This window comes from Protopterus annectens, chromosome 10.part0, assembly GCF_019279795.1.
Source record: "Protopterus annectens isolate FY-2018-M chromosome 10.part0, PAN1.0, whole genome shotgun sequence".
Taxonomy (NCBI): domain Eukaryota; kingdom Metazoa; phylum Chordata; order Ceratodontiformes; family Protopteridae; genus Protopterus; species Protopterus annectens.
This window is the reverse complement of record NC_056744.1, coordinates 539208627-539280715: the sequence shown is the minus strand read 5'-3', so window position 1 is coordinate 539280715 and position 72089 is coordinate 539208627.

Here is a 72089-nt window from a genome sequence, read left to right as displayed (position 1 = left end):
AGAGATGTAGATTTACTGAAACATATTCCTTAAAGTGTCATCCCAGGCCTGCTGGCTGGATTGCTGTATTGTCAGCATTTTTGCCAACTGCACAGATATTTTCTGACTAAACACAATTTAGAGTCATACCTTTACCTTGTAGGTGTGACCACAGTGATAGACATGATGGTATTGTCAGGACATTACAGATTGCCATATGTGTCAACTGTGCAGAGTCTTCACAAATGTCAACAGTGTACCACATTGTTGCTGATGAGATTGCTGTGTAAAGAGCTTTTATTTACAAGTAACTACAGATGTTTATTTGAGAAGTAATGTCCTCATGTCTTACTTTATGAAGTTGAGTGTTAAAAAGGTTTGTAATAGTGACAACAGTGTATACAGCTTTACATATACTGCAACATAATACTGCAAAGCATAATAGTGCAGGTATTAATGTATTGCTTTTCCTTTGCTTATCACAGTTGACCGGGGTGATTGTTCTCTGTCCTCTACAAAACCTGATATTTATGTCTTTTCAGACTGTGATGATGATGGAGGCCAAAGTGAGGCACAGGAGTGGGTTTCAGGGGCTGAAACTGACCCAGACATTTGCAGTCCTCTTCTGCTCTCATTATCACTGCATACAGTCAGTATGCCTTCACATACCCTGCCCTCAGAGGCCACAGAGATTGGACAGTCAGAGGGTGGGGACATTGAACAGGAAAGTGTAGCAATAGTGTGGCAATTGTGGCTCCAGTGAGGGTAGATACTGGCCATAGCCAGAAAACTGGTGAGGTTCCACACAGGCAGATTGTTAGGGGTGATCATAGGAGGGCTGCTGTCCTTCCACCACCTGTTGCAGGTGTCTCATCACTTGTCACTCGGCATATGTTTTGGGCCATCATGGAGGCACAGGCATGTTCTGAAAGGAACTCCAGATGAATGCTAAGGGTTATAGATGCAGCACAGTCTGATATCAGTGAATGCCTCCACCAAATTGTTGATACCCTGGATTGGTTCACTGATGCAGTGGAAAGAAGGTGGTCTGAGACAAATTGCAGAATATGTGCCTTGAAACACACATTATCTGTGATGGAACATCTGTTTGGAGTTGAGCATCGGACTCATGGATGTAGGTCAGCAACTCCATCTGCTGATAGTCCACATGGCTGTGCACAATCACGCTGCCATAATGGCAGAACATCCTGCACTCCAGAGAAGATTGTGCTGTCCACACCAAGATGTGGCAGGCCATGGCCTCATGGTCCTGGAAGTTTCTGTTGAGGACATGGTCCCAGCAGACAGCAGTCTCTGTCAGGTACTAGCACCACTTCTGAACTTGGGCATGGAGATGCCAGCCAGGTTCCATGTTCGGGGGTGGAGACCGTGAACTGTCAGGTCTACCATGCATGGTTCAAAGTTGTCCAATATGCACACATGTAGGGCTAGCAATGAACTTGACTGTGTTCACACACACACTCACATACCACTGTCAAAATCAGGTCACCTTCAGACACATATGGCATATTTCCATGGTCCATCTTGCCTGCTTTCCTTCCTAACGCACACACATGCTTTCAACCTGTTGGGTCAGCCTAGGCCTCCTGCACCCCCATACAACACCCTGTGCAAGTAATGATACCTCTGTCACATCCCTGTTATCCTCGTCATCGATGTAGGGAAATGAAGCAATGTGTCTCATGCACAGGGTGACTATATAAATCAATATGTAATGGTGTAATGCAGTGTTGCTTTGCCATGCCACTTGTACTAGTCACTGACAGATACTGTATGCTGACATTGTATGAGTAAGCTACATTTATGTGCACCTTATGTTGTATGATGTTGTAATGGCTGTATACTTACATAATGAAAGGTGTGTCATGCACCTGTTTATGGTTCAGTTTCAGGAGTCTGTAGGGGACACCTATGTATACACAGTGGCAATAAACCCATAGACGTCATAGCACAGGATGGAATGTCAGCACAGAAGAAACACTATAGGTGCATGGCTCCATAATTTCATATGTGTTTAACAGGCTAATGGCATAATTCAGCCTACTCCTGCATCTCTAATCTATGAAAAGGTCTGATACACTTGATAAGTGTCACCAGGGTTTCAGGAGCTAACACATCTACAAGCTGTGGTGATGGAGATGATTTATCTACAAATTTCCTGTGTTCATTACAGAGATTTCTCCTACACCAGTTATGATTGTCTTGTTCTACATCCCATTGTGTAACTTGCACATGATGTGCATTACAGCTGATGTGTGCTTCACATGCATGGGGAGCCTGTTACATATAGGGTGTCGTGTCTGTGTTACATATCTGTCTGTCCTGCATGTACTATTTATACCACAGTGATGGTGTAGGTGTGTAGAACAGGTAATGCAAGTGTTACTCCTGTCTTGGATAAGTGGGAGGTACACAGTGGGATCTGACACCTCCCTGTATGGCAGCCATACACATCCCCTCTAGACCACGTAGGAGACAAGCTACATATGTACAGTCTTGACACAGACTGCATAGGACATGTTATCTGCAATATGTATTGGTTTACTTTGGAACCTGTTTGGCTGCTACAGTTGCCTGTCTAGTGACATAACAAAGGTGCCATTGCACTCAATGATAGGTGTAATGATTGCCAAATACAGTATAACAATGACAGTCTGGGATTTACATGCCATACCTTTCTGTATAGTTGTACAAAACTGAATGGATCCCCACATCCTACCGACCAGTGAAAATCAAATCTTACTGACCAGTGAAAGTCAAAGGCTACATTACTCCCTGTGTCCGTAAGTCCATGAGGTCCATGAGTAATGGCTCAACTGTGGTGTGCAGACACTACTATATTTTCCAGGGATCCAGAGGTGGATGACTTCCAAAAGGATAGTATTGTGCAGTCCTTGGCATTTACTATTTGTCAGTGGCTCTGGCAACAACTGAATGTGTGTCTCAGGCCATCCTGGATAACTGTTGGTTCTGTGTGGGACTCAGTGACAGCTTCTAATATGCAATCACCTGCTCATGTAGTCAGTCAGTGGTCTATGACAGTGGTCATGACTGTAGAGAAGGGAATGGCTAGAAGAGCTACTCTATTAATGATGTCTGAGGGAAGTCCACTAGTGACTGGCATCATTGTAGTATAGGTCTACCCAATGCTATCTTCCCAGATTATGACTATCAGACACTTGACTATCCAACAGCTGACATACCACTTTGTAAATAACCTACACAGTTTTCAGCAAGGCCTGCTGGCCTGATTGTGTCAAACCCCTTGTCAGACCATGGTAGGTGGATTGAGTCATATTCCCATCATCCATTGCATAGTGTAACACTCAATGAGGTCAACCAGTTATGGTAGGTAGGCATGATCTGCCATTGAGCAAAACAAACTCTGCTTGGTCCAGTATTAGTAAGTGTACAACATTATATCTGATAATATCTATGCTAACTCCTTTCATGGCTTTACATATCAGACAACTGAGAGATATGAGAACACTGCTCAGTACTGCATGCTAGTTGCCCTTTGTACAACTAAGTATTTCAGTCACTTCCATCATGTTCAAAGAAAAGAGTCATCCCAGGTTTCTGTACAGAGCACAGACAAACAATGGATGAAAGCATAATATGTATACCCTATGAAGGTAAGGCAGGAGGTTTTACACAAGTAGTCTGCAGTTGGAAAAGGGCACAATTACCTTGTGAAGAATGCAGAAAGCAGGGGAGTCCCCTGAATTGCTGGTGCCTGCCTACTACTAATGCTCTTCTCACCACAACCACTCTCTTGTGGGATACCATGCACTGATACTTTTTTATGTCATCACACACAAAACATTATTATGAAGCATGTGATGAGAAGCAGGACACAGCCTGTTTGTTCATCCACATAGTTGCCCCACATCATGAAAGGCTCTGTAGGCTTCACGTACCCTTCACCAGGTAGATGTCATGATTAGCAACCTGAGCTATCAGTTGGCTTTTGCATGTATTATGCCTTCTGTACCAGGGTTGCTGATATGTCACTAGGGAGCTGACCAGATGGTGATTAGGAGCACAGCTGCATTGTCACAATATAATGTGCAATGTTCAATTACATAGTTGTCCAAGCTTTCTGAAACATGCATCACAGTAGTGGTGATCCATCTTAGGTGACAATTTCACAGCAATTTATGCATCCTTCCCTTCAACAGATTAATGGTGGATATCTGCATGACATGGCTATGATGCCTACTGCAGAGGACTGGCCACCTTTGGCCAAAGTATGTACACCTGCCACATATCCTAGGTATGTCATACTGTACAGTTATGTACCCAGAACATGTGTCTGTGTTCCCACATCATTTCACACAACTGGTTTGCTGTCTGGTTGCTTGACAAGCATTGTAGGCTTGCAAGGCCAATGTAATCTCAGCAAAGTTGAATAAGTTCTCTGTGCATTCACAGGTATCCACACCTTCACTGCAAGGATTGCCTACAAACACTGTGTTTCAGGCTGTCAATCCCAGGGGTGTGGCAGCATGACCCTAACTTTGCAGAACCTGCACAGTGTCACATTTGTAGGTATGGTATTGAGAACAAACCTAATGACAGGATTATGGTCAATCCAAGGTCCACATGGCTGGCATAACATTATATGGCATACTGTTGGGTGCTGTGTTACCTTTAGAGGACCTACATAAAGGTGACATGTTACATTTCACCATGTGTGTTGTGACATATACACAGGCATGACTGTATTTCTAATGGCACTATCAATGGCTGCTGATGAGATGTGGAAAGTATCCCCACCCCTCTACTCCTATGCCACACAAATACAGCGTGTGACAGATGTGACTGTATTTCAAACCTTGATTCCATGGTGTCTCAAACAGCAGTCAATACATATGGCAATGAGCATTTTACCAACATGCACAGCTCACCTCTTGCACCACCCACTACCACATAACACACTCCTGCATGTATGCAGCTTCTTATCAGACACATTCCCAAACAACAGACACCTCAGAAAATCCTACCTCTGAAGAGCACAGTACAGATAATAGTGCATGCACCACTATCTCATCAGTTGATTATATGGGGAAGGTAACATTTAGCTGTCTGTGGGTTGACAGATATGTCATACCACACATTGCCACAACTCATGGAATATCAGGTGACATAATGATGACATCATAGATCCTGCAGGTGTGTACAGCTAAGGACATATGTCACTGGACTGCATGCAGATACATGACTGAGCTTAGACTCTCTGTGTCTCTCATGGGTATGCCCATAACTTTCACATGCATTTGACCCTCACCTAGGATAATGGCTCAATACACACAGAGAATGATGGATATCAATACTTGCCTTAGCATGTGGTGTCATTGTAAGGGGATCCACTACTTGTCTGCCTGGGATAACTTGCTCAACAGACGTCAATGCTTTGCCAGAGATGGTCTTCATCTCTCACCCCAGGGATGTTGAGTACTAGCCAAGGTTCCTGACACTCCCACAGTGCATCTAATAGGCACTGTCTGGAGGAAAAACTGTCCAATGAGAATGGCATTTTCATACAACATCATGGTTATGCTACTATATGCTGGGAAAGGCAACACTCATCCCCACTCTGTGAAGGGTGTCCTCACCGTGGAATATGCAGACATTTGTGTAGTCAAAAACTCCTGGTTCAAGGTTGTGAATAGCGTTGTTCCACATGTTCAGACCTCAAACTGACAGTGTGCAAGGCGATGCAGGAGGAGTATACATATTCATTAAGGATAGATACACATCCAGATTTAGTGAAACACTGTGATTTCTTGGAGATGCTGACGGTGCTATTCACTGCTAGAAGGGCACCTACTCAAGCTATTGCCAGCTACAGGAGCAGCTCCATGAATCCAGACACCTGCTGTGCTTATTTGAATGTACTTGTGTCTATCAAAATATATCAGTACACCATGGTTTGGGGTGACATTAAGTAACCACCAACTGTGTTGCTTAGTCATCCTGAAGCTCACTTGCCCAAAGGTTAGTCCATATCCTTAACTACAATGCCCTGAACCAGTGGCGTGACATCCTCACAAGGGGAGCCAATGTAGTGCATCATGTGTTTACTATTATGGGTGACCACTGCAGCCCCCTACTGAAAGGCCTTCCCTGATGAGATCTGACCACTATCAGACCTAACTCCCCCTTTCAGAAAATACAGAAACAAACTTCAACAAAGCAATTTATTACCACCTATGTGATGGTTTACATAGCATGACTGCACCTACCACCACAGATGGGACAGGCAAGTATGCAGAGCTCTACACACATGTATTATGTAAGCAGCAGTATAACTGCATAGACTTGGCTGTAACTGACAGGAGGAATACAAGCTCCTCATGGCACAGCAAACCTGCCTGGTGGGCAACTGTGATTAGCAGGCTGTACAGTTAGAGGTGGACATTGCTGTGTAACAGTTGGGGTGAGAATGCCCCCTAAAATAGAGGCACAACCTCCTTAGCTGAAACAAGCACATAGTGTTTCTGTGACATTGTGTAGAAATAGTATGTGACAAAATTAGCCTCCCACACAAAGCAGATCCACAATGCACAGTGTAGTTACATGTGTAACCTCGGAGGACAAGCCCAGATTGCCGGGGAACTCATACTTAATTAAACCACATATAATGGGTCTGTACTCATAGCTTACCTGTTGTCCCACAGGTTCTGCATCAACTTCACTCCCCAGTCTCCACCACATGTGCCACATGACATTCCTACAACCTGTCCCGTACCTTCCATATCAACACAGCAGGTCATAACTGGCCTTTCTATGGGGGATGCACAGCATCTATTGGACATGCTAACATCCCAGGCTGTGTCCTACATGGGATCCAACAAGGATTACTTACACCATTGGGAACTCTTTGCATTCATACTGTAACCACTGGCTGCATATCAGCTGACTGGACAACAGCAACTGTTATCCCCTTGCATAGAGATGATGCATCCACTGCCACTGGAACTATAGACCAATTTGCCTGAGTAGCCATATCAGTATGCCCATGGGGCAAATCATCATGGAGCTGATCAGAAAACATATATGTAATCTACAAACAGTTTACTGTACACAGTTTGGATTTCTGACATGGAGATCATAGCTCTTAAACTTGGTGGACATGTCCAAGGCAGTCACCAATGACCTGTGTGAGGGGACATCAGGGCATACAACCCCCTGGACTTAGTCAAGTTGTATCACTCTATACCTTACTCAGGCATCAAAGACAAAGACATCCACAGTAATATCATTCTAGGGGTCACAAAGTGGTTCAGTGATGGCACACACTCAAAATATGGAAATCTGCCTCCAATACCTGCTCTGTAAGCAGCAGTGTTCAACAGGGCTCAGTCTTGGGTCCTCTACTGTTTGTAATCCATTTAAGTACTATACAAGTGAATGCTGAATGTCTGTGACTGACAACATTGGCTGATGCCTGCAAACAGTGAGCATTCACAGACTCTGTCAGTTATGTCAATATCCTACAAGAAGGTATTAATGAACAAATGCCTGCTGACATAGTAACGGCCATAAGCTCCATGCAAATATATATGTAGTATAATTTCCATCAGTACCACCTATGTTCCTGGTAAGTAGCACATCAGTTGCAACATGTAATGTACATATTCAGGGGTCATAGACCTGGGCACACAGGCCTGGCCACACAGACACCTAATGTACCTGAGATCACCATGTCTCCCCGTTGTAAGATGGGAATCATTTCTCATAACTGAGGGCACATTCACCCAAAATTAACATACTCATAACCTCCATGTACTCTTCCCTCAGCATACCAATATTTTAGTGCAATGGCCATTTGGTAATATAACTTTCCAAGTACTACTAGCAATTGCACATAACAAAATGGTCTCTCACAAGGTAACTTCATGTCTTCAGTATCTGTTCAATGGGGATCATCTGAAATCAGTGTCATTGTAGCATGTTGCATATAGACTACTTAGAGGTGATTTCTGCCTTGCATATGGGGCAATGTGTGACCCTGCTTGATTGGAAATGCAGCATATCTGTAGGTGGCATGGTACATGGATTACTGACTCTAAGACATTAACCTAGTATGTGACATTAGCAATACATGCTGGTGGAAGAGATCTGTCTAGTAGACTTTAACACACCTTTGAAACAGAATCCTTCCTAATGGCAAACAGAGCACCTCAGTGGACCTTGTCAGATGCCATCTGTATGATTGGCTGGGTCACCGTCATTTCACCACAGGGCTTCTGCCTGTTTCCCTTGTGGACAGGGGCAATATGTGGTGATCATGTAAATAAGGGTATACATTTGGCTAGGATTGTGAAGGCTGTATGGCCATTATGCTACTAAAGTTCAAAGATACTTTGATTCCATAAGCTGATGTAAAATGATCTAACAGCTACACACACATAAACTTGGCTACATTGAGGATAGCACCACTTCCATCAATTACTGTTTACAGGACATGACACAGCACACACTCACACACACACACACACACACACACACACACACACACACACACACACACACACACACACACACACACACACATACACACTCACACACACAAGTTGGCTGTATGTGGATTAGAACACTTACCTCTCTAATGGTACACACTACAGATCACAGTAAGTGATGCACATGCTACACCTCAAGTCTGCTATTACTATCTCTTTAGGACATTTTATGCTTGATGACATCAGCAAGCCTAATTGTGGTCAGGCATTTAAAGGCCCGCATCACCTACTACAACCAAAATACTGCAAAACCCTATCTCTTTCGAAATTATTATGGTAATCATATTTATGTCGTATGGAGATACACAAACTGAGTGGTCTGGAGTGAGATGTTACCTATCTAGTCTTACAGACTTATAGATCACAGGACATATCACACAATAGCTTATGTCTGAAATTAGAGTGGCAGCTGGTAGTCTTAAGGTAGATGACATCAGCAGGCCTTGAAGAAGAGGGAAATTTGGAAGCTGGCAGCAACTTACATGGCCAAAAATTGCAGAACCATTGCAGTTTGATAGTCAATGAGGGATTCTCAGTTGTTTTGCAGGGGCATACACACACCAAGTAGGCTGGAGGGAGATTAGATCCCATACCTATCTAGTTTTACAAAGTATAGATCATAGTACTTATCACACACACCACAGCTAACGTCTGTTATATACATGACTGCAGGCAAACTACTTGTGGATTACATAAACTAAGCTTGTGTTGAACAGCATCTGTGGCCTGCAAAGTGATATTGCTTCATACTGTTATCTGCATCTAATAGCCTAGCAGTAAGATAACTGTTATTTATCCTGCTATGTGGTTACCAGTTTGGCCATATGTGGCTGTTTGCATTTGGATGGGCAAGCCTGTGGGCAAGAGCAATATGCCCTGTCCATGCATGCATAGACAACATTATACATTACACCACCTGCTCACCTGTTGCTCTATGTGTAATGACATCAAGCAGCACAGGGGTCTGTAGGTAAGTGCATTATGTACTGTTAAGCACTTACTTTGGATCCTTTGGGTAACATTATAGATGTGTAATAGTGAAGTTTTACTTGTCATTATCAGGGTATGTAGGACAATAAAGATAGCCCCACATATATTTATGTATATAACAGGGAAGTATATATAAATGTAGCTGTGAGGGCATGTGTTTGAGATATATATATATATATATATATATATATATATATATATATATATATGTGTGTGTGTGTGTGTGTGTGTGTGTGTGTGTGTGTGTGTGTGTGTGTGTGTGTGCGTTATGTAGATATATGGGAGAGAGACTGAGATGTATGTTTGTATATATATATATATATATATATATATATATATATAAATATATATATATATATGTCTGTGTGTGTGTGTGTGTGTGTGTGTGTGTGTGTGTGTGTGTGTGTGTGTGTGTGTGTATATATATATATATATACACACACACACACACACACACACACACACACACACACACACACACACACACACACACACACACACACACACACACACACACACACACACACACACACACACACACACATTTTACATATATATATATATATATAGATCTTCATTTGATCGACAGGCCATTTGATAGAAACTCATTTGGTCAAAGTCTCATTTGATCGAAAACCAGTATTCAGGGCAATTAACAGGGATTTGTCCCCCTCCCCAATATCGAGCGACCCTGGAGTTTATATATATATAGTCAGGGTACTTTTTGTTTTCTTTTCTTCTTTTAAATGAAAATAGGTGTGCTCCCCACACCACACCTGACTATATATAATTCCTTCAAATTTTTTCCTTTGCTAAATGAAAATGTGACGTATTTGGGGAATAAGTGACCAATATTTTAATCCTCAGAAATAATGTACCAAAATCTTTTTTATAATCTTAACCACTATATCAGAAAAGGGAGAACATTTTGTAACATAAAATAACTTTTTATTCACATCTCTGTTACCTGTCATACAATATCACAGGTATACAAATATGTACTTTGCCTATATTATTGTAACCTTTATTAGTGTTTCAACTATTTTGATTTTTTCTTTGGAGCTTTTCTCCCCGGGCCTCTACTGAAAATGGACATGTATCCAGTTAGACTAGCCCTGTCAACAAATGTAAAATAAAATTAAAAAAATAAATAAATAAATAAAAATGATTCTCTCCAAAATTCTCACATTTTCTAGTTAACATTCCTTGTGATTTTTGCATAACATCCCCTAGCATTACATGCTTGCATCTCAATAATCTTTCCTCATCATAACCTCTCTCCTTTAATCTCCTCTCTACATTATCCAACTCCATCAATTTCTGACTCGTATCACTAGTATGATCAAATTTTTTTTTTTAATTCAGCACTAGGTAAGGAGTTTAATAAATATTCTGGATGCATACTAATTGCATATAAGAACATATTTACTGAGGTTAATTTCCTATATGGTTTAAAGCCAATAGCTTCACCATCCTCATACATTATCACATCCAAAACTTTAATGGTTTCTCTACTAAACTCATAATAGAAAGCCAAACCATGTTCATTGCAGTTTAGAGTCTCAAAAGAAAAATCCAAAAAATCACAGATATCTCCCTTACAAATAAAGAAGGTCATCAATAAAGTGCTTATAAAGCACAACTTTATCCTTATAAAAGGAAGTAGGATATATAAACTTACTTTCAAAATATCCCATATATATTATAGCATATGAGGGCACATAAGAAGCCCCCATAGCTGTACCCTTCAACTGCAAGAAAATTGTTTTCTCAAAGGAAAAATAATTGTGGGTTAGACAGAATTCCAATAGCTTAACCAAAAAGCTGTTCTTGGGCCTTCACCTAACATATCCATAATAGCCTCAATTTCCCATCTCAATTTTATATCTGTATATCATGATTTGACATTGACAGTAATCCAATAATAATCACCTTGCCATCTGATTTTAACTTACATTTAATAAATATTGTGTATTTGAAATGTGTGCAGAAACCTTACATAGATATTTTTTTATGAAAATCAAGAAAACTGCCTACATTGCTTAGATAGAAACCCACCCTTGATATAATACGCCTTCCAGGGGGCTTCTCTAAATTTTTTATGTACCTTTGGCAGGGCATACATGATACAAGTAACTGGTTTCTTAACATGTAACTTTTTCACATCTTTATAGTCAAGAAAACCCAAACATTCTCCCCTTTCCAATAATCCCAACAGTTCTTCATTATAACTTATAACAGGGTTCCTAGATAAAGACTTATATTCATCTTCACAACCTAGTATGTCAGCTATCATTTCACAATACATCTGTTTATCCAAAATCACCCAGTTACCACCTTTATCTGCACATTCAAAACTAAATTCCATTTTTAGCTTTTTAAATTTTTTTAAAGCCAGCCACTCATTCTTGGTTAAATTGTATGATTTCTTCTGCTTCAAGTACATGCTGAAAGCAATGGAAATTTCCTGATACACAATTTTTTGAAACAAAGTCATGGCAGGCACATTTATCATAGGCATAAATTTACTCTCTATTGGCAAATTAGGTAACTAATTCACTGCCGAGGTGCCAGATCACTGTTGTTGTATTAAAAAGAGTTGAGTTGCTGGTATCATTTGTGCTGGTTTGTGTTTTTCTTTATCTGGTTCTCATTTTGTGTTTGGTATAATGACATCTGTCCCTGTTTTTGCTGTACTGTCCTTCACTCAAATTGTCCATGGTATTCTTCAGCTGTCTGAGGTAATTAATATGTGACAGAGGTTAATAATGTTACACCACACACAATCTGTAAAAAACAACATAATACCAACAACATAATAATGCCTCACATGCAAAAGAAGTGGATACTTCCAGATTAGAACCATCAACACTATCACCGATGCTAGTTTCCCTAGTCCACTGAGCTATACAAGCTACCATACAGAGAAGAGTCATTCATCATACAATCAACAGTATAAATATGTACATTGTTCTTCCAGCATTAAGTGAGACATACAATGTGTGATTAATTTCTATGTTACTGCCCTGATATTGCATGGACTGCTTATATACCACTGATGAGTTACTGCTAAAGCAGTTATATGGGAACACTGTTGTGTTGGGGGTGGGGAAAAGCACTGCATGTTCTGCTGGGATACACTGTAGTCCAAATAATATGTAACCCCACTGTGTAACATCTCCTGTGACTGATGTAGTGAATATTCCATGCATGAAGCCTAGTGAATATTAAAGGACACATGATAGTGTACTGGGTATCTGTAGTTCCATGTGGATGTTTCTTCTGTCCAAATAGCCCACTATATTTATTTGCACAAATGTAGCAGATCCACAGATACAAAACCATACCATACTAATCCTTACAAGTACTGTGTAGGTAGCAGACTTACATTGCAAATGCAGCAGTTGACAGGACTGTAGTTCAGGGCTGACTCTGTCTGATGCAAGCAGTACACAGCCAACACATGGATAGGTACAGGATTTGTGGGTTCCCTGGCATCAATTTTACTATATGTCTGTCAGTAGGAGTAAGGTGTTAGTCCCTAGGACCCTAGGTTGTCAGTGAATGTGTTATGAGTTGTCGCTTAGCCAAAGCCAAGGTGTACTGAGCATGCCTATGTCTGCCTACAGGGACATCAGTAGGGGGTTCCTCCTCCGAGTCCTTGTGACTGTGGCTGTGGTGACCTAGGCACTGGTGGGGCTGTTTATCCCTTCCCTTTACTGATCCTGCTGCAACTGTTTCTGCAGGATCAGATTGTGTAGCATAGCATATACTGTGAACATATGTGCACATGGAGCTGGAGGGTTCCCCCAGATATATCTGTTCAACAGAACCATGACTTCAGAAGCCCAAACACATGCTCTATGATGTTTCTAGTTTCTGTGTGTGCCTCATTATGGCATTCTTCCTTGGGAGTGTGTGGATTCCTGATGGGTGTCATCATCCACAGTTCCAGGACATAGCCAGCTTCCCCCAGTAAATGGCCATGTAGGATGTCCCCTCTAGCAAAAATCTGGTACAGCTGTAACGCATGCCAGATATGGGAGTTGTGATAACTGCCAGGGCTGCCAGCACACACATTCAGGATAATCCCCTGGGCATTGCACATAACCTGACAATGGATGAAGTGGTACCCCTTGCAGCTGGCGTATATTCTACCCTCCTCACTGGGTGGTGCCCTGATGTGAACATGAGTGCAATCTATGCCACCCAATACTTCAGGGTAGTATGCTATACAATAGAAGTGTTGCATATTGCTGGCCCTCACCTCACAAGTAAGAGGAAAAGATATGTGCTCACTGGCATGTGGTAACATGGCATCCAGGAAATGATCCTGGATACAGATGCCTGTGAAACTCCCATCATGTCCCCAGTTGGTCTTTGAAAAGTACCTGCAGCTAGTATCCTAAAGGCTACACATACCTTTGTTTCCACTGGGATGAGTTCCTTCTTTTAGCTCTGGCTCTGAATTTAGGGCAACAAAGTACAGTGAGTTGTAGTATGTCCCTGTCCACCCTGTAGCGCTCTACAATCTCTATCTCATGTAGCTCCTGGAAGGTTACCCTGGACCTGAACACTCTTCTCCTTCTCATTCTAGGCCTATAGTCAGTAGCAGCAGCATTGACTTCAGCATCTGGTACATACAGATGTAGCAGACCTGCAGCAGCACCTAGCATTATCTCAGCTAAAATTCCCAAGTTTGTACTCCAATGGTCCAGAATACTGGGTGAAAATCAGAAAGCAGGGTGTATGCATACTTTATACAGCTCTGCTGTAGGTCCAGAATGTGTGATTGGCTAACTGTGATGCATTCCACTTGCCTGCAATATAATTAAGGCTCTTAGGTTCATAGGTGGGTACTAGGCTATCAGCCCTAGGGCCTATACAAGTCTAGCCATAACAATTCCTTGGCTATTTTTCCCCAAAGTATATACTTCCTGGACTCCTGTCTAGCAGGGCAACTGACATGATCCCCGGGGTGAATTTCCTATCTCCCATTCAATCATCAGGGTTCCTTTTGAAGAGGGCCAAAGAGGCGCTCTGCTTGACATGTATGGGCAGTCTATTCCAGAGTCTGGGAAGTCTCTGGGTCAGGAACCTATCCCTCCAGCATGTTTTGTTCATTGTGATGACATGGTTTAGATCCCTGGAGTGTGTGTCTCTGGGGGATTGGGATTTCTTTAAGTGTAGCATGTCCAACAGCTCTGAGTTTGACATGGCCTTGTTTGTTAAGCAGAGATCACCTCTGAGTAGACGATATGTGACAGAGTATAGGTGGAGTTGTTTTAGATGGCCAGCATAGGGCATCTGCTTTAGACCTGTGATTCTTTTAGTGAGGTATTTCTGCGGCCTTTCCAGTTGTTGCAGATGTCTTGAGAGGTACATTCCAAATGGGGCATTGTATTCTATAATGGATCTAATGAGGGATGAGTACAATGGGACAATGACCTCCTTTTTTCTGGATGAAAAGCCCTTAGTGATGAGGTGTGCCACACAGAAGGATTTCCTGACTGTTGTGGCGATGTGGTTATCAAAGGTGATACCACTGTCCACCTGTGTCCCTAAGTCTCTTATCACACTTTCAATGTTTAGTGTACTGCCACTTATGTGGTAATTCATGGGTACATGTTTTCCCCCAAAGGCGATAACTATACATTTCTTGGCATTGAGCTTGAGCCCATGGCTCTGGCACCAAGCATCTGCTTCTATAAGGCCCTTTTGTAGAATATCCACATCATTTGTTGTTTCAATAATGGCTTCCAGTTTGCAGTCATCTGCGAACTTTGTTAGCCAGAGTCCCTTAGTGTTGACCTGTACTTCAGAGAAGTAGATGCCAAACAAGAGTGGTCTCAGGACTGAACCCTGAGGTATTCCACTTGTCACTTGTCTGGAGCTTGTTTTGGAGTCGGCTACTTTTACAGTGTGGGTTCTGTCAGTAAGCCAGTTGGCAACCCATTGAGTGACGTAGGGATTAATGCCCAGCTTAATAAGTTTATCTATGATTCCAGAGTAGGGGATGGTGCCTTCTGTGTGGAGTCTGCATATCCTCCCTGCATTTGTGTGGGTTTCCTCTGGGTGCTCCGATTTCCTCCCATGTTACAAAGACATGCATCTGGAGCCTTTCTCCCTGGGCCTCTGCTGAAAATTGGCTTAGTTCCAAGTCAGACTTTCCCAGTTAACAAATGTTAACTAAATAAATAAATAAAACAAATAAATAAATATTACTGGAATATGGCAATCTCTTGGCAATAAGATGGGCCATTTAGGGGGTGAGAGGGGGTAAAATTTGCACTAAATCGCTCTGCCAGGATATTGGCAATATCCTTGGGATCATCATTTAATGGCCCTATTTCAGTGTTTGACACCGTGCACATTGCAGTGTCCTGCAGCATGGCTTATACAAATGTCAAAATTACTAATTGAATACATCTGGTTTTAAGAAAACACTCAGCCAGGTGGTGTGGCATGCAGACATGTGCACCTAAGCTTAGAAGAGCTTAGAAGTGTGAGGACACCACCCCCCCCGATGTCAGCCACATCCTTGTATAAACATCAACATGGTCTAAGAGCCTACACGAAGGGGATATGTGGACACGATTACTCCTTTCTGCTATTCAATAACTCCACCTCATTTGCATACATATCCATGCTGTCAGCCTGGGAAATACACACATCATAGCCATATCACCTTAGCAACAGCAGCAATGCACCATTGTAGGGACCCCACACAAGGTCCTATAATACACTTCTGCCACACAGTATAAAACTCTTTTTTTCCTATTTTTTTTTTCTGTTAAGCATGTTTGCGCACTGCGGTGTGTAGTACAAACATGCCAAGATTATTAAACAAAATTATTAATTTAACTTATTCCCTTAATCTTTCTGACATACAGAATAATAGTTTTGCTCATATGTGTATGTGATATTACATTTTCAGGGGATTTATGTCCACATTTCTACAGTTTTACACCCCTTTTTGTCTCTCTAGACTCCTGTAGGCAGAATATTTCCATGCACACTACTGACTGAACAGGTTATGGGAGTTATGGGAAAGAGTAGTAGAAGCTAGGTTAAGAAGGGAGGTGATGATTAGTGGTCAGCAGTATGGTTTCATGCCAGGAAAGAGCACTACAGATGCAATGTTTGCTCTGAGAGTGTTATTGGAGAAATACAGAGAAGGTCAGAAGGAGTTGCACTGTATCTTTGTAGACTTGGAGAAAGCATATGACAGGGTGCCTAGAGAAGAGTTGTGGTATTGTATGAGGAAGTCGGGAGTGGCAGAGAAGTATGTAAGAGTGGTACAGGATATGTACGAGGGTAGTGTGACAGTGGTGAGGACTGCAGTGGGAGTGACAGATCCATTTAAGGTGGAGGTGGGATTACATCAAGGATCAGCTCTGAGTCCTTTCTTATTTGCAGTGGTGATGGACAGGTTGACAGATGAGATCAGACAGGAGGCCCCGTGGACTATGATGTTTGCAGATGACATTGTGATCTGTAGTGAGAGTAGGAATCAGGTTGAGGAGACTCTGGAGAGGTGGAGATATGCTCTAGAGAGCAGAGGAATGAAGGTCAGCAGGGTTAAGACAGAATATATGTGTGTAAATGAGAGGGAGGGTAGAGGAATGGTGAGGATGCAGGGAGTAGAGTTGGTAAAGGTGGACGAGTTTAAGTACTTGGGATCAACAGTTCAGAGTAATGGTGAATGTAGAAGAGAGGTGAAGAAGAGAGTACAGGTAGGGTGAAATGGGTGGAGAAGAGTGTCAGGAGTGATTTGTGACAGACAGGTACCAGTAAGAGTGAAAGGGAAGGTCTACAAGAGGGTAGTGAGACCAGCTATGTTATATGGGTTGGAGACAGTGGCATTGACAAAAAGGCAGGAGTCCGAGCTGGATGTGGCAGAGTTAAAGATGTTAAGATTTGCACTCGGTGTGACTAGGCTGGATAGGATTAGGAATCAGTATATTAGAGGGTCAGCTCATGTTGGACAGTTTGGAGACAAAGCAAGAGAGACGAGATTGTGTTGGTTTGGACATGTGCTGAGGAGGGATGATGGGTATATTGGGAAAAAGATGCTAAGGATGGAGCTGCCAGGTAAGAGGAGAAGAGGAAGGCCTAAGATAAGGTTTATGGACGTGGTGAGAGAGGACATGCGGGCAGTTGGTGTGACAGAGCAAGATGCAGAGGATAGGAAGAAATGGAAAGAGATGATCCGCTGTGGCGACCCCTAATGGGAAAAGCCGAAAGAGGATGATGATGATGACACTACTGACTGAACAGATGCCTTACTTCTTGTTGGATCACTCTAGTTGCTTCATTTGCATGAGGTTCACCTGCTTACGAGGCAATTTGCATGCCACAGAATTTTCCATGTTTGTGCATGCGTGCACACAGCTCAACACGGCTTACTGAATCTTAATATGTTTGTGTCTATGTGCAATGCCTACATAAAAAATGTGTAGGCTTTATTGAATTCCTCCCATTATTTCTGCTTCAGTGAAACTATTGGCAAACACTAGACTAAGGGAGCAGATATATTACTCCAAAAATGTCATTCTTCTATGAAATCTTACTTTTCATCTTGGAAATTTTTATCAGTATTTCTTCAGCTCACCAAGACTGTGGTCCATTCTTAAAGGAGAATAAGCTGAAGCACGTCAGTGTATTTTTTTATTCTTCATCCTGTTTATGCATGCTTTGATGTAGCTCATAAAAGTCCCTTTAGTGCCGTAGCTGGTTATTCTGGTGTCCCAGAAAACTTCTAGATCAGGCATACCACTTTAACTTTATGAAGAGGTCTTATGTTCTTCCATGAGGAGCAAAAGAATTAAGAAGGACATTTTAAACTGCAGTAAGCGTCATTAGAGCTTGCTGCAGTTTGAATATCCCACACAGAGCAAGGATTACTGATGTGTTTCAACCCTGACCAAGAATGCAGTATTGGCATTCATTTCAGAATCTGTGAAAGGCACTAAAAATAAAGTGGAATTTCTCAGCCGGTAATCTGCAATAAACTCTCTATTCTCAGTGTTGTGAAGTGTTTTAAGGTTATTGAAACTAGATACTAGAAATATTAAAGAATCTTCCGACAGCATAAAACATGTTAGTTTGATCAATGTTAAACTAGATCAAGAGCACTGTCTGAAACTTGGTGATACTGTCAAATGATTGCAATGTATACAGTTATGGAGTATCAATTGGGATTTCTTGTGCTGATTAATAGGAATAATATTTCATACCAGGTTAAGATCTCCCCAGGATACATTAGCCTTCCTAGTCAAATACATTCTGGCAGTCAGTAGGCTACAGACTTCATAGGTCCTAAAACCTTTGAAAGCAGTCATCTTGGATGGAAGCAGGATTCCTTATCTCACCTTACTCATGTGCTAAGCTTAACTCTAACCTTATCTGTAACCTTAAACCTATCCCAACCCCAGTCCCAAGCCTACTCATGGGATTATTATAACATCTTTCCCTAACAGTACCAGTAAACAAGGCACACACACACACACACACACACACACACACACACACACACACACACACACACACACTCACACACTCACACACTCACACAACACACACACACACACACACACACACACACACACACACACACACACACACACACACACACACACTACTGCCAAAGCATAAATTTCCCTGTTCCTAACCCTTATTATAACACTAACTTACAAACATTCACACATGCAAACTAACCCACAAACACTCACACATTCACATTGACCACCAAAATGCAATCTTGCAAATCCTCACAACAGCACCTCTTAGGTAATCCATTAATTTCCATGTATACTCTTACCTTCTTCAACTGTATCAGACTTTATATTTTGTTTATACAAGTGTGCATTTACTCATCTGTGCAGTCACTGTTTTTAAAACTCACACCAACTGTTCCACCAAATTCACATTTTTAATTCTGTCTGTCTGTCTGTCTGTCTGTCTATACCGCTGTCTAACCTTGGGAAAAGGTCTACTGGTCTTATCTCTAACCTAATTTGACAAACCTCCTTCGACAGTCTCAGAAATCTGTAGATTTATCACTTGTTCCGTTAGAGATAAACACCACTGTCTAACCTTGGGAAAAGGTCTACCGGTCTTATCTCTAACCTAATTTGACAAACCTCCTTCGACAGTCTCAGAAATCTGTAGATTTATCACTTGTTCCGTTAGAGTAAACAAGAAAAAAGTCCAACCAGTTAGCAAACCACAGGTACGGGCACAAAGAGAAAGCAGAGCCAGCTAAAGCCGGAACGCAGGTTTATTATGTAACAAATAGACAGCTTTTTCACTACTCAAAAGAGTAGCTTCCTCAGAGGTTAAAAAAGCGCAAAGCCAACACCCTTTTTAACTCCGCTCTGAAATAATTAATCATTACATCACTTCCTACAGAGCAGGAGCTTAAACGCAAAGGTGTAGCTTAAACATACATAGTTTAATAAGACTTTTACCATAAAATTGGTAATAAAATATTTTTATATCTTAAACACTTTAAACAAATATTTAGAAATGTCTAAAAAATCTAAAACATATATTAAATAGCCTTTAAATAGCCTTTATGACATTTAGTTTGAATTCTAAGGCGATTTTGGAGATTTTAAATAAAAATTGGTTCTTTATATCTTCTAACGCTTCTGTGTTCAATAAATTGGGTGACAAACCTTATACAGTGTACAGGAGGGGCAAAAATATCAAAGAATTGTTACAAGCTCATTCGTCGGGTCTAGTGTGTAATAGAACTAAGGGGTCCTTTATGTGTGGCTCATGTAAATTCTGTTCGCACATAAGGACGGGGAGTACATTTAGCATACTGGGCAATAAGTTTTACATCAAACACAGAATCAGCTGTGATACTAAGTCCATTATTTATATCGCTTTTTGTACCTGTTGCCCCGGATTTTATGTTGGCAAGACAGATAGAAAGTTTAAACAACGGATTTACCAACATTGCTATGCCATTAAGAACGCAAAGTGTGAAAATGCATTGGCTAAACATACAGTAGCATACCCAGGACATTCTTTTGAGTTTATGGGGATTGAGCATTTAATAACACCTGCAAGAGGTGGTCCCACATCAATCTTACTTGAAACTAGAGAATTATTATGGCAATTAAAATTAGATGCCTTCAACTTTCCAGGCTTAAATGAGAGCTGCAATATTGCCCCTTACTTGAAATTAAAAACTTATATGAGGTAATAACACTGTATTTTAGTAATAGTGATTGTCTCACTTGTTTTTATATGAGCCATTTGAAGGTCCAGTTTATTACCTAGTAGATAATAGGTTTTATGTTTTAAAAGCCTCCGGCGTTGTTACCTTATGTATGGTTGTCTGTTAACCATATTATGTAGGTTTCTTAATAATGGTTATAATATTGGTATTTTCTACCTTCTATCTTTTAGTTTATACATTTTTTGTTGGTAATTACTGTCTAATTATTGTTATTGTAATGTTCTGTTAAACTTTTTAGTAAGAGTTGTAATCATTATTGATTGGTCATGCATCAAAAACATATATGTAAATGAATATTTGAAGGGGTATTTTCAACATGCCTTGCAGGATATATGTCATGTTGGAGTATACATCCTACATGTACGTGTTTTAAGCTACTTGACCTTTTTTCTCTCTTACAAAGTATTTGATAGCTCAAAAGCCGTTTTGATATATATGTTAATAAATAAGCACCATGCTAATGTGTCTAGTGCTTATAGGAACAGTTTTTAAAGGCTATTTAATATATGTTTTAGATTTTTTAGACATTTCTAAATATTTGTTTAAAGTGTTTAAGATATAAAAATATTTTATTACCAATTTTATGGTAAAAGTCTTATTAAACTATGTATGTTTAAGCTACACCTTTGCGTTTAAGCTCCTGCTCTGTAGGAAGTGATGTAATGATTAATTATTTCAGAGCGGAGTTAAAAAGGGTGTTGGCTTTGCGCTTTTTTAACCTCTGAGGAAGCTACTCTTTTGAGTAGTGAAAACGCTGTCTATTTGTTACATAATAAACCTGCGTTCAGGCTTTAGCTGGCTCTGCTTTCTCTTTGTGCCCGTACCTGTGGTTTGCTAACTTGTTCCGTTAGAGATAAACACCACCGTCTAACCTTGGGAAAAGGTCTACCGGTCTTATCTCTAACCTAATTTGACAAACCTCCTTCGACAGTCTCAGAAATCTGTAGATTTATCACTTGTTCTGTTAGAGATAAACACCACTGTCTAACCTTGGGAAAAGGTCTACCGGTCTTATCTCTAACCTAATTTGACAAACCTCCTTCGACAGTCTCAGAAATCTGTAGATTTATCATTTGTTCCGTAAGAGATAAACACCACTGTCTAACCTTGGGAAAAGGTCTACCGGTCTTATCTCTAACCTAATTTGACAAACCTCCTTCGACAGTCTCAGAAATCTGTAGATTTATCACTTGTTCTGTTAGAGATAAACACCACTGTCTAACCTTGGGAAAAGGTATACCGGTCTTATCTCTAACCTAATTTGACAAACCTCCTTCGACAGTCTCAGAAATCTGTAGATTTATCACTTGTTCCATTAGAGATAAACACCACTGTCTAACCTTGGGAAAAGGTCTACCGGTCTTATCTCTAACCTAATTTGACAAACCTCCTTCGACAGTCTCAGAAATCTGTAGATTTATCACTTGTTCCGTTAGAGATAAACACCACTGTCTAACCTTGGGAAAAGGTCTACCGGTCTTATCTCTAACCTAATTTGACAAACCTCCTTTGACAGTCTCAGAAATCTGTAGATTTATCACTTGTTCCATTAGAGATAAACACCACTGTCTAACCTTGGGAAAAGGTCTACCGGTCTTATCTCTAACCTAATTTGACAAACCTCCTTCGACAGTCTCAGAAATCATAATCATGAAGAAACATTGCTACAAACTCCTCACTCCAAACTGCATGTATCAAACCAGTCTGTAAAGTCTATTGTGCAAATGTTTCTTGACAAGTCTATGCCAAGTATGCACTGTAGAGTTTATTTGCAGTTCCCTTGTTTATATACTGTTTCATGTAACTGTATTTTTCATTTGCTCAGTGTTTCTTATGTATTCCCAGGCTGAGACTGGAATTAGTCATTTATGAACAGTGCCCTTCCCTGGTTAACAAATTAAAAAAAAAAAAAAAAAAAAATTGTATATATATATATATATATATATATATATATATATATATGTATACACACATATAAATATATATATATATATATATATATATATATATATATATATATATACATATGAGTGTGTGTGTGTGTGTGCATGCATATGTGTGTATATAATATTATATGTGTGTGTGTGTGTGTGTGTGTGTGTGTGTGTGTGTGTGCGTGTGTGTGTGTGTGTGTGTGTGTGTGTGTGTGTGTGTGTGTGTGTTTGTGGGTTCTATGATGCTGGACGATCATGACTAAGATCAACCATTGCATTGTCGGCCCTCTTTGGTTGATAATGCAGATGTTGACAGCTGTGTAATGAAGGATAATTCATGTGGGAAGGGGAATAGATCCCTTTACTGGGGAATGTGCAACCTCAGATTTAGTATATACAATTAGAAGGGGTTATGGGGGTGCAGACTGACTTGCCCCTCTGCAAAAACACAGTCTTTATGAGTGCATGTTCTGAGTATTAACCTCGGGACATGCACAGTAGGTTTTGCGATTTGTTATTACTGTTTTGAGTTTAAGCACACCAAGGTAATCTCTTTCTCTATCTATCTATATATATATATATATATATATATATGTATATATCACACACACACACACACACACACACACACACACACACACAGACTCAGAGACACTTTTTGGCAGTTTACAGGATTGCAGCTACAAAAATTAAAAATTTTTCTTGAGCTCTGGAAGGCTTATAGGCAGTTTTATAAACAAAGAAGGAACTATTTAGGGTGGAAACAATCTTGCGACCATTCAGAAATATGGTCACGTTATGGTTGGTACATCATTCTTCTTCACCTTGCTGGCAAATAACTTGTTCAAGATAACACTTCTGGCTAGCAGTGGTCTATTTCTTAAGCTTCTCCAGTTCATAAAACAATTTTGTCAGAAGTCATTCTCTAGGATTTCATTTTCCATTAGTTCAGCAGGTTTACTTCTCATAAACATATTTATTTATATGTGTGCATGTGTGCGTGTATTTATTTATGTAGATTTGATCACTGATCCACAAAAGGAGGCAATTATGGTTCTTTTTATGTGTGTTTCAGAATGTAACATATAAAACATACACAGCAAGTGTTACCATAAACATAAACCTATTGAATATAAAACACTTGCACATTTCCATATCACTGTGTGCAGCTGGTTCTTATGCAAAAATGTGCATGGTAGTATATCACTAAGCAACGAGTGGTGTTTACATGCAACTGAACAACAAACAAATGAAGATTTGCTACACTTGGAACAAGAAATACTGTTCTATAACATTCTATGTTAACAAAGCTCATTCCCTATTCTCAGCATAGCACAAACTTCCCAAAGGACTCAGCAGGGTCATTGAGCCTGGCCATAGTTCTCATTGTAGCATCTTCACCTAACAGACAAATAGGAAACCTGCCTGCAATACAAATTCCACCATATATATGAACCTGCATGGCTATGAGGCCTTCCTTTGCAACAACTCAATCTGTAGGACAGACTGATGAATGCAGGAATGAAGACCAGCATAGCCCACCATAGATTTAAATCTATGTTTATCATTACAATAGTGTAAACCTTCCTAAGGGGAGTTCTGTGGATGGCTTGCAGTACAAAAAAACATGCATGTGGATAGATCACATCCCCCCATGTATGTTTTCAACTGTTTGTGGAATTAGGTGCTCTAAGGTAGTCTGGCTTCCCACCAGTTACTACCTGCAGAATCTAGGTCTGCATACAGGTAGGACTGTAGCTTCATTGAAAATGTCCAATCAATTTAATAGGATTCTTTATTTAGTAAGCTCTGTACATTGGCAAATTTCAGCAGTGTATGATGCTGCTGAAACAGAGAAGAGGACCACATTACTGATTTGTGATTGGGCATAGGGCTCTGGCATCCCCTAGAAGCTTAAATAGATCCCTATCTTTTAGAATTAGACATGAGATATCTACTTGGTGTAGTGTGCTACTCTACACCCAACTTCTTTTGGAAGTCTGTATTTCCAATAAAGCAATTACTTCAAAAGCATTCAATGTATGATCTAAAAACAATGATAATTCCAATGCCCTGGCCCAGTTTGTTCTTACCCCCACTAGGTAGCGACATCCTTGACCTGGTCATTACTAACATGGGTGACCATTGCTCTACACCAATAGTAAACTCCTCCCTGGTTAGATTTCACCACAAACTAATCACCTTGGAAATCCACATTCCTCCAACCCCCCCCCCCCATGAAAAACTTCTCCAAAGTTAACTTTGGGCTCCTAAAAACAGAGGTGGCTAACTTCACGGCACACATGCAAAAGGCGATCAGTTGCATGACCACTGAATCATACACCAATGCACTGTACGAACACGTACACAAATGCATGGATCTTGCCATACCCAATAGAACCAAGATGCTCTCCTCCAAAAAAGGAAAGCCAGTCTGGTGGTCCCCTGTCATAAACAAACTCTACAACAGAAGGAGGAAACTGATGCAGAGTAAGGTGAAGTCCCAAGACTGGAAAAACTCCTTTATCAGCCTCAACAAAAATTTGAGATCCATGCATATCAAGCAGAGCACCTCACTGGCCCTCTTCAAGAGAAATCTTGATGAGTGGATGGGAAATAGAAAATCATCCCAGAGATCACTCCAGTGCCTTTACTCGACAGAGGCACTAGGAACTAAGGTTGGGTAGCACGATGCCAGGGTAATCCTATGGGCTAGGCTTGTAAAAGCCCCAAGGCCTTAATTAATTCAATTTAATTAAAATTTATTTTTTTTATTAAATTAATTAAGCCTAGTAATAATAATTAATTAATTTAATTTAATTTAATTATAAATGTATTTTTTTATTAAACTGATTAAGCCTAGTACACGCCTATGAACCTATGAAATGGTTAATGCTTTGAAGGAAGACCATAGCTTCTGCAACTTGACTGAAACTTCCTTTGAAGGCTCCAATAGCTGAGGAGCTAGAAGGTCTTATTAAATAAGGCATTCTATAAAAGCAGAATCAGTGTTTTTAAGTGAAAAACTATGACTTCTTTTCATTTTGAGTTGGTAAAAGCCTTACTTTGACCATTTACATTTTCTTCAGTACAAAAGTGATAAAGGCAAGAGTTTTAGTCAGTGCTCAAAGTTCAAAGGTGTGCTCCTTATAAATATTCCAGACTCTCCCCTAGCACTGTTTTGATCAGTGAACGATGTCAGCTCTGTTCATTCATTATTGATGTATTGTTGTCATTTCATACAGCTAATATGACAAAGGACAGCCCTATCTAGTTTGTATAGTGCACTTACTTTGGACATGATGCAATCCAATCATGATATTAAATGCCATGTTAAGAAAACTCAAACAATGCATCATATGATGCCCTAATTCATTCTAAGTAGCTACAAATGTACTCCCCACTTCATTATCTCATAAAAATCTCTCTTTGACACCTGTCAAGGACAGGCTTCATTGGCTTCAGCTGGCCAATATCTTCAAATTCCAATACACTTTTCTATAATATTTTATTTTATTTTTTTCTTTATTGCTGTTTTCTGACCATGTAAATAAGCTGTACGTTTAACCATTTTCAGCTATAATTCAGCCTCATAAAGCAGCTCTTGCTAAAACACAAAAGAAGCAATATTTGAACAAATATAATAGACTGAATTCTATACAGAGAAACACACACCAGTAGAACACTTTGAATATAATATATAAATATGACATAGTGAAATGAAGGACATATTAACCATATTCACAAAAGCAGTTGTAAGAGGATTCTGTGCAGAGATGTTCTTTTAGGGCTTCCTTAAACTCTTATGGTTTATAGGCTCTTGATTTCAATAGTAGATGATTCCAAGTTGTATGTCACAGTCTTGAGAAAGCTCTTTCACTTACTGCTGCTCGTATGGTGGTAAGCAAAGGATTAATTGTATCAAGAGCAGATCTTGCATAAAGGTGGCAACTCTTTAGAGCTAACCAACTATCGTCCAATTGCCATACTATCACCCACTTGCAGCTAATGCAACATCTTCAACAAAATAAACTACTATCCAACTCCCAGCATGGCTTCAGACCCTCCCACAGCACAGCCACTGCCCTTCTATCATATACCAATACAGTCAATCACTTTAGAAACCAAGGTCTTTTCGTATCTTCCATCTTCCTCGACTTATCAAAAGCCTTTGACATGGTTAACCACAATCTGCTCCTCAAGACTCTATCTAGTCTCAATATTTGCCCCTCCACCATACTCTGGTTCAACAGCTATTTATCAGAACGCCAACAAGCAGTTCTCTGGCAAGAAAAGCTGTCGCCCCTCTTACCAGTTTCCATTTGAAGTCCCTCAGGGATCAATCCTTGGCCCACTGCTGTTCTCCCTCTTCACTAATGACATTTATTCTTCACTACCCACTGCTACAGTAGTTCAATATGCTGATGACACCACCATAACCTGTGCTGCCCCCAGCATTAAGGAACTACACACCATCACCCAATACAACTTTACCCTAGCAGAAACCTGGTTTACTAAAATACAACTTCTTCTCAACCCAAAGAAAACCAAACTAATACTATTCACCCCTGGCAGATCATCCAACTCAGACTATAACCTCATTATAAACTCCAAAAACAATATTCAAAGCACACCAACCAACCACACCAAACTACTAGGAGTTGACATTGATAACCACCTAAAGTATGATATCCATATAGCACAAACCATCAAAAAGGTCAACCGAAAACTGGGTCTGCTCTATAGAAATAAAAAGTTCATGACTAATCAGACCAAAGCCACTATTGCAAGAAGCCACCTCCTCTCTATCCTTCTCTATGCTTCCCCTCTCTTAACTAACCTTCACCTGACTGAACTTCACAAAATGGAATCATGCTACAACAAAATTGCCAAATTTGCAACAGACTCCTCAAATAGATCCCATCACTGTCTTTCCCTAATGCAACTCAAGTGGCTGGAACTTCCTCAGCTACTTAGACTCAATCAAGCCATAGTTGCACATAAACTCTACTACTACCCTGAAAAAACTCCTGCCCTCCAACAACTAATTAAGCCCTACACCACCACTAGAGCCCTGAGATCTAGCAACCAAAATCTCATTCAAGTAATTAGACATAAAAATGAAGCAGGTAAATCTCTCTTTGCCTGCACAACAGCACAAACCTGGAACTCACTCCCAAACAATATAACCAGCACTACATCTTGCACCCATTTCAAACACCTCTTGAAATCCTACTATTCTAATATCTGGCTCTGCTCTTGCTATACCCCAGGGTAGCAACATCTATGCTCAGTTGCAAGGACTATGCTACACTACAACATTTTCCTTTACTGAGCTCTACTGCTATCCCACAGATTCATCCTAACATTTCATCAATCTAACAGCAGTAAACATTCCAACACTTGTACTGTTCTGTACTATATCCCTTACCTGAAAAACACTCTAATCCGTTTCTAGGCTAATACAATACCTAACAGAGCTTATCTTACTCTCATCCTACCTATACCTTTATCCTATTTTATGCCACTATGGGCATTTATTTACTTCTCGGTTATACTAAAGCATAAATGTATTACAACTTTATATTTACTAATATTTCTACAAAAAAAAAAAAAAAATTATATATATTTGTATTATTTGTACTAATTGTATATTCTACTAGAGTACTGACTGTATATTCTACTAGAGTTATCACATGCCATGTAAATGGTCCTCTGTACTACTTATAAATGTTAAGAATTGCTTTGTACTGTTTTAATCTAATATTGTATTGTATCATGGAGCTTTTCTCCCCGGGCCTCCGCTGAAAATGGACCTGTGTCCAGTCGGACTTTCCTGGTTAACAAAAATAAAATAAAATAAAAATAAAATAAAAAAATAAGAGCTTCTCAGAGGATAAGTGTAGTCCCGTATAGGAAATGTAACCTGCCACAAGAGCAGTAACCTTGTTTTAAAACCATAAAGATTAAAGTACTTAGAAGAAAGGTAGCCTTATCAGTCACCAAAAGCCAGTTAGTGTTTTCAAATACTATACAATGATAGAGTAAGGGTCTGCTAATGGACAAATCTGTTCTCAGTAGTTAGTATTTAATGGGGAATTACTTGCAAAATGCAATTTGAGGAGTGGTAGACCACAGTCAAGCTTAGATATTAACACATTACATCTGAGTGATGCCTACAGGTACATCTGCAGTTAACCCCTACTGATGCCTCTAGGTGTCAAATATTGTTTGTTCATATTTGCATCACTAATTCCAAAACCATGCTATGTATAAGGTTTTAAAATATTTCATCTTAAAGCTTCCACAATTGCAAACTCAACTGCATTAATATTGGCCTTTGTCTAGTGCAGGTAAATAGATATGATATTCATTTATATAAATATAATTTTCACATTTTTCAAAATATCTCAACAACCAGACATAACTCCTTAGCCTCATATGAAAGCTCTTATATAGATGAATAAAATGTTGCTGACAGCATGTTTGTAACTTGAGTGGTTGCTGAGATATTGTAAGTTGTTTACAAAATATTACAAATGTAATAGTTACTGTGTTTACTGTGACTTATAAAATTTGGTTTAAGACCTAGAACCTAAAGAATACTACCACTATAAAAATAGTTTGTGCTGAAGAGTTTGCATTTATACTACTTTCATAATCTTTATGTTTCCAGAGATATGAACATTTGTTCGAAATGTGAGGACATCATTTGATTCTATGAAAAGGCTTAGGCTCCATGCATTGGAAGTTACAGTGTAAACTTCCTAAGCTGCATTGGAGAGAATAAGTTAAGCGAGCAATAATGCACGACAAGGTGTGTATTAATGTGTAATTAATGCCCAGCCAGGGGTGTTGTGAGGCCTTACGCTACAGGTGGAGGGCCTCTACACCCCATGGAAGAGCATTAATTACACATTAACACACACTCTGGAGGGCATTATTGGGCTTAGAGAATGGGCTCTGTGTAAAACTGTTGTATTTTACTTATTTATATTTTTATTACTTTATTATTTTGTATATATATTTTGGATGTAAAACAGTTAATTCGCCTAATTTTTCAAAGTTGCTGTAACATATGTAAATGGTGTTAGAGGAAGCATTTTATATCCAAAACATATCCTTTTTAAAATATCTGGACATTTGCTTTATTTTTTGGTCCCTTACTGCTTAAATGGTTTCTTTTTTTTCTCAAACATTTTTTATTTTTCCAATACAGTTGAATAAATTCCATAGTATTTGTATATAACATCTTAAATAACTATGTACACTATTTACATTAGCCCGGCACTATAACAGAGCTCAGTATATACAATTACTTTATAGGTATAACAATACGGTTATCAGAGTGTATCTGTTCAGTTATTGTAAAGTGTCACTCAATCATAAGACTTTTTCCATGGATTGTTAATAAATAGCTTAGGATGAATACTTAATTATTTAATTTCAATTTCCAATAATGTTGTGGTCTTCAGTAGGCTGTAGAAGTCTTCCAAAGTCGATATTGTGTTTGTATTCCATCTTCTTGTTATACACTTCCTTGAGATTGCAAGTATTGTCCATACTAGATACATATTTGACTCATTCAAATGAGGACCTTCGTACACATTTAATAATACTAGAGCTTTAGAGCTTGTAAAAAGTTTTTAATACCATTCAGAAATGGCTTAATTTTAACACAGTCAAAAAAAAATGTGATTCCAATCTACATTGTGTATTTGCTCACACCTCCAACATATTCCCTTTGTGGAATAATTAATTTTAGTAATTCTATCTGGAGTTAAGACTGTTCTCTGCAAGCATTTCCAATTAAACACTTTCCAGCATTGTGTAAAGGATGTATGTTTTATTGACAATAAAATATTTGAGTTAATTTCTTCAGTTAGCTGTAATGAGTGTCCTTTTGATATATAATTCCAATATGAGGATTTGGGTGTTGTTTTATAATTGATCAATATCTTGTAAAACTTTGAAATACTATTTCCCATGTCATAATCATTATATATGATTTCATATCGATATTTCGTAAGTTTAGGTATTTCTTTAAATGAAAAATTACTAATTATTCTGCATAAATCTTGCAAATACATCAGAATGCTTTGCATAGTTAACCAATCTTGTAGTGGAATTTTGCATGTTGTTTCTATTGTTTGCATATATCTTTGATACATTTAAACCAACAAATAAATCCTTTTTGTTCCCAGGAATTAATTATTTCTCTGTATATTTTATGTGAATAGCTCTTTGTAACTATGAATGGTGTTAAAAGATCAAACCAGATTTTTAAATCTATATTTGCATTAATAATTTTCCTAAATGAGTCAATGTAGTAATTAATCATACAAGTTTTAATGGTCTTAGATATGTTATATTGCATACTAATACATAATATGTGCCATGGCAAATTGTTTTTTATCTGTTATTTGAATTTTTTTTCTAAATCAAATTCATTTATTGATATTACATATAGTTATTCTTTCCAGTTTGCAGAATAATTTGGACTTATGCAATCTGAGATTGTTTTAGATATTGATGCTGCTATATATGTTTCTATATCAGGAAAGTTTAATCCTCCCTGATCCATGGTGTGATATGATGTATTAAAGCTATTCTGTTTCTTTTGGGAAACCATCAAATTGTTATTAGGCATGAGTTTATTTCTTTGATTATATTCCTTTCTGGTAACAGTTGTATTGCCAAAGCTATAAATAGAATCTTGGATAGTAAAACCATTTTATTAATTGTAGTCTATCTTCAAATATTAATATTATTTTCTTCCACTTTTCCACAGAGATTTTAATTGTATTTATGATATTATTGTAGTTTTTGAGACAAATTCATTATTATCCTTGCATAACTCAATTCCTAGATATTTTAAGGTAGATTCTTATTTCCCTATAAACATCTACTTTTTTGATTTTTGTATTGAATCTGAGAATATTTCAATAGCCAAAGCAAATAGAATTGGTGACATAGGACATTCTTGTTATGTACCCTTTGTTATATGTATAGATTCAGAGGTGAAAGGACCTAGCTTGACATACGCTACATTATTTGTATATATATTCTTTAATAGATGAACAAAGGAAGGAGGAAATTCAAATAACACCAGAATTTTGAATAAATATTCCCAATTTAGGGAATCAAAGGATTTCTGTATATCTAAGCAAATTATGAGTGTTTCTTTATTTTCTTTATTAACATAATTTATAAGAGAAATTATCCTTTTAATATTGTCATGTGTGTGTGTCTATGATATATAAATCCAGTTTGATCATTATTTATTGTTTTGCATAGTGGTATTTTGATTGTTAGTTAATATTGTCATAAATATCTTATAGTCATTATTTAATAATGACATAGGTCTATAGGCGGCACAGTGGTTTGGGGATTTGTTTTCCTTTAGGATCTCCAAGATGGTGGTATTAAAGTTTGTGACTGAATTTCTAATATAGTTTTATGGAAGAGGGATAGTATCTTTGAAGGAAAATGTTTATATATTTCCATAATTATGCCATCTATACCTGGAGTTTTATTATTTTGACACTCTTTTATTGTATCTGTAATTTCTTTGTAGGATATGGGTACTTGCAGATCTAGCTTTAATTTTTCCTGTTTTTTTATATTAGAACATTTTTCATCTAGATTTAATTGATAGATATGTAAAGTTTCATTTTGAAAATGTTCCATATAGAGATTTCTATAGGAATCAGGAATGTCACCTATATCTGAGACATTTTCCCTTTCTTTTCATGGAAGATACTTTCAATGTTATTTGCTTTTGATTGTATGTTGATTCTTGTGGATAAATTATGTAGATATTTGAGAGAAGTGGCCAAGGTATTAATTTTTAATTTTTCTAAAGCTAAACTAGTTTTATGTGTTAAATTTTGTTGTATTTATTGTTTAATACTTCTACTTTTTTTCATCTCCAAATGATTTTTATTTTTTCAGCTTTTACTGACAAAAGTTTGGATTGTAGATTTAATAATTCAGAATCCCAGTCTCTGATTTTTTTATACCAATTTAGGGTTTCCCATATATGTAAGCTTTTAATGAGTCCCATATCATTATTTTATTTATCTCTGTGATATAATTAATATCTAAGAAGAACTCTAATTCAGATAATAACCAGGGTTTGTACTCTTTAATTTTAGTTATATATGCTGGAATTCTGGAGTTAAAGATTAATGGTTTGTACCCATTTTGAAGTTTTAGTATCAATGAATTGTGGTCTGAAAAGGGGCAGGGAGTGATTGAGAAATTAATTATTTTAAGAGTGTAAGTCATGGGCAGCAAATATTTTATCTATTCTAGTTTGGGTACCAAATCTCTGATCTTGATGGGAAAACAACAAAGATTTATATTCTTTAAATTTGAAAGTATCTACAAGATAAAATGATTCTACCCACTTGTTAAGCTTTTTATACAGCAGATGTACGCAGCGGTCTTTCATTTGTAGTTTCAGAAATATCAAATATACAGTTAAAATCTCATCCTAATATTAAGTTGTCTTTATAATGATTAGAAGTGAAATCCAAGTGTTTTTTAACAGGTCCTGATCCAATGCCTGGGAACCAGTATAGATTAGCTAGGGTCCATAATCTGTTATTTATATTTAACTATAACTAATGCCATATGACCTTCTTTATCTTTATACTTATAAATGATTTCTGGGTTAATCACATTTGCTTTCCATAAAATTGTTACCCCTTTTGTCCTTGTCTTATAAGTGGATTGCGCCAATATCATATATTCCTTAGGATTCAATTTGTAATTGTCATTTGTTTTGAAATGAGTTTCTTGAAGGAAGCCAATTTGTGCTTTGCTCAGTTTTAAATATTTCAGTAGATTTTATCCCATGCTAGGATTGTTTATGCCACTGGTATTTAAAGATAATAAAGTGAAATCCATCTTAGGTTATTTAGACTATGCATTTTTTGTTTTATTGTGACTATTAAACATTTTCATCTGATAACTATAAAGTATATGTGTTAGCTTTTAAATGAAATTATCAGTTTTATACTTTGAGTGTTTACCAATAAAATAATGTTTTGATCAGGCATACTGAAAATGTTTTTGTGAAATAAATTTAAATTTATAAATGTTAACAAAACTAAGATCCGTACTAACCATGGAATGAAAATCATTCCTAATCTGATGGATAAACCTAAGTCCATCAGATTATCACTCATAACTTGACAATTCAGAACATCTGAGCTCCATAAATTGAATTATCATATGGAGAATATTTGTAATAGGAATAAGCAATATTTATATTGTTTTAACAGATATAGTACTATTGTAGATTAGACAGAATTCTAATACAATATAAATGTCTACTTGTTGTATAAGCAATTAATATTTACATGAAAGATAGATGACAAGCAATTCAATCATAGTAAAGTAGGATGTGTCATATATAAAACCTCAGTAAAAGATTATAGCACACAGTTATTTAACATATTCACCCTTATTGATGAATCTTTCAAAACATATTACTTAATATAAATAGATGGTAATAACATTTATACCTATTGTTTATAATACAATGTATTTTACTGGGTATAGCAGAAGTTATATTTCATTGTTTGCCAGCATTTAAGTAATCACTTTGTTTGTTGCTAACTTACTTAAAGCATGAAGTTTGTTTTATGTAAATATTGATGAGAGTTAGTGCATTTTAATTATCAGTGCATCCCTCTTCCCCCTATTTCCTACACATACGGATTTTCATATCTGTCATTTCTTATTATAAAATGAGTGAAATTGTAGGTTAAAAACAACTAATTCACTTATTGTGATTAATGATTCCAAGTTCCCTTTCCATATTCATAAATTGCCATTTTATAGCATATACTGAACGTTTTTAGATTTAAATGGCAGCATTTTATTTTGTATAATCAGCAAAGGTTAAACTGAGTGGTTATTGTCAATTTAATACTATTTGTTCAGACTGTGATTGTTACATTCTGTGACATTCCTAAGTGAGGCTTCTATTGTTTCTCTTGAACAACTTTGCCAGTTTGATGTCATGTATAAAACATTAGTTACCTTGGTAACAGCTTAAGTATTATGTATGGTCAAGATGCGTTACAAAGCCACAATTCAAGTTAAAACAATTATATGAATTGTTATGCACATTTACTTATATGAGAAAATCATCATGCTTCCCCTTGATGTTCAATATAGTGTATGTAATTTATAACAAGTTAAAACAGTAATGTTATTATACTCAAGCCCATCTTATTAAACGGAGTGTCTACTGTCAATTTAATAGTATTTGTTCAGAATATGATTGCTACATTCTGTGACATTTCAAGTTCAGCCTTCTATTGTTTCTCTTGAACAACTTTGTCAGTTTGATGTTATGTATAAAGCATTAGTTATCTTGGTAACCACTTAAGTATTATATATGGTCAAGATGGGTTACAAAAACTACAATTCAAGTCAAAGCAAATACATGCAGATTTACTTATATAAGAAAATCATTATGCTTCCCCTTGATGTTCAATGTAGTGTTTGTCATTTATGACAAGTTAAGACAGTAGTGTTATTACACATAAGCCCATGTTATTAATTTATGTCTTTAATATCTAAATTCAGCAGGCTGCTTCATCTTATATGACAATTATGTATTTTTTGTCTAGATTTACTAAAATCATACATTACATAACTATTGTGTGTGTGTTTTTTTTTTTTGGCTGTTGCTTATTTATTTGAGAGACCACACGCTGTAATGTTTATTCTTATTATTAACCCCTTCCAAGCATGTTTATACAGTCCATAGACTTTAAAGTATGAGACCCTTCTAGTTTTTTATTTGTTATTAGTATATTTCCATCCTTACATACACACATATCAGTACTTCAAACACGTGCAACAATGCCCATCCAGTTTTGCCAGAATACCATTCAGTAAGTCATGTGATGTGCTTCCAGGTTGTTCTTAAAATATCCAAACCAATATTTGTCCTGTTCCATTTTACCAGCCTGTTCTATGCAGTGCCAATTCTGCCAGTGAACCACTCAACACACCTTCCATTCATACAGATATTTCCACAAAGGAAATGTGATGACTCTCTAGCACTTCCTGGCAACCCCAAACACCCCTAGAATCAACTATCTCCATATGCCCAACACGAATGAGCAAACTCGCCTCCCAGACCATTGCAAAGGGTACTACACAAGACCAAGTGCTCTTAGTCTTTCACAATAACTCAGACTTCTACTCTTATATAAGTCCTTAATGAGTTTGGACCACAGAACATTTTAAATATAAAGCTGCACTTAGTATTTTTTTTTTTTATCAAGAATCAACTTAATGACCTAAAGAAAGTGTTGGGAGACCATCAATATGTGTACATGTGGTTTAAAACAGCCCTTTTATTATATATATATATATTCTTTTTTTAAAACCAAAAACATCATTGCCAAGAATCATCTCGGAGGCTCCTCAGAGCCGTTAAGCATTATCATCACTCTGTCTCCATTACTCTAGCAACCTGGGAACTTCTGTTTCTGTTACTGTGTCTGTGTACTGCATACCAGAGGCTCATGATACATCTAAAGCAAAGCTTCACTTCACTGCAACTTCAAGCCTAAATTCCCTCTTTTTCAGCGAGGCAGCAGTCAGGAAAAGAAAGCGAGCAACATTTGAGTCTGAACTCTGATGAATGGTACCTTGTTGAATTAGTTAATTAATTACTTAAATTATTATAAGTAAAATCAATGAAAAATGAACAAGATAAGTATTCACTGTGTTCAAGAAGGGGAATAGAAATGTCTATGTTTGCATTATATGTTGCTTTGTTTGGCTTATATATAATGCAAATGGTAACCCATCTTGACCTACCTTTGTTTGTGAATAATTATTGGGCTCTTTGAACATTCTGAATAAATCATTACTGTTTCTCGGTTGTTTACGAATCCCTCCTTTTTTAAAATAAAAACAGATGACAAGTGATATACCATATCAGCTGATACTTTGAGAGATGTAGTTGTAAGAGTTATTTTTTGAGACAGCTATCTTGGAATCAGTTGTTTGTTTCTTCTTTCTAGCATCATTCGAAGGATTTGTTTCTTTTATTCTTTCAAGAGTAGGGGCCATCTATTCCATTTCTTCTGGGATAGACACTATGTTGCTGTTTTTGATGAATATAGTAGTTTCTTCTAAGTCATTAAAGGTTCTTATCTCATTGGCAAAAAGTATTTTTATCTTGGTTGGAAAGGCCAGCTGTGCTTTAATGTTGTTTTGTTTCAACAGTTTTATTATTGGCCAGACTTTTTCCCTTTCTTCTGGTATTCTGGAAGAATAATCATTGTCAAACCTTATCAGGCTTTGATTGTATTTTAATAGTGATTTTCTTCAAGCAGATTTTAATATTAGTTCCTTGTCTAGAAATGAAATAAATTTTATAACTATGGATCTAGGTGGAGTATTTGTTGAGTTACAAGCAGGTTTCCTCAGTGCTCTATGTGCCCTTTCAATTCCAAATGAAAGTTCCTCTTTCAAGTCTAAAAATTCAGGAATCCAGGTTGTTAAGTATGAAATAAATGTCTTCATCTTCAGTGTTTTCAGGCAGAGCAAGGATCCTCACCTTCAGTGTTTTCGGGCAGAGCAAAGATCCTTATGTTGTTTCTCCTTTCCCTGTTTTCTAAGTCATCTATTTTGTTAAGCAGCCATTTATTCTGTTTAAGCAGACATTCTTTTTGGAATTCTTCCTCTTTGAGTCTCCCTTCAATGTCATTTAGAGAAGTCTCTATATTTGTTATTTTTGCATGGTGTTGATGTAATTGTTCCCTAAGAGTATCAGTCTGTTTTTGAGAATTTAATTTGAGGTTTTCTAAGTCATTTTTAAAGCCATCAATCTTCAAAGAAAGTTCCTGTAAGGTAGATGTCATCAATTGCAGTTTTTTTTTTTCAAAGCAGCATCTGGGTGAGAATTCCTTGAGTTGTTCATATTCAGTGACTCAATACATCTCCAAGTTACTTGACAGGAACATTTTTGTAGATCTCCATCAAAATTGATATTTATGTAGTTTAGTAGTTTATCTATAGATTTCTGACATTTTAAACATGAAAATAATAAACTTTTCCTCTATTATTATACTAGTTTATGGAGCTCTTAAAATTCACTGCTCTCATTTGGCCATCTAGGCACCACCCCTCCCTTAAATGGTTTCTTGCCAGTCGTTGGATATTGAAGTCACTAAATAATGACATACATATGAATTTCAGACTTTATTTCCCTCAGAGAATTCATGTTAACACAAATCCTGTTATTTAATGTACTTTTTAATTTTTTAACTATAACATTTAAAATCTGTTCCTATTTTAGACCCTTTGTTCCCCCTTTACTTCAGGCTTTATCCACATTTCTTGAGCTAAAAGGTCCAGAGGTACACAAACCTCTTTTCTGTTACTGCCAGTGTTCCATCCATCTCACTGTCTCTCTCTCTTTCACACTGTCCCCCCACCCCCACACACCTGTACTTCAAAAAATGCATGCTAACAAAAGTCTTATTGTGTTTTTATTTTATACAGAAATATGTCCCTGCTCTGAGCCATTGTTTCCCTTTATTTTACAATTTATTCAGGTAACTTTTCTAAGAAGTGAGAGTTACATAAACTTCTTGACTGCTGCTGCTGCTAGTGTTGGATCGCTCCCACTCTTCATCTCTCTCTCACACACTCATATACACTTCGCTTTCATGCACGCATTCACACATAGACAGAAACATAAACGCACACACATAGACAGAAACATAAACGCACACACATAGACAGAAACATAAACGCACACACACACACACACACACACACACACACACACACACACACACACACACACACACACACTGCTGTTATGTTTAGATTTTACACTCGCTAAACAGCAAAAGCACTACTTAACAAGTGTAAAATAATGGCTCGATCATTCTCGCTTTCACTCACATGCACACCTACACTCACGCATACAGGCATAAACACACATACACTTTTGTTTTTCAGTTTTTTTTAATATATTTTACACTTGCTAAATAGCAGAAGAGCTGCTTAGCGACTGTAAAATGCTGGCAACCATTATTTGTTTTCAATCAGTGATCCACAGCATCTTGATATGCTGCCATGAATTGGTGGACTCATTTTTCAGTGGGCAATACTTGTCCTTCGAGCTTGCTTGTTGTTCCTGGTATTTTTTGAGTTACTGTGGTTGGTGAGTACATTAATACCCTGCTGTAGAATGCTTGTTCTACAGTCAGGGAACTGATGTACAGTTTGCCCATTTTCTAATACACTTTTAGCAATGGATAAGTGGGCTTTTGGAGAGAAAAGATGGATTATTTTTTAACAAAGTTTCATTTGATTTAGGACTTTGTCAGTTACCGGTATATTTTGTAAAGCAAAAAGTTGAGCTGAGAATAAGGTTTAAGTACCTCTGCATTGTAAAGGGAATAGTAAGACCTTTCTGATCCATTATGTGAATTGGGTGAATGTTGTTTTTTGTCTTTCGGCTTTTCCTGGTTAGGGGTCGCCACAGAGGAACTCCAGTACACTAATGATTAGCAGTAGATTTTCACGAACGCCGAGGTGCCAGCTCGATGTTGAACCTTCAACGAAGGCACACCCATTTATGCATGTCTTTCGAATGCCCACTGAACCACAAGGAGGACATGCAGACTCCACACAGAAGGCACTCCCCACACTCTAGCTGAGAATCGAACAGGAGAACCTCTTGCTGTGAGGCAACAATGCTACCGCTGCACCATCACGGATGTGAATAATGGGTAATTTTTCAGTTGTAGAGAAAAGCATTAACTGGGAAAACTACTCATGTCCTCAATGTGCTCAACGTTTTCTGGAATTCATAAATTCCAATGCCTTGGATCAACTTATCCACACCCCCACCAGGGGCAGCAATATCCTAGACCTGGTCATTACCAACATGGGCAACCGGTGCTCCACACCTGAGGTCAATTCCTTGTTGGTCAGATCCGACCACAAGCTAATCACCCTAGACATCCACATCCCTCCTCTACCCTCTCATTAGGGAAACCACCATAAAACATTTCTCCAAAGCCAACTTCACGCTTCTTAAGACAGAAGTGGCAAACTTCACGACACCCATGCTGATGAACAATAGAGGTATGACTGCTGAATCCTACACAAATGCACTTTATAAGCACTTACACAAGTGCATGGATCGTGCAATCCCTAACAGTACCAAGATGCTATCCTCCAAAAAAGGAAGCCAATCTGGTGGTCCCCTGCCATAAACAAACTCTACAAAAGAAGAAAGAAACTGTTGCAAAAAAGCGTAAAATCCCATGATTGGAGGAACTCCCTGGTCAGCCTCAGTAAGAAGCTGAGATCTCTCATAAAATCCTCCAAAGCTAGTTATGAAAACAAAATCACCACTGACTCTAAAGACAACCACAGAGCATTCTATAGCTATGTCAAAAATCTCAATGGCAACACTCAGATCTTCTCCGAGTTACAGCACAATGGCACTAAATATACAGAGCCAACTGATATTGCCAACATCATGGCAGATAGGTTCAGTGCTAACTTTACCCCCCTCTCATCCCCTAAAGGGCCCATCTCTATACCGGAAGAATGAAAAGTTCCTGTAATCATGGCTGCACAGGTAAAAAATACACTCTCTAAAGCCAAGAACACAGCATCCGTGGGACCTGACAAATTCCCAGGCTGCGTTCTACATGAACTACAGAACAAACTGGCACCCCTCCAAAGTACCATGTTCAGTCATAGCCTCACCTCAAGCTATGTGCCCACTGAATGGCACACAGTGACAGTTATCCCACTCCACAAAGGGGGAGCCACCACGGACCCCAGAAACTACCCCCCCATTAGCCTGATGAGCCTGGTCTGCAAGGCTATGGAACGTATTATCATGGAACTTATAAACAATGACATTGGTAATCTCCAAAGTCGGGATCCCACCCAGTTCGGATTTGTAAAAGACAGATCATGTCTCCTAAACCTGTTAGACTTCTTTGAAGCAGTCATCAAAGCCGTAGATGAGGGTAAGTTGGTTCACACAGCCTATCTAAATCTCGTCAAGGCTTTCGACACCATCCCCCACTATGGAATTATAGATAAACTCACTTAACTAGGTATAAATCCCTATGTCACAAGATGGGTTGCCAACTGGCTCACTGACAGAACCCACACTGTGAAAGTAGCAAACTCCAAATCCAACTTCAGACTAGTGACAAGTGGAGTACCACAGGGTTCAGTCCTGGGTCCTCTCCTGTTTAGTATCTACTTCTCTGAAGTACAGGCTAACACAGAATGTTTTTGGCTAACAAACTTCACAGATGACTGCAAACTAGGAAGCATAATTAAAACTCCAAAAGATGTGGACATCCTACAAAAAGGCCTCGCTGAGACAGATGCCTGGTGTCAAAGCCATGGCCTCAAGCTCAATGCCAAAAAGTGCATTGTCATCCATTTTGGTAAAAACTCTGTACCCATGAAATACCACATAGGCGGTAGTCTACTTAACACTGAAAGTGTGATAAGAGACCTTGGGACACAGGGGGACAGTAGTCTCTCCTTTGATAATCACATTGCCACAGTAGTCAGGAAATCCTTGTATGTGGCACACCTCATCACAAAAGGTTTGTCATCCAGGAAAAAAGAGGTAATTGTTCCCCTCTACCCATCACTCATTAGACCCATTATAGAGTATAACGCCCCTTTTGGTATGTACCTCACAAGACAACCCAGATCTTTTGGACATGCTCCACTTAAAGAAATCCCAATCCCTCCAAGCTACATGCTCTAGGGACCTAAACCTTGTCACCACAATAAACAGAACATGCTGGAGGGATAGAGTCCTGTCCCAGAGACTTCCCATACTCTAGAAGAAACTACCTATCTATATCAAACAAAGCTCTTCATTAGCACTCTTCAAGAAAAATCTTGATGATTGGATGGGAGATAGGAAATTCACCCCGGAGATCCCTTCTGTAGCTCTGCTCGACAGTGGCACAGGAAAATAATTTTCTTGGGTGGCAAAAGCCAGGGTACCTTTTGGCTAGGCTTATAAAGGTCCTAGGGTCAATAGCCCAGTACCTACCTATGAACCTATAAGTTTTATTGGGGTTCATTAGAATCTTGTTGGGGATTGACTAGTTGCAAAGTTGGGAGAAAAGTTGCAGGAACTTGCTTTGCAGTTCACTGTAGCTAGGACAGGATTGCAAAATGACTATATCGTCACATACATAGATACTTTAAAATTTGGCAAATCATGGGGGTCATTAACAAAAATAAAAATAGAAAAGGGCCCAGTGCAGATTTTTGAGGAACTCTAGTATTAAGAAAGCTAACTGAAGAAAGAGTGTTGTTGATGTACACTTAAAAGGATATAGTTTTAAAGGTAACTTTGAGACCAGAGATTGGTGGTTTTACCAAAATTTAGTCTTGATAGTTTTTAAAGAAAGAGTTTATGGCTGATTGTTTCAGAAGCCCTTTTCACATCTAAAAATAGACTTACTGTTACATGATCATCATTCAGATGGCAATAGATGATAGTTGTGGCCATTAGCAGAGCTGTAACAGAACATTTATCCCAGGACTGCCCTGTACTACTAATGGACAGATGCAGCTCCTAAATGCTTTATACCATGCATGGGTCTCCTCAAATTATTTATTGTTTGATCCCAGTTATTCTCTTTGGTGTAATATATAATTATCAACTATGGGATGGGTAAGGCCAATCTATAACCATATGAGATAGGTTATTTTGAGCAATAAAAAGGGAAACTGGTAGGATTAAAATGGCCTACATATGCAGCTAGCCTAGTACTTACCTATGAACCTTTAACTGCATATAGCATCTTTTGATTGATTAAATGTAAGATTAGTGTTCAATTATCAGATGTACCACTGATGATGTATTTAAGTCATCCCTAATAATAAAACAGTCCTAAAGTTGTGCCAACCATACTGCCAAGTTCCTTCCCAAGCAGACAAGTTAAACAAATATGTAATTGTGACATTTTTACAAATCTCATAGTTATATGTTTCAAGTAAATTTAACTGTTTGGATAAAATATGCATGTGCATCATTTGCTGCTTATTTACTAAAATTAAAGTGGGGGTGATACGTACATTCTGAATGTTCTGCTGATGTTTGTAAGTTTAACATTTTGCATATACTGTCTTTGAGCTTAGCATACTGTAAATACTATATAGTTTGTGTAAAATAGTGATGATGTGCTAAGTTATATATTATTGAGTGCCATACAATGTGTTTTTTCCTGTTAGCTAATGCAAATGTATGTAATGTGGAAATTCTCTTCCATAAAACAGAGCATTTAACAATATATGCAATGTGAAGAATTACAGAAAAATATAACAATATACAGACACATTAAGTTTTACATGAAAAAATAAATGTAAAGGAAAAATAGAAATGTATTTTTAGGATTCCAAAAATATCAGATATAATATGCAAGAATATATATTGTAGTTGTAGTTAAATCATCTGAAGATATGTAGTTGAAAAAGTGGTTTGGGATACAAATATACTCATGAAGAAGATATTCAGGTTATGAAGGGAGGAGGATTAGCATAGGTACAAATCCAGTTAGAAGAGAGTGTTCATGCAAGGAGGTTTTGTGCAAGTCGAATATTAGGCTTTCATCAGTTATTACTCCCAGTAGTTTTGCAACAACTCAATCTGTAGGACAGACTGATGAACGCAGGAATGAAGACCAGCATAGCCCACCATAGATTTAGATCTATGTTTATCATTACAATAGTGTAAACCTTCCTAAGGGGAGTTCTGTGGATGGCTTGCAGTACAAAAAACCATGCATGTGGATAGATCACATCCCCCCCCCCCCATGTATGTTTTCAACTGTTTGTGGAATTAGGTGCTCTAAGGTAGTCTGGCTTCCCACCAGTTACTACCTGCAGAATCTAGGTCTGCATACAGGTAGGACTGTAGCTTCATTGGAAATGTTCAATCAATTTAATAGGATTCTTTATTTAGTAAGCTCTGTACATTGGCAAATTTCAGCAATGTATGATGCTGCTGAAACAGAGAAGAGGACCACATTACTGATTTGTGATTGGACATAGGGCTCTGGCATCCCCTAGAAGCTTAAATAGATCCCTATCTTTTAGAATTAGACATGAGTGCTACTCTACACCCAACTTCTTTTGGAAGTCTGTATTTCCAATAAAGCAATTACTTCAAAAGCATTCAATGTATGATCTAAAAACATTGATAATTCTAATGCCCTGGCCCAGTTCATTCTTACCCCCACTAGGTAGCGACATCCTTGACCTGGTCATTACTAACATGGGTGACCATTGCTCTACACCAATAGTAAACTCCTCCCTGGTTAGATCTCACCACAAACTAATCACCTTGGAAATCCACATTCCTCCCACCCCCCCCCCTCGCAAAGGTAATCACCATGAAAAACTTCTCCAAAGTTAACTTTGGGCTCCTAAAAACAGAGGTGGCTAACTTCACGGCACACATGCAAATGGAGATCAGTTGCGTGACCACTGAATCATACACCAATGCACTGTAGGAACACATACACAAATGCATGGATCTTGCCATACCCAATAGAACCAAGATGCTCTCCTCCAAAAAAAGAAAGTCAGTCTGGTGGTCCCCTGTCATAAACAAACTCTACAACAGAAGGAGGAAACTGATGCAGAGTAAGGTGATTTCCCAAGACTGGAAAAACTCCCTTATCAGCCTCAACAAAAATTTGAGATCCATACATATCAAGCAGAGCACCTCACTGGCTCTCTTCAAGAGAAATCTTGATGAGTGGATGGGAAATAGAAAATCATCCCAGAGATCACTCCAGTGCCTTTACTCGACAGAGGCACTAGGAACTAAGGCTGGGTAGCACGATGCCAGGGTAATCCTATGGGCTAGGCTTGTAAAGGCCCCAAGGCCTTAATTAATTTAATTTAATTAAAATTTATTTTTTTTATGAAATTAATTAAGCCTAGTAATAATAATTAATTAATTTAATTTAATTTAATTATAAATGTATTTTTTATTAAATTAATTAAGCCTAGTACACGCCTATGAACCTATGAAATGGCTAATGCTTTGAAGGAAGATCATAGCTTCTGCAACTTGACTGAAACTTCCTTTGAAGGCTCCAATAGCTGAGGAGCTAGAAGGTCTTATTAAATAAGGCATTCTATAAAAGCAGAATCAGTGTTTTTAAGTGAAGAACTATGACTTCTTTTCATTTTGAGTTGGTAAAAGCCTTACTTTGACCATTTACTTTTTCTTCAGTACAAAAGTGATAAAGGCAAGTGTTTTAGTAAGTGCTCAAAGTTCAAAGGTGTACTCCTTATAAATATTCCAGACTCTCCCCTAGCACTGTTTTGATCAGTGAAAGATGTCAGCTCTGTTCATTCATTATTGATGTATTGTTGTCATTTCATACAGCTAATATGACAAAGGACAGCCCTATCTAGTTTGTATAGTGCACTTACTTTGGACATGATGCAATCCAATCATGATATTAAATGCCATGTTAAGAAAACTCAAACAATGCATCATATGATGCCCTCATTCATTCTAAGTAGCTACAAATGTACTCCCCACTTCATTATCTCATTAAAATCTCTCTTTGACACCTGTCAAGGACAGGCTTCATTGGCTTTAGCTGGCCAATATCTTCAAATTCCAATACACTTTTCTCTAATATTTTATTTTATTTTTTTTCTTTATTGCTGTTTTCTGACCATGTAAATAAGCTGTACGTTTGACCATTTTCAGCTATGATTCAGCCTCATAAAGCAGCTCATGCTAAAACACAAAAGAAGCAATATTTGAACAAATATAATAGACTGAATTCTATACAGAGAAACACACACCAGTAGAACACTTTGAATATAATATATAAATATGACATAGTGAAATGAAGGACATATTAACCATTGTCACAAAAGCAGTTGTAAGAGGATTCTGTGCAGAGATGTTCTTTTAGGGCTTCCTTAAACTCTTATGGTTTCTAGGCTCTTGATTTCAATAGTAGATGATTCCAAGTTGTATGTCACAGTCTTGAGAAAGCTCTTTCACTTACTGCTGCTCGTATGGTGGTAAGCAAAGGATTAATTGTATCAAGAGCTTCTCAGAAGATAAGTGTAGTCCCGTATAGGAAATGTAACCTACGACAAGAGCAGTAACCTTGTTTTAAAACCAGTACTTAGAAGAAAGGTAGCACTATCAGTCACCAAAAGCCAGTTAGTGTTTTCAAGTACTATACAATGATAGAGTAAGGGTCTGCTAATGGACAAATCTGTTCTCAGTAGTTAGTATTTAATGGGGAATTACTTGCAAAATGCAATTTGAGGAGTGGTAGACCACAGTCATGCTTAGATATTAACACATTACATCTGAGTGATGCCTACAGGTGCATCTGCAGTTAACCCCTACTGATGCCTCTAGGTGACAAATATTGTTTGTTCATATTTACATCACTAATTCCAAAACCATGCTATGTATAAGGTTTTAAAATATTTCATCTTAAAGCTTCCACAATTGCAAACTCAACTGCATTAATATTGGCCTCTGTCTAGTGCAGGTAAATAGATAAGATATTCATTTATATAAATATAATTTTCACATTTTTCAAAATATCTCAACAACCAGACAGAACTCCTTAGCCTCATATGAAAGCTCTTATATAGATGAATAAAATGCTGGTGACAGCATGTGTGTAACTTGAGTGGTTGCTGAGATATTGTAAGTTGTTTACGAAATATTACAAATGTAATAGTTACTATGTTTACTGTGACTTATAAAATTTGGTTTAAGACCTAGAACCTAAAGAATACTACCACTATAAAAATAGTTTGTGCTGAAGAGTTTGCATTTATACTACTTTCATAATCTTTATGTTTCCAGAGATATGAACATTTGTTCGAAATGTGAGGACATCATTTGATTCTATGAAAAGGCTTAGGCTCCGTGCATTGGAAGTTACAGTGTAAACTTCCTAAGCTGCATTGGAGTGAATAAGTTAAGTGAGCAATAATGCATGACAGGGTATGTTTTAATGTGTAATTAATGCCCAGCCAGGGGTGTTGTGAGGCCTTACGCTACAGGTGGAGGACCTCTACACCCCATGGAAGAGCATTAATTACACATTAACACACACTCTGGAGGGCATTATTGGGCTTAGAGAATGGGCTCTGTGTAAAATTGTTGTATTTTACTTATTTATATTTTTATTACTTTATTATTTTGTATATATATTTTGGATGTAAAACTGTTCATTCGCCTAATTTTTCAAAGTTGCTGTAACATATGTAAATGGTGTTAGAGGAAGCATTTTATATCCAAAACATATCCTTTTTAAAATATCTGGACATTTGCTTTATGTTTTTGTCCCTTACTGCTTAAATGGTTTCTTTTTTTTCTCAAACATTTTTTATTTTTCCAATACAGTTGAATAAATTCTATAGTATTTGTATATAACATCTTAAATAACTATGTACACTATTTACATTAGCCCGGCACTATAACAGAGCTCAGTATATACAATTACTTTATAGGTATAACAATCCGGTTATCAGAGTGTATCTGTTCAGTTATTGTAAAGTGTCAATCAATCATAAGACTTTTTCCATGGATTGTTAATAAATAGCTTAGGATGAGTACTTAATTATTTAATTTTAATTTCCAATAATGTTGTGGTCTTCAGTAGGCTGTAGAAGTCTTCCAAAGTTGATATTGTGTTTGTATTCCATCTTCTTGTTATACACTTCCTTGAGATTGCAAGTATTGTCCATACTAGATACATATTTGACTCATTCAAATGAGGACCTTTGTAGGCATTTAATAATACTAGAGCTTTATATAAGTTAAATGATTCATTAAATAAAGCTTGTAAAAAGTTTTTAATACCATTCAGAAATGGCTTAATTTTAACACAGTCAAAAAATAAAATGTGATTCCAATCTACATTGTGTATTTGCTCAAACCTCCAACATATTCCCTTTGTGGAAGAATTAATTTTAGTAATTCTATCGGGAGTTAAGAATGCTCTCTGCAAGCATTTCCAATTAAACACTTTCCAGCATTGTGTAAAGGATGTATGTTTTATTGATAATAAAATATTTGAGTTAATTTCTTCAGTTAGCTGTAATGAGTGTCCTTTTGATATATAATTCCAATATGAGGATTTGGGTGTTGTTTTATAATTTATCAATATCTTGTAAAATTTTGAAATACAATTTCCCATGTCATAATCATTATATATGATTTCATATAGATATTTCGTAAGTTTAGGTATTTCTTTAAATGAAGAATTGCTAATTATTCTGCATAAATCTTGCAAATACATCAGAATGCTTTGCATAGTTAACCACTCTTGTAGTGGAATTTTGCATGTTGTTTCTATTGTTTGCATATATCTTTGATACATTTAAACCAACAAATAAATCCTTTTTGTTCCCAGGAATTAATTATTTCTCTGTATATTTTATGTGAATAGCTTTTTGTAACTATGAATGGTGTTAAAAGATCAAACCAGATTTTTAAATCTATATTTGCATTAATAATTTTCCTAAATGAGTCAATGTAGTAATTAATCATACAAGTTTTAATGGTCTTAGTTATGTTATATTGCATACTAATACATAATATGTGCCATGGCAAATTGTTTTTTATCTGTTATTTGAATTTTTTTTTGTAAATCAAATTCATTTATTGATATTACATATAGTTATTCTTTCCAGTTTGCAGAATAATTTGGACTTATGCAATCTGAGATTGTTTTAGATATTGATGCTGCTATATATGTTTCTATATCAGGAAAGTTTAATCCTCCCTGTTTCCATGGTCTGATATGATGTATTAAAGCTATTCTGTTTCTTTTGGGAAACCATAAAATTGTTATTAGGCATGAGTTTATTTCTTTGATTATATTCCTTTCTGGTAACAGTTGTATTGCCAAAGCTAGAAATAGAATCTTGGATAGTAAAACCATTTTATTAACTGTAGTCTATCTTCAAATGTTAATATTATTTTCTTCCACTTTTCCACAGAGATTTTAATTGTATTTATGATATTATTGTAGTTTTTTGAGACAAATTCATTATTATCCTTGCATAACTCAATTCCTAGATATTTTAAGGTAGATTCTTATTTCCCTATAAACATCTACTTTTGATTTTTGTATTGAATCTGACAATATTTCAATAGCCAAAGCAAATAGAATTGGTGACATAGGACATTCTTGTTAAGTACCCTTTGTTATATGTATAGATTCAGAGGTGAAAGGACCTAGCTTGACATACGCTAAATTATTTGTATATATATATTCTTTAGTAGATGAACAAAGGAAGGAGGAAATTCAAATAACACCAGAATTTTTAATAAATATTCCCAATTTAGGGAAACAAAGGATTTCTGTATATCTAAGCCAACTATGAGTGTTTCTTTATTTTCTTTATTAACATAATTTATAAGAGAAATTATCCTTTTAATATTGTCATGTGTGTGTGTCTATGATATATAAATCCACTTTGATCATTATTTATTGTTTTAGATAGTGGTGTTTTGATTGTTAGTTAATATTGTCATAAATATCTTATAGTCATTATTTAATAATGACATAGGTCTATAAGAGGCACAGTGGTTTGGGGATTTGTTTTCCTTTAGGATCTCCAAGAGGGTGGTATTAAAGTTTTTGACTGAATTTCTAATAGAGTTTATGGAAGAAGGATAGTATCTTTGAAGGAGAAAGTTTATATATTTCCATAATTATGCCATCTATACCTGGAGTTTTATTTTTTTGGCACTCTTTTATTGTATCTGTAATTTCTTTGTAGGATATGGGTACGTGCAGATCTAGCTTTAATTTTTCCTGGTATTTTTTATATTAGAACATTTTTCATCTAGATTTAATTGATCGATATGTAAATTTTCATTTTGGAAATGTTCCATATAGTGATTTCTATAGGCATCAGGAATGTCACCTATATCTGAGACATTTTCCCTTTCTTTTCATGGAAGATACTTTCAATGTTATTTGCTTTTCATTGTATGTTGATTCTTGTGGATAAATTATGTAGATATTTGAGAGAAGTGGCCAAGGTATTAATTGTTAGTTTTTCTAAAGCTAAACTAGTTTTATGTGTTAGATTTTGTTGTATTTATTGTTTAATACTTCTACTTTTTTCATCTCCAAATGATTTTTATTTTTTCAGCTTTTACTGACAAAAGTTTGGATTGTAGATTTAATAATTCAGAATCCCAGTCTCTGATTGTTTTATACCAATTTAGGGTTTCCCATATATGTAAGCTTTTAATGAGTCCCATATCATTATTTTATTTATCTCTGTGATATAATTAATATCTAAGAAGAACTCTTAATTCAGATAATAACCAGGGTTTGTACTCTTTAATTTTAGCTATATATGCTGGAATTCTGGAGTTAAAGATTAATGGTCTGTACCCATTTTGAAGTTTTAGTATCGATGAATTGTGGTCTGAAAAGGGGCAGGGAGTGATTGAGAAATTAATTATTTTAAGAGTGTAAGTCATGGGCAGCAAATATTTTATCTATTCTAGTTTGGGTACCAAATCTGTGATCTTGATGGGAAAACAACAAAGATTTATATTCTTTAAATTTGAAAGTATCTACAAGATAAAATGATTCCACCCACTTGTTAAAGCTTTTTATATAGCAGATATACACAGCGGTCTTTCATTTGTAGTTTCAGAAATATCAGCTATACAGTTAAAATCTCATCCTAATATTAAGTTGTCTTTATAATTATTGGAAGTGAAATCCAAGTGTTTTTTAACAGGTCCTGATCCAATGCCTGGGAACCAGTATAGATTAGCTACGGTCCATAATCTGTTATTATATTTAACTATTACTAATGCCATATGACCTTCTTTATCTTTATACTTATAAATGATTTCTGGGTTAATCACATTTGCTTTCCATAAAATTGTTACCCCTTTTGTCTTCGTCTTATAAGTGGATTGTGCCAATATCATATATTCCTTAGGATTCAATTTGTAATTGTCATTTGTTTTGAAATGAGTTTCTTGAAGGAAGCCAATTTGTGCTTTGTTCAGGTTTAAATATTTCAGTAGATTTTATCCCATGCTAGGATTATTTATGCCACTGGTATTTAAAGATAATAAAGTGAAATCCATCTTAAGTTATTTAAACTATGCATCTTTTGTTTTATTGTGACTATTAAACATTTTCATCTGATAACTATAAGTATATGTGTTAGCTTTTAAATGAAATTATCAGTTTTATACTTTGAGTGTTTACCAATAAAGTAATGTTTTGATCAGGCATACTGAAAATGTTTTTGTGAAATAAATTAAAATTAATAAATGTTAACAAAACTAAGATCTGCACTAACCATGGAATGAAAATCATTCCTAATCTGATGGATAAATCTAAATCCATCAGATTATCACTCATAACTTGACAATTCAGAACATCTGAGCTCCATAAATTGAATTATCATATGGAGAATATTTGTAATAGGAATAAGCAATATTTATATTATTTTAACAGATATAGTACTATTGTAGATTAGACAGAATTCTAATACAATATAAATGTCTACTTGTATAAGCAATTAATATTTACATGAAAGATAGATGACAAGCAATTCAATCATAGTAAAGTAGGATGTGTCATATATAAAACCTCAGTAAAAGATTATAGCACACAGTTATTTAACATATTCACCCTTATTGATGAATCTTTCAAAACATATTACTTAATATAAATAGATGGTAATAACATTTATACCTATTGTGTATAATACAATGTATTTTACTGGGTATATCAGAAGTTATATTTCATTGTGTGCCAGCATTTAAGTAATCACTTTGTCTGTTGCTAGCTTACTTAAAGCATGAAGTTTGTTTTATGTAAATATTGATGAGAGTTTGTGCATTTTAATTATCAGTGCATCCCTCTTCCCCCTATTTCCTACACATAAGGATTTTCATATCTGTTATTTCTTATTATAAAATGAGTGAAATTGTAGGTTAAAAACAACTAATTCACTTATTGTGATTAATGATTACAAGTTCCCTTTCCATATTCATAAATTGCCATTTTATAGCATATACTGAACGTTTTTAGATTTAAATGGCAGCATTTTATTTTGTATAATCAGCAAAGGTTAAACTGAGTGGTTATTGTCAATTTAATACTATTTGTTCAGACTGTGATTGTTACATTCTGTGACATTCCTAATTGAGGCTTCTATTGTTTCTCTTGAACAACTTTGTCAGTTTGATGTCATATATAAAACATTAGTTACCTTTTTAACAGCTTAAGTATTATGTATGGTCAAGATGTGTTACAAAGCCACAATTCAAGTTAAAACAATTATACGATTTGTTATGCACATTTACTTATATGAGAAAATCATCATGCTTCCCCTTGATGTTCAATATAGTGTATGTAATTTATAACAAGTTAAAACAGTAATGTTATTATACTCAAGCCCATCTTATTAAACTGAGTGTCTATTGTCAATTTAATAGTATTTGTTCAGAATATGATTGCTACATTCTGTGACATTTCAAGTTCAGCCTTCTATTGTTTCTCTTGAACAACTTTGTCAGTTTGATGTTATGTATAAAGCATTAGTTATCTTGGTAACCACTTAAGTATTATATATGGTCAAGATGGGTTACAAAAACTACAATTCAAGTCAAAGCAAATACATGCATATTTCCTTATATAAGAAAATCATCATGCTTCCCCTTGATGTTCAATGTAGTGTTTGTCATTTATGACAAGTTAAGACAGTAGTGTTATTACACACAAGCCCATGTTATTAATTTATATCTTTAATATCTAAATTCAGCAGACTGCTTTATCTTATATGACAATTATGTATTTTTTGTCTAGATTTACTAAAATCATGCATTACATAACTATTGTGTGTGTGTGTGTGTGTTTTTTTTTTGGCTGTTGCTTATTTATTTGAGAGACCACACGCTGTAATGTTTATTCTTATTATTAACCCCTTCCAAGCATGTTTATACAGTCCATAGACTTTAAAGTATGAGACCCTTCTAGTTTTCTATTTGTTATTAGTATATTTCCATCCTTACATACACACATATCAGTACTTCAAGCACGTGCAACAATGCCCATCCAATTTTGCCAGAATACCATTCAGTAAGTCATGTGATGTGCATCCAGGTTGTTCTTAAAATATCCAAACCAATATTTGTCCTGTTCCATTTTACCTGCCTGTTCTATGCAGTGCCAATTCTGCCAGTGAACCACTCAACACGCCTTCCATTCATACAGATATTTCCACAAAGGAAATGTGATGACTCTCTAGCACTTCCTGGCAACCCCAAACACCCCTAGAATCAAATATCTCCATATGCCCAACACGAATGAGCAAACTCGCCTCCCAGACCATTGCAAAGGGTACTACACAAGACCAAGTGCTCTTAGTCTTTCACAATAACTCAGACTTCTACTCTTATGTAAGTCCTTAATGTGTTTGGACCACAGTACATTTTAAATATAAAGCTGCACATAGTATTTTTTTTTTATCAAGAATCAACTTAATGACCTAAAGAAAGTGTTGGGAGACCATCAATATGTGTACATGTGGTTTAAAACAGCCCTTTTATTATATATATATATTCTTTTTTTAAAAGCAAAAACATCATTGCCAAGAATCATCTCGGAGGCTCCTCAGAGCCGTTAAGCATTATCATCACTCTGTCTCCATTACTCTAGCAACCTGGGAACTTCTGTTTCTGTTACTGTGTCTGTGTACTGCATAAAAGAGGCTCATGATACACCTAAAGCAAAGCTTCACTTCACTGCAACTTCAAGCCTAAATTCCCTCTTTTTCAGCGAGGCAGCAGTCAGGAAAAGAAAGAGAGCAACATTTGAGTCTGAACTCTGATGAATGGTACCTTGTTGAATTAGTTAATTAATTACTTAAATTATTATAAGTAAAATCAATGAAAAATGAACAAGATAAGTATTCATTGTGTTCAAGAAGGGGAATAGAAATGTCTATGTTTGCATTATATGTTGCTTTGTTTGGCTTATATATAATGCAAATGGTAACCCATCTTGACCTACCTTTGTTTGTGAAGAATTATTGGACTCTTTGAACATTCTGAGTAAATCATTACTGTTTCTCGGTTGTTTACGAATCCCTCCTTTTTTAAAATAAAAACAGATGACAAGTGATATACCATATCAGCTGATACTTTGAGAGATGTAGTTGTAAGAGTTATTTTTTGAGACAGCTATCTTGGAATCAGTTTTTTGTTTCTTCTTTCTAGCATAAGTCCAAGAATTTGTTTCTTTTATTCTTTTAAGAGTAGGGGCCATCTATTCCATTTCTTCTGGGATAGACACTATGGTGCTGTTTTTGATGAATATAGTAGCTTCTTCTAAGTCATTAAAGGTTCTTATCTCATTGGCAAAAAGTATTTTTATCTTGGTTGGAAAGGTCAGCTGTGCTTTAATGTTGTTTTGTTTCAACAGTTTTATTATTGGCCAGACTTTTTCCCTTTCTTCTGGTATTCTGGAAGAATAATCATTGTCAAACCTTATCAGGCTTTGATTGTATTTTAATAGTGATTTTCTTCAAGCAGATTTTAATATTAGTTCCTTGTCTAGAAATGAAAGAAATTTTATAACTATGGATCTAGGTGGAGTATTTGTTGAGTTACAAGCAGGTTTCCTCAGTGCTCTATGTGACCTTTCATTTCCAAATGAAAGTTCCTCTTTCAAGTCTAAAAATTCAGGAATCCAGGTTGTTAAGTATGAAATAATGTCTTCACCTTCAGTGTTTTCAGGCAGAGCAAAGATCCTCACCTTCAGTGTTTTCGGGCAGAGCAAAGATCCTTATGTTGTTTCTCCTTTCCCTGTTTTCTAAGTCATCTATTTTGTTAAGCAGCCATGTATTCTGTTTAAGCAGACATTCTTTTTGGAATTCTTCCTCTTTGAGTCTCTCTTCAATGTCATTTAGAGAAGTCTCTATATTTGTTAGTTTTGCATGGTGTTGATGTAATTGTTCCTTAAGAGTATCAGTCTGTTTTTGAGAATTTAATTTGAGGTTTTCTAAGTCATTTTTAAAGCCATCAATCTTCAAAGAAATTTCCTGTAAGGTAGATGTCATCAATTGCAGTTTTTTTTTTCAAAGCAGCATCTGGGTGAGAATTCCTTGAGTTGTTCATATTCAGTGACTCAATACATCTCCACGTTACTTGACAGGAACATTTTTGTAGATCTCCATCAAAATTGATATTTATGTAGTTTAGTAGTTTATCTATAGATTTCTGACATTTTAAACATGAAAATAATAAACTTTTCCTCTATTATTATACTAGTTTATGGAGCTCTTAAAATTCACTGCTCTCATTTGGCCATCTAGGCACCACCCCTCCCTTAAATGGTTTCTTGCCAGTCGTTGGATATTGAAGTCACTAAATAATGACATATATATGAATTTCAGACTTTATTTCCCCCTGAGAATTCATGTTAACACAAATCCTGTTATTTAATGTACTTTTTAATTTTTTAACTATAACATTTAAAATCTGTTCCTATTTTAGACCCTTTGTTCCCCCTTTACTTCAGGCTTTATCCACATTTCTTGAGCTAAAAGGTCCAGAGGTACACAAACCTCTTTTCTGTTACTGCCAGTGTTCCATCCATCTCACTGTCTCTCTCTCTTTCACACTGTCCCCCCACCCCCACACACCTGTACTTCAAAAAATGCATGCTAACAAAAGTCTTATTGTGTTTTTATTTTATACAGAAATATGTCCCTGCTCTGAGCCATTGTTTCCCCTTTATTTTACAATTTATTCAGGTAACTTTTCTAAGAAGTGAGAGTTACATAAACTTCTTGACTGCTGCTGCTGCTAGTGTTGGATCGCTCCCACTCTTCATCTCTCTCTCACACACTCATATACACTTCGCTTTCATGCACGCATTCACACATAGACAGAAACATAAACGCACACACATAGACAGAAACATAAACACACACACATAGACAGAAACATAAACGCACACACACACACACACACACACACACACACACACACACACACACACACACACACTGCTGTTATGTTTAGATTTTACACTCGCTAAACAGCAAAAGCACTACTTAACAAGTGTAAAATAATGGCTCGATCATTCTCGCTTTCACTCACAAGCACACCTACACTCACACATACAGGCATAAACACACATACACTTTTGTTTTTCAGTTTTTTTAATATATTTTACACTTGCTAAACAGCAGAAGAGCTGCTGAGCGACTGTAAAATGCTGGCAACCATTATTTGTTTTCAATCAGAGATCCACAGCATCTTGATATGCTGCCATGAAGTGGTGGACTCATTTTTCAGTGGGCAATACTTGTACATTAATACCCTGCTGTAGAATGCTTGTTCTACAGTCAGGGAACTGATGTACAGTTTGCCCATTTTCTAATACACTTTTAGCAATGGATAAGTGGGCTTTTGGAGAGAAAAGATGGATTATTTTTTAACAAAGTTTCATTTGATTTAGGACTTTGTCAGTTACCGGTATATTTTGTAAAGCAAAAAGTTGAGCTGAGAATAAGGTTTAAGTACCTCTGCATTGTAAAGGGAATAGTAACACCTTTCTGATCCATTATGTGAATTGGGTGAATGTTGTTTTTTGTCTTTCGGCTTTTCCTGGTTAGGGGTCGCCACAGAGGAACTCCAGTACACTAATGATTAGCAGTAGATTTTCACGAACGCCGAGGTGCCAGCTCGATGTTGAACCTTCAACGAAGGCACACCCATTTATGCATGTCTTTCGAATGCCCACTGAACCACAGGGAGGCCATGCAGACTCCACACAGAAGGCACTCCCCACACTCTAGCTGAGAATCGAACAGGAGAACCTCTTGCTGTGAGGCAACAATGCTACCGCTGTACCATCACGGATGTGAATAATGGGTAATTTTTCAGTTGTAGAGAAAAGCATTAACTGGGAAAACTACTCATGTACTCAATGTGCTCAACGTTTTCTGGAATTCATAAATTCCAATGCCTTGGATCAACTTATCCACACCCCCACCAGGGGCAGCAATATCCTAGACCTGGTCATTACCAACATGGGCAACCGGTGCTCCACACCTGAGGTCAATTCCTTGTTGGTCAGATCCGACCACAAGCTAATCACCCTAGACATCCACATCCCTCCTCTACCCTCTCATTAGGGAAACCACCATAAAACATTTCTCCAAAGCCAACTTCATGCTTCTTAAGACAGAAGTGGCAAACTTCACGACACCCATGCTGATGGACAATAGAGGTATGACTGCTGAATCCTACACAAATGCACTTTATAAGCACTTACACAAGTGCATGAATCGTGCAATCCCTAACAGAACCAAGATGCTATCCTCCAAAAAAGGAAGCCAATCTGGTGGTCCCCTGCCATAAACAAACTCTACAAAAGAAGAAAGAAACTGTTGCAAAAAAGCGTAAAATCCCATGATTGGAGGAACTCCCTGGTCAGCCTCAGTAAGAAGCTGAGATCTCTCATAAAATCCTCCAAAGCTAGTTATGAAAACAAAATCACCACTGACTCTAAAGACAACCGCAGAGCATTCTATAGCTATGTCAAAAATCTCAATGGCAACACTCAGATCTTCTCTGAGTTACAGCACAATGGCACTAAATATACAGAGCCAACTGATATTGCCAACATCATGGCAGATAGGTTCAGTGCTAACTTTACCCCCCTCTCATCCCCTAAAAGGCCCATCTCTATACCGGAAGAATGAAAAGTTCCTGTAATCATGGCTGCACAGGTAAAAAATACACTCTCTAAAGCCAAGAACACAGCATCCGTGGGACCTGACAAATTCCCAGGCTGCGTTCTACATGAACTACAGAACAAACTGGCACCCCACCAAAGTACCATGTTCAGTCATAGCCTCACCTCAAGCTATGTGCCCACTGAATGGCACACAGTGACAGTTATCCCACTCCACAAAGGGGGAGCCACCACGGACCCCAGAAACTACCCTTCCCCATTAGCCTGATGAGCCTGGTCTGCAAGGCTATGGAACGTATTATCATGGAACTTATAAACAATGACAATGGTAATCTCCAAAGTCGGGATCCCACCCAGTTCGGATTTGTAAAAGGCAGATCATGTCTCCTAAACCTGATAGACTTCTTTGAAGCAGTCATCAAAGCCGTAGATGAGGGTAAGGTGGTTCACACAGTCTATCTAAATCTCGTCAAGGCTTTCGACACCATCCCCCACTATGGAATTATAGATAAACTCACTTAACTAGGTATAAATCCCTATGTCACAAGATGGGTTGCCAACTGGCTCATTGACAGAACCCACACTGTGAAAGTAGCAAACTCCAAATCCAACTTCAGACTAGTGACAAGTGGAGTACCACAGGGTTCAGTCCTGGGTCCTCTCCTGTTTAGTATCTACTTCTCTGAAGTACAGGCTAACACAGAATGTTTTTGGCTAACAAACTTCACAGATGACTTCAAACTAGGAAGCATAATTAAAACTCCAAAAGATGTGGACATCCTACAAAAAGGCCTCGCTGAGACAGATGCCTGGTGTCAAAGCCATGGCCTCAAGCTCAATGCCAAAAAGTGCATTGTCATCCATTTTGGTAAAAACTCTGTACCCATGAAATACCACATAGGCGGTAGTCTACTTAACACTGAAAGTGTGATAAGAGACCTTGGGACACAGGGGGACAGTAGTCTATCCTTTGATAATCACATTGCCACAGTAGTCAGGAAATCCTTGTATGTGGCACACCTCATCACAAAAGGTTTGTCATCCAGGAAAAAAGAGGTAATTGTTCCCCTCTACCCATCACTCATTAGACCCATTATAGAGTATAACGCCCCTTTTGGTATGTACCTCACAAGACAACCCAGATCTTTTGGACATGCTCCACTTAAAGAAATCCCAATCCCTCCAAGCTACATGCTCTAGGGACCTAAACCTTGTCACCACAATAAACAGAACATGCTGGAGGGATAGAGTCCTGTCCCAGAGACTTCCCATACTCTAGAACAAACTACCTATCTATATCAAACAAAGCTCCTCATTAGCACTCTTCAAGAAAAATCTTGATGATTGGATGGGAGATAGGAAATTCACCCCGGAGATCCCTTCTGTAGCTCTGCTCGACAGTGGCACAGGAAAATAATTTTCTTGGGTGGCAAAAGCCAGGGTACCTTTTGGCTAGGCTTATAAAGGTCCTAGGGTCAATAGCCTAGTACCTACCTATGAACCTATAAGTTTTATTGGGGTTCATTAGAATCTTGATGGGGCTTGACCAGTTGCAAAGTTTGGAGAAAAGTTGCAGGAACTTGCTTTGCAGTTCACTGTAGCTAGGACAGGATTGCAAAATGACTATATCGTCACATACATAGATACTTTAAAATTTGGCAAATCATGGGGGTCATTAACAAAAATAAAAATAGAAAAGAGCCCAGTGCAGATTTTTGAGGAACTCTAGTATTAAGAAAGCTAACTGAAGAAAGAGTGTTGTTGATGTACACTTAAAAGGATATAGTTTTAAAGGTAACTTTGAGACCAGAGATTGGTGGTTTTACCAAAATTTGGTCTTGATAGTTTTTAAAGAAAGAGTTTATGGCTGATTGTTTCAGAAGCCCTTTTCACATCTAAAAATAGACTTACTGTTACATGATCATCATTCAGATGGCAATAGATGATACTTGTGGCCATTAGCAGAGCTGTAACAGAACATTTATCCCAGGACTGCCCTGTACTACTAATGGGCAGATGCAGCTCCTAAATGCTTTATACCATGCATGGGTCTCCTCAAATTATCTATTGTTTGATCCCAGTTATTCTCTTTGGTGTAATATATAATTATCAACTATGGGATGGGTAAGGCCAATCTATAGCCAAATGAGATAGGTTATTTTGAGCAATAAAAAGGGAAACTGGTAGGATTAAAATGGCCTACATATGCAGCTAGCCTAGTACTTACCTATGAACCTTTAACTGCATATAGCATCTTTTGATTGATTAAATGTAAGATTAGTGTTCAATTATCAGATGTATCACTGATGATGTATTTAAGTCATCCCTAATAATAAAACAGTCCTAAAGTTGTGCCAACCATACTGCCAAGTCCCTTCCCAAGCAGACAAGTTAAACAAATTTGTAATTGTGACATTTTTACAAATCTCATAGTTACATGTTTCAAGTAAATGTAACTGTTTGGATAAAATATGCATGTGCATCATTTGCTGCTTATTTACTAAAATTAAAGTGGGGGTGATACGTACATTCTGAATGTTCTGCTGATGGCTGTAAGTTTAACATTTTGCATATATTGTCTTTGAGCTTAGCATACTGTAAATACTATATAGTTTGTGTAAAATAGTGATTATGTGCTAAGTTATATATTATTGAGTGCATACAGTGTGTTTTTTCCTGTTAGCTAATGTAAATGTATGTAATGTGGAAATTCTCTTCCATAAAACAGAGCATTTAACAATATATGCAATGTGAAGAATTACAGAAAAATATAACAATATACAGATACATTAAGTTTTACATGAAAAAATAAATGTAAAGGAAAAATAGAAATGTATTTTAGGATTCCAAAAATATCAGATATAATATGCAAGAATATATATTGTAGTTGTAGTTAAGCCATCTGAAGATATGTAGTTGAAAAAGTGGTTTGGGATACAAGTATACTCATGAAGAAGATATTCAGGTTATGAAGGGAGGAGGATTAGCATAGGTACAAATCCAGTTAGAAGAGATGTGTTCATGCAAGGAGGTTTTGTGCAAGTCGAATATTAGGCTTTCATCAGTTATTACTCCCAGTAGTTTAGCGCGACTAACTACTTCAAGTTTTGTATTACTCTGGGATAGTATTCTGAACTGGGATTTTTTACAGGATTATTTTTCTTGTGGGTAAATAACATGTTTGGTTTTGTTGAGGTTAAGAGACAAATGGTTATTGTACAACCAAATCTCTATAGTAGCAAACGCTGACTGAGTGATTCGTTGTAAATGTGGTGTGGTGTCTGCAGAGCATATAATAGCAGAATCATCAGCATATTGTATGGAATACCCCTGAATGAATGAAGAGTGAAGATGATTTGTAAAGAAAATGAACAGGAGTGTCCCTAGTATAGAACCTTAGGATACACCAGTAGAGTTAAAAAGTTATGGTGATAGAGAATTTTGTCATTTAACAGCCTGCTGTCTATCAGATAAGTAGCTGGAAAACCAGTGGAGACAGGGAGTAACTATACCAATGCTTGAAAGCTGAGTTAGAAGAAGAGCGTGAGATAGTATATCAAAGGTTTTTGATAAATCAAGAAATAGGGTCAATACAATTTTTCCTAAATCTCTAGCCTTATTGATTGTGTCCATGAAGGATATTAAGGCAGTTTTAATGCTATGACCTGGTCTGAAACCATGCTGAGTTGGAGGTAGGATGTAGTTCTTAAGAAGGAAATGCATAAGTTGCATATGTATACATGTTTCATGGACCTTAGAGATCGAAGATAAAATTGCTATGGGTCAGTAGTTTGAGATATCTGTTGATTTGGCACCCTTGCGAAGTTGTAGAATAAATGCTTTTTTCCCAGAGATTTGGGGCATATGATTCTTGGATGGAGCTATTAATTAGTATACTAATGGGGTAGGCAATGACATCTGCAGCAAATGAAAGAAAGAAAGAAAGAAAGAAAGAAAGAAAGAAAGAAAGAAAGAAAGAAAGAAATGACAATGTTTTTTACTGTATGTTATGTCAAATTTAACTGTTTATTTTTGTACCATATTTTTAACGCATGGGTTTCTACTAACAATGGGTCAAAACCCATACCAACAGTCTGTTAAAGTAAATACATATACCATGAATATATGGCAGCAGTTACAAATTAATGTAAAATGTCTGATAAATGTTTATATATGGATATTTGGAGTCTAAATTACAACTGTGCAGCCTTATCTGATTAATTATATGACAGAACACTCTCTATTTATTAATAAACAAGTTTCTTACTAGAACTGTTCAAAGGTAACTATTGCCAGAAAGCAGAATACATCAAATGGCATTCCTCATGTATCACTGTACTGACATTAAATGTCATCTAAAAAGTGTAAGATTACAGTACTGCCACGAGCATAAGCTGCATCAGCAAGTGTCTTACAGTAGTTTTATAACGGTACATGGGGGACTGGATTCTTTGAGAGTATTATTATTTTGTTAAAATGATTAAAAAAACTGATGTAGAAGCAACCCTGAGAAATCCATACATTGTGAGTGAGGATACAGCCTGCAACTAATTTACATTTGGGACAACAGTAGAAGACTGGGAGTAAACTACATAAAAATTAATCTGTTTTAAGTTGGGTGTAGGGATGATATTGACAACAACACCCACCTAGATGTAAAGAGTAAACTGTAACAATCTGCACTTTTTTACCCTGTGGTAAATTTGTAGAGGTCAGCTGTTCAAGTGATAGTTATAAGGATGTAAGCAAAACAATCAGGCATTGGTCTGGCAGACAATCACTGTTGTCACCAGCATTCTTCACTACTAAACCATAATGGCCATGACTAGAAATTTTCTCATGATCTGTACTGCAGCTGATTTTGAGAGTTTGTGATGATCCACTTCAATGTATGTAGAAGGCTTGGCATGAGAGCTAAACCATCACATTCCTTGTTTTTTGAATCCTTATTGTCTATTCAGTTATTAATAAATAACCATGTGTCTACTTCAAAGTATCAAATGGACAAATTGATGAAACTCATATGGTTGAGACCACAGGGTTGACAATTCAGTTTGGCAAACCACTCTGACTGAGATCGCGGTAGAGTAGGGATTGGAGAATTTGCCTTTTTTCACACTATATTGCGATCTTGCAGTCAGTATATGTAGTTAGCAGGGGGTGTGAGGGGTGCAGGGGGGCTTGTCCCCCTGCAAAAACATTGTTTCTATTGTTTGCAGGTGTTGGTTTGATTTGTGTTTTTTTGTTGATTGACTAAATTGCCAACTGTATGCTCTCATCCATATTGATTTCCACAATTTGTCTGTTCAGTCCTTTGAAATAGACCCATAGTCACACAGGTTTGCAAGTGATTCAACTGCAGCATACTGTGGCACCTTTAGTGTAAGAAGGAGAATGTCTCAACAAGAAGTGTCTCACCTCTTAGTTCTCACAAAACCTAGAATGGTGCAAAGAAGAAATGTCTAATATCAGTAGTAAGGCCATCCGATATGCAGTTTCAGTACATCTCTGACTGGTTAGTCTGGCGAATGAAAAACAGTGACAGTGAGCTTGCTGAACACTGCTTCACCATACCCAACCAACTAAAATGAAAACTAGAGCTTTCAGACTCCTATAAAAACAGCCTTGTTAATAGACAGACAGAAGGACGGACACACACACACACACACACACACACACACACACACACACACACACACACACACACACACACACACACACGCACACACACACACACACACACACACACACACACACACACACACACACACACACACACACACACACACACACACACACACACACACCGCTTTTTGAAGTCCAAAGACCTTTGCACTCATGCATTACTTAGTATAATTATATTCTGCATAAAGTGACTTATATTCCAGCAAAACACTGGAGCCACTCCTTAAACAGTCAGAAGTCAATGAATTTTATTATGACTAAACTAATTTGTGCTGCTGAACAAGTAAAGAAATTAAGCTAAGAAAATTACTTTTCTCCCACTGATGTGCTTCTGTGCTCCTATCATGTTCTAATACTGTAATATACTTACTGTAGACTTACATGAAAGAAGAAATCCTGGTTCTGAATGCGACACAAAGAAGGTCTGCTGGTAATGTATTCTATACTATTCTCTACTGAAACTGTCAAGTTAAAAAAGCCCACCCATTGACAGAGAGGCATGGTCTCCATCTGTCATGCTAGCAATACAAGTTTGACTAATGACCTGTAAAGCTGCAGGGCTAGTCAGTCTGTGTGTATGTGTGTGTGTGTGTGTGTGTGTGTGTGTGTGTGTGTGTGTGTGTGTGTGTGTGTGTGTGTGTGTGTGTATGTGTGTATGTGTGTGTGGGGGTTATGTGTACCCGTGTGTCCAGAGAGGCAACTGGATGTCTGTTCATGGGCATTCATTTAGATCAGTGCATGCCCCTTCCCTTAGAGACATTTAGGGCATTCAAAAATCCTAATAACATGGATGACACAAGGTTGAAACCCCTCAATCTCATCTGCCTCCCTCTGATGATGGTTGAATTTTCCACCAGCTGTACCCCCAGGTGGCTGACACCAGTGCTGAGGAGTAAGCCAGATGGTCACAGAGGAGAGGTAAGAAAGAGATAAAGCAATCCCTGTACTTGGTCATGACAGATAAAGGGAAAAAAGGAAGTAGGTTTGGTCAGCTCTTTTTCAAGATGAGTAAATGTCCGACTATGCCAAGTCAACTCAAGTTTGAATACTGGCTTATGTGCCTATAGGAGCTATACAGGGATGATGGGATTGAGTGGACACTGCCTGCTCACCCTTCTTGGAATAGATAGGCAGCTGTGCATCACCATAAGGCTGACACTTATTAGGAGCACTAGGTGTTATTTAGTGGAATTTGAGCCTACAGATCCATGCTATCATGATGCATTCACACCAGTAATTATGGGAAAATTGTCATGCAGAGGAATGCTTCTCCTGGGGACAGTAATAGTGGATTTGCTGAGTTGGAGTAGGGTGCTGTCTTTGGAACAGGATAATCTAACACCCAAAGACCATCACACTAGGCTGCTCTCTGCCACCTGAATCTTGCTGAGGAGGGCTGATGCCTAACACCCACCTCCCCAGAATAAATAGATCAATTGGTTGCTAATAATGGAGACATCAGGTGAGGTCCTGGAAGGAGCAAAACTAACTAACTAACTAACTAACTAAATAAATAAATAAATAAAATTCATATTTCAAGTTCAGTGGGACAAATTACAACTATCATAAAGAAAAGTAGCCAATAAAATCATCCCCACCTTATTAGCAGTCACTCCATCACCACGTTTCTTAAATGCATCTCGGTCCTCTTTGTGACAGGAAGGCTTCCAGGGCTCTGTGCTACAGTAACAAGTCAGTGTTGCTACTCACATCCATGTAGGCAAATGATCTGCTACAAAATCCTTATAGCAGAAAGACTCAAAGCAAGCATAGGGCCATGCTGACACTCTGAAATAATGCAGTCTGCTCCTTTACCAATATTTAGCCCAGGAGCCTTATTGTAGATCAGTAATAATGTCTTTTAACATTTCTGGGGACAGAAAGAAATAAATACCAAGTAAGATTGTCTTTGGGCTCACCAGTTTTAGTCATACATTAAAGTGTTTATGGAATGACTTATTTCAGTTGCTATGTATCATCCTATTGTTTTAGTTGTGTATACCATTCATTTCTCTGTTCATGAATCCCCGTTGTATTATGTTGATTTGAAAAAAAATGCTGTTAATTTCTTGCTGGTATATATCCATTTGTGAATGCCTGTTAGGCTCTATCATGTCTGAAATATGTCCTTCCACCATTATACTTATAGGTCCTTAAGTATACTAGGCTAATGACCACCAGGACCTTTATAGGGCCTTGCCATGCAACCTAGTCCAAGTGCATTCCCTTGGTAATTGGAGGGGTATGTTAATTGATGGGGTTGCTAAAAAGCTATGTGGAGGGAGTATGTTAGTTAGGGAATGTTTACTGTTGGCCTCTGTGTCTATAATAGATGCTAGGACCAGTCATGAGATGGATTTATGATTTCCAATCCAATGGTCAAGGTTACATTTGAATAGAGTTAGAGATATAATCTGCCTCACATGGATGGGGGGGGGGCAGTCCAGAGCATGAGGATCTTTTGAGCTACGTCTGTTTTGCCAGCATGTTCTCTTTATGCCACAAAGTTTAAAATCCTGCATCTAGTGTTTCTGGTGCTGTTTGTTTTTCAAATGTGCAAAAGCTCTGTCAGGGGTGGATCAAAGGATGCCTTATATGTCAAGCACAGATCATCTCTCAACAATCTGAATGAGACAGAGTACAGAGAGAGGACTGTAAGGTGATCTGTATATGGCAATGCGTTACTCTGGATTCTGCTGGTGAGGAACCTAGGAGGGTGTTCCAAGTGTTGCATGTGCCTCAGATACCTGTAGTGTACTATAACTTCCTTGCACCTGGATGCTATATCCTTACTTACAAGATGGGCAAAGTAGAATGATTTTCTTTCCACCTTGGCTACATGTTGTTCAAAGGTCAGGTTATTGTCTACCTATGTTCCCTGTTAACAGATGCATAAATAAATACAAGAATAAACAAATAAACAGATGCATAAATAAATATGGCATGAAGAGCTGTCTACCAGAATATCTTGATAGATTTACCCGTAAGCAAGATGAGTACATCAGGCTTATTTCCGAAACAGATGAAGCCGATGAATCGACTATGAGTACTATTAAAGATAATCAGATCATGTTCAAATAACCTGTTGAAGCTCAATAGAATCTTCTGACAACCAAGAATGACTTCTTTGAGTGGTACTAAAACGGATCTAGGACTGTTGAACGAAAGTTCAGCAGTCCGAATCCACTATCACCGAACACACTTTAATGAAAGCACTTTCACCGAAAAAGCGCTTTCATTAAAGTGCGTTCAAAAAAAAAAAAACACATTACATTTACATTTTTGCAGGGGGCAAGCCCCCCTGCACCCCTCACACCCCCTACTTTTATATTCTCACTCTGACGTCGCACTACAGTGGGGAAAAGGGAATTTTCCCTTATCCCCACTGTAGTGCGATCTCCGCAACAGGCATACTTACGCGAAAGTGATTCTTTGGTGAAAAGCACTTTTGCATAAGTATGCCCGGCCGTTTCACATTCGGTGAAATGGCCGCTCGAACATTAGTCCTGGACCCACTAAAATGGTGGTCTCATTATTATTTCAGTCTAACCTACTTGGGGATAAACATATCTGGAAATAAACATGCCCACCCAGAACACAGGACTAGAAACATGGTTGGGGGTCGAAAGGCTATGATCTAGGGTACATAATATGATAGTCTGCTGCCAGTGTGTGGATTTTTCCTGTGAAACAGATATAAACAAGGGATGTGCAGATTTTTATGATTGCTCATACTATCACGATCACTTGTGCATGGTCAAAAGGTCACCTGGAGATTTAACACAAACTTTCAGGGAAGGATTTTTCAAATAATTCCTTTACTTAGAGCAAACTTCATTACTGTGGTCCTATACTCCTGGGTAAAAACAAATGCTAAGATCTTGTCAATGTGCTTTTACTATCTTCCCCATGTATTTCTAGGAACTACTTTACAGATTTTATGCATGTGCTTAATTCAGATGTAAACATTAATATTCACTTCAGACTTGCTAAACTCACACTTCTGTACTGTTTGTCACTTGAATATTTTTTCTTCATTAATGGAATACTTTGTTGATGATAGTGTTCTTGTAGAATGTGTTCATTCCTCAGTTATCAAATTTCCTTGTTCTGATATTATATAATAAGATACCTGCTTTGTTGGAATGTTGTTCTATGCCGTTGGTATTAGGTTACACAAAACATCTCAAAACTCATGGCAAACATCGGTGCAGTTTCAGTGAGGTAGAGCAGAGCCTTTGTGTAAGTTTCACCTGCATGAACTGGAAGCAGACAGTAGAGAATTGTTCTGCTATGACCAATACTTTTGGTTGCTGAACAGATAGCAAAGGCTCTGGGGTCAGACAGATGGCATGTCTTTCATCCGTAGCCAATATTAATAGTGTGTAAAGTCTAGTTGTGTGTACGTGGGGGTGGAGATGGTATGTTGCTTCACAACTTCTAATTTGCAAAGCTGTTTTTCAGAAAATGAACCACTTTTGTGGAATTTATGACATTAAAGCTCGTTTACAGGGATCCAGCTTATAATAATAGCTGCCTTGCTGAGGCTCACCACGATGTTAGAATTTCACATAATGAACTTCAGGGCCCTATTATTAACTCAATTTCACAATTAAAGGTAAATGGAAGCAGCGAATGAGCTTCAAAGAGTAACTTTATTGTTTCTATCTACATAGAGCTCCCTTACACCATACTATGTTCAATTTGACAGCAGGACAAGTCTAAAAAAATATTGCTAAATTAACAGTTAAACCTGGGCAAATTCCTTAACTAGTGAAGCAAGCTGGTAATGTGAATTGGAAAAACTGACCACATATACAGGGAGCACTGATGTATATGACATTTGTTAATGTTTCAAAAAATCCTGTACTTTTGCTTGAAACCCTCTGGAAATATTTGTGTCTACCTTTTCATTTGTAAAACTGACCTTCAAAGAGCAATATATGGTTTTCAGATAAATAAAAAATCTATGTAAGGGTAATTGATCTGTATATCTGTAACCACAGTGTCAAAACATAGCATCAAGATGTTGCCTTGGATTTACTTCTATAAAAAACTCTACAATATTTGCAAATTATGCAATATTTCCAAAACCAATTTTCTGGAATACACTTTTTTTGCATACTTTAATGGTTAAAACAATATTACATGTTAGTTATAGAACATGATAGCTCATTCTTATATAGAGATTTTTGTATTTAAAATTTACTAGTGAAGTTTACATCCCGTGTTCTACAAAACCCATACTTATATTTAGTAATATACATAATTATGATATATAATACTATACAATCTGCCTTTGACTTTTTCTTTATTTGTACATTGCTAAAGGATACTAATTAAATATATATTATAAATAAATGAACAAATATTTTCTATATTTTTCTGTTTTTTTTTCTAGATTTATTCTGTATGGGAGAAAATTAGAAAAATAACATTTCTAAAACCATTTTATTGAACATTTTTTCACTTATCAAATGATCAAGGTTCTATCTAGATGAATGTTCAATGGTATCAAATGCTTCATACACATAAGTAATGTCATATGCACATATGACCGCTGGTTTCAGGGAGTATCGGACATGTTTAACTACTCCAACATTCTGTGAAGGGAAAAAGAAATCAGCATTGAACAGGAAAATCTGCTACGTATTCTATAAAGTTAAACCCATAATTGTGAACTTAATAACCTGGGTTTGAGTAATATCTTTGGCACTTAATAAGTCAGCAAGAAGAGCTAGGAGTCAAACATCTGATGCTGGCTTGGTGGATGGTGGCATTTTAATCTGCTGCTACACAGGCTCCTAGAGAAGACTTAGGAGGATACACCAGTAGTATTGGACAGAAGATGCACTTTAGTTGGATTTTGGTTGACATGGTGCAACTAGCTATCAATGCGTGTCCATTTTAATAGGAATTGTACTTGGAATAAAAGGGGTGATATTAGGGCTTAAGTAAAAAAAATAAATAAATAAATAATAAAAAAAGCCCTAAGTTACATCTTTAATTTCACAGTTCAAAAAGAGAGGATAGCTGAGCAGTTTCTTAACCTGGTGATAGTGTCAGCTGTTAAAAGCTGATGGTCTTGGTGTGAGAAATGAGAAATTAGTCCTAGTATAATAAATAGTTAATAAAAACTGAATCCTTATATATATATATATATATATATATATATATCCCAAGTAGCTAAGACTGGCAATAATATAGTTGATCTCTTTGTGTCAGGCTATTTCTTAAAGACCTTCGCAACAACCTATGCCAAATTAATTAAATTTACATGGCCATCAAAGTCTATCAGAGTATCAGACAGTAAAATGTCAGCAGCTAAACACCTTGAAGTGTTTAAACTTTCAATTTTTGCCTATATTATTTAGCTTTTTATGCTAGTTTTCTGTGGAAAGGAACTCATATGTCAACAGTAATGGTAATTAAGCATCTTATTGGTGTAAAATGTGGGCAAAAATCTTAAAATCTTATAACTGCAATGCTCATGCAATACATTTTCTAAACATATAACATATAGAATCTTTAGGATCCAAACCATAGTCCCAAAACTGTTTTCCTTCTTTCACAACTTAGTGTACCTATTTGAACTTCACCAGTCCTTATTTTTTTCTGTCCCACAGCAAATAATCCAGATATGCTTATGAGAGGAATCATTATCAACCCAAGTCAGTTACCAGTAGACCTCCCAACCGTTCCGAATTACTTGGTTTTTACCGAGTTTTGGGGTCCAAATGAAGGGGTGCCATGATTCTCGAGTGGCACCCCTTCATTTCTGATTTTTCTTTGCTTTTTAAAATTTTCGCTCTGTTGGAGCTGACGTCATCACGTGCGCGATGGCGTCAGCTTCGTCAGGCTACCAGCCAGTCAGAATTGAGCTCAAGGATCTCACATCATCATTTCCGGCTGACTGAGAAATGGCGGGAAGCGCCGAAACGGAAGCTAACTGCAAGCTGGTGGGCTGTAGAAATGGTGGGAAGCGCTGAAATGGAGTTTGCTGAGCCGGGATTAACATGGGGAACTAGCAGCAGTTTGCAGAGAATTAATGGCAGCCGAGCCGATGGAGTTCTCGTTCTCCAAGCACAGAGGAGCATGGGAATGTAGCGAGGATAAATAGCAGCAACTACTCAGGGTAAGGTGTGTGTGTGTGTGTGTGTGTGTGTGGTGAGTGACAGAAATGGCACCTGTTGTGCACTACTAGTGACTTTTCTTATATCTAACAGTAAATATATCTGTGCCATACTTCATGGAAACGTATTTGTTGCTGTCAGACTGCACAACATATATTAATGAGATGAAGATAATCCATTATCACCATACAGAAGAGGAATTTGCATTATGCTTGAAAATATAAATATAGATAATTAAATTTAAAGGTCTCAAGACATCCATCCAAAATATATGCCATTAGCCAGAATTTTCCATTTAGAAATCTGGCAGATTCACAATTGAAGATATGCCATTAGCCACAATTTTCCATTTAGAAATCTGGCAGATTCACAACTGGTTTAGAGATATTTTATCAAATAACTCCAACTAAGGGACTACAAGTATCATAAAAGTGATATAACATTATATTCTTGGCTTTTCTTTCAGCCTGGTAGTCTTTAATATAATTTGAGACTTCCTCTGTGGCTTTTTTGGTTGCCTGTTTCATGAACAAATGACTAACAAACAGAATCCATCTTCTGTAGTTGAGAACAACATAATACCTTAATTTGCATTGTGAATCTTCCACTTAGGCTTACTTTTTATCTCTACCTACTTTTATCTAGTATTTTTTATTTAATTTGAAACTAGTGCAGCCCATGCAGTAACTCCGCCACAAACTTGATTCAGTCATAACTCTAAATGATTACCGAAGCTTGGTTAGGTTTTGCCATTGCCTAATAAAAACTCCTAGCAGTCTCCAGATTGCATAATTCCTACGGTACACGGTGATGTAAGTTAATGTTTACAATGCCATGCCCTGCCTTTCTGCCTTCATTATATTTGCAGTGCATCATTTAAAATATTAGGTCACACTACATGGCTGTCAACTTCTCATACACCAAATATGGACTCCAAACAAATAATTCTGTAAGTGGAGTTATACAATGGCTTAGCAATCCAACAACTTTAAATAGCAATGTATCAGATTGCCATGCAAATGTTGAGGTTACAGAGACCATATTATAGTTTAGTTTTCATTGAGAATTAAGGAGAAACTGATCAAAATCGAGCCTGGGGGAAATGTTTCATTTTGGTGCTTGCTTGTGCATACTTGGAAACTACTGAAGGGATGGATCGCTGGGGGAAATGTTTAATTTTGGTGCATTTCGATACTTGGAAGCTACTGACGGGATGGATCACTGCAGGAAATGTTTCATTTTGGTGCTTGTGCATACTTGAAACTACCGAGGGGCTGTATCACTGGGGGAAATGTTTCATTTTGGTGCTTGTGCATACTTGAAACTACGGAGGGGCTGTATCACTGGGGGAAATGTTTCATTTTGGTGCTTGTGCATACTTGGAAGCCACTGACGGGATGGATCACTGCAGGAAATGTTTCACTTTGGTGCTTGTGCATACTTGAAACTACCGAGGGGCTGTATCACTGGGGGAAATGTTTTATTTTGGTGCTTGTGCATACTTGGAAGCCACTGACGGGATGGATCACTGCAGGAAATGTTTCATTTTGGTGCTTGTGCATACTTGGAAGCCACTGACGGGATGGATCACTGCAGGAAATGTTTCATTTTGGTGCTTGTGCATACTTGGAAGCCACTGACGGGATGGATCACTGCAGGAAATGTTTCACTTTGGTGCTTGTGCATACTTGGAAGCTACTGAGGGGATGGATTACTGCAGGAAATCTTTCATTTTG